Source organism: Canis lupus, chromosome 1 (genome assembly GCF_003254725.2).
Source record: "Canis lupus dingo isolate Sandy chromosome 1, ASM325472v2, whole genome shotgun sequence".
NCBI lineage: Eukaryota > Metazoa > Chordata > Mammalia > Carnivora > Canidae > Canis > Canis lupus.
In genome coordinates this window covers 90,710,183-90,780,788 of record NC_064243.1, presented here as the reverse complement: position 1 = coordinate 90,780,788, position 70,606 = coordinate 90,710,183, and the positions used below count along the sequence as shown (strand labels likewise).

The 70,606-nt window shown below is 42.9% G+C and overlaps 1 long non-coding RNA gene across 1 annotated transcript; it reads right to left on the bottom strand.

Moving 5' to 3' along the window:
• Window positions 1-18,000: 18,000 nt before the first annotated feature.
• LOC118353811 (uncharacterized) lies at window positions 18,001-52,080 on the bottom strand. Its single transcript, XR_004813203.1, has 4 exons — window positions 51,951-52,080; window positions 51,077-51,247; window positions 47,317-47,534; window positions 18,001-18,323 (listed from the first exon to the last, which is right to left on the bottom strand). It is a non-coding gene; the product is annotated as an uncharacterized LOC118353811 (long non-coding RNA).
• Between the last annotated feature and the right edge of the window lie 18,526 nt (window positions 52,081-70,606).

The following is a 70,606-nucleotide window of genomic DNA, read 5'->3' as shown; positions in this document are numbered from 1 at the left end:
ATGCTAAGTATGAGATGAGCAAAGGGTGAGGGCACAAAGACGACGGAGGGAGACATGAACTTGAAAATCATTTGTCAGCACACACGAACAAATCACAACTCCCTGCTCAGTTTGAGGCAGGAGTCCTCATTCTCATTTACCTGGAAAATGAGTAAGGCGAAGGGTCTAGGGACACCCTTTCTTATGTTGACCTATGGTGAATATTCACCCCAATGACAGAGAAATTGAAAATGAACATTTAAAATTAATTGATTCGAACTAATTTTTAAAGAGCACTTACTAGCTGCCAGGCAGTAACGTGTTTGGGGAATATAGCTGGGAATAAGATAGACAAATGTCCTGGCTTTTTTAATACTTACATTTTGTTGGAGATAGACAGGCGATAGATAAGTAACCAAAAAAAAAAAAAATCAAACAAGATAATTTCAGCTAATGATAAGTGTCATTAAAACCATAAAACTACATAATGTGCGGGAGGGACTGTGGGTGGAAAGATGGGATAAAAAATTGTATAGTCAGAGAAAGCCTCTCCGAGGAAATGGCATTTAGGCTGAGATCTGAATGACAAGAAGGAGCCCACTTTACACAGCTTGGAGGGAGAATATTCCAGAGAGAGAGGGAACAACAAATGAAAAGACCCTCGGGTGAGAGCCAGCTTGGAATGTTCCAGGGACCGATAAGGCCGGTGAGGAGTGAGGCCTGAGCATAACAGGCAAGGCGCGAGGCGCTTCTGCGTCAGCAGCCTGAATATTTTCACATTTTACAGCTGAGTTCAGAAAGGCGACAAGCTCTTATAGGATACCAAAGATCATTTCTGACTGTGGATGTAATCTCAGCTTTCACCTGTGTCCCTGGATGCCAGAACACCCATGTGTCCTCAGAAGGACGTGCGTGGAGTCCAGCTTGCTGTTCCCCTAAATAGATCTTGGTCTTGGGAGTCATGCAAATGTAAGTGGCTGAGCCCCTGGGAGTGGATGTAATTGTCTCTCAATTTGCTGCTCCCCCGCGTGTCTGTGTCCTGTCCAGCAGCATCCATCTCCCTGGGGACTCACCTGCCAGGGTCCCTGTCGCCGGGGAGCCCATCAGTGTGTGAGGCCGCCCCCACTGAGGCGTCTGGGGCACTTCCAGCAGCCAGGCCACCTGTGGATTTCTTAGCCTCTCCTGTGAGCACATGACCTCCAGCAGTTCCAGGATCTGTTCCAGGCCTGCGATGAGGTTTTTTTCAGGTACGGATTGGGCACTTTCTGGTTTTGCAAATGTTATTTTCCTGGCCTTTTGTGTCCTTTACGACAAGCAGTGCCCCGCATGTACTGTCCGGCCAGATGGAAATGCTAATTCCTCAGGCTACTGCTCTAGCCACACACCCTTCATGTTTCAGGCCCAGCAAAGCTTCTGGCTCTATCTCTGGGAGCACATCCTTCTGGGTTTACTCCTGGTTCTTCGCTTGGGGGGGCCTTCAATGAACTCCCCTCCCATAGCCTGTTAAGGATGGGTGGGCCGCTCCAGACAGTAGGGCATTTTGTGCCGTGCAGAAATGCACCAAGGTGCTGGGGGCCTGTTCCCTGTTGGCCAAGCTGTGCCCCGATAAGGGGCTGTCAGCCTGAAAAAGGTGCACCTCCTTGCAACTTGGCCACTCAGAGGATGCATTTTTCTGGAATTTGCACAAAGACACTGTTTGTGCTGCCCTGACAGGTGTTGGTAGGAGTGGTTCATTTCTCCATCCTAATGACATCCTCTGGGAGCCAGCCTAGATTTTTCATTGTCTCTGCCCTTCCAACGGTCTTTCCACTTGGCAGAGAGAACACGGGCCAGCCCTAGGTCTCTTCACAGAGCTTCTCATGCAAAGAACCCAGGTGGCTCCTGCCCTAAGCACTCAGATGCTACCCGAATGCTGCAAGAGAGGAAGCTCGTGCACGTACCTCAGTGCAGGAAGTGGGCATTCTTACAGCACTGCAGGTAGGAGGGTGAGTATTTTCACTTGCCTCCAGAAACTTCCCTGAAGTTTTAGCAAAATGGCTTTCCTCCTGTTTGGCGGAGCCACTCAGTGAGTAGCACAACCCGTGACTCCACCGGTACATGCCTCCATGGCTGATTAGCATGAGCAGTTGGGGTGAGAACATGCCCTTGGCTCTATGTGAGTCAGATCTGCAGCGGGAATCTTCCAACAGGAAAAGATGGAACTCCTTTTGAAAAGTTCTTGTCACCACCCACTAATGCAAGACTGTAGGCCTCTGCAGGTTCTTCCCCTTCCCCCAGGTTTCTCAGAAATCCTTCCATAGTACATCCAGGGAATCCAAAGAAGAAGTCAAGTTAGTTGCCATGTACTGTCTCTGCTTTTGTTTTTCTGACACTGCTCCCCATGTCCTGTGCTTGGTGTGGGTCCAAGTGTGATGTCTACTTCTGCCTTGACTACTAGATATTGATACATTTGCCCGTCCCGATCACCTTACCAGGGGGACTGTAGCCTCCGATGGGCCCAGCTGCTCCTTTGGCAGGCCGCTGCCCCCAGGGCTCCTCTGCCACCAATGGCCAAGTACCCATGAGATACCACAGCTGTTCAGAATCCTGTTGTGAAACGGGGGTGGAGGTGCACTTTTCCTCTCTTTAGCCTTCTGTTAGCACTAGAGGGTTCTCAAAGCAATAACCTATGTGCTCTAAGATCTCAGCTCTGGATCTCCTGAGCAGCTCTATCATTTTTACTTCTATTATCTCAGCTTGCCTCAGGACTCAGACATAGGGTGGAGGACTAGGCCAGGAGCTCATCCAAGTGACAGATGCTCTGATGTATTCATAATCACCTCTCCCTGGCTCTGTTCCTAACCGAGCTGCACTTGCTTCCTTTTTTCCATCCTGATGAGACCTGCCTGGGAGGCTCCTTAGCTCATCATACAAATCGACTTATGGCAGGCCCACCTTGCCTGTTTGCCAGACTCACAAAGCTCACCCCCCACATATATTGTCCAAGTGCAATTATGCTATATATTTTTCTATTTGCTGTCCCTCTCTCCATTTGTTCTATAAGGACATTTGAAACACTCAGCCACTTTGACAGCCTCTTAAGTGACAAAATACATTAACCAGAGATTCAATCAGTCATCTTCTTCCACATTCTATTAGTGGAGTAATGTTTCAAAAGGTTATAATTAGGATGAATTTGTTTGGCAGCTAATGAGGTCATCATGCATCAAAAATGTGGAGTAAAAAGTTGGTCTCTGTTTTCATTGGTATTCAAGAGTATGTGTAGCAGTAGAGACAGTAAAACACCTGATTTGAAGTGAAAGTTGTAATTGTTTCAAGCAGCTTAAATCCCATCATTAGGTAAAAGAGAAAAAAAAATCCATCATTAGGTGAATGTACCACTATTCTCCGCTGGGCATTTTTTTATTTTCGGCTGGGCATTTTGTACAGGTGCATGTATATGGGTTTCTGTGTATAAGTTTCAGAGACATTTAATCACCTCCTCCTTCCCAAAATAATGTGTTTCGTTTTTTTGTTTTGTTTTGTTTTGTTTGTTTGTTTTTTATGGGTTGGACATTCTAGTGCAGAACATAACATATAAAGTTGTGGGTGTTGTTGGTGAATAAATTTCATGGATTGACAGGTAGCTCAGGGTTAGAGCAATGATTCCTTTTTTTAAAGGATTTTTCATCCAACTCTCAAACTGTTGCAAATTTGGAAGTTTTACATTTAATTAGCTAAACAGATGACCAGTGTGGTGCTGGTAAGTGTGTACTGGCTCTCCAGGAAGGGGGTATCAGAGGAAAGAGCAGATTTGTGGCATGATCATCTACTTCCCTGATGTAAATACTTCCATCCTGTGGGGTTTCAAGATGTCAACGTGATGAACATGAACTTGGGAAGAGGTGCACAGGAGTGCACAGTTCTAGAGTATTTAAACCACATAGACACAATGCATGACAGTAACCTCAGAAACAGAGATGAGAGTAAAATGTAAAAAACTAAAAAGCAAGTGATGGGTTTTGGGACTCCTGGGTGGCTCAGTGGTTGAGTGCCTGCCTTGGGCTTAGGTTGTGATCCCGGTGTCCCGGGATTGAGTCTCACATCGGGCTTCCTGCATGGAGCCTGCTTTGCCCTTTGTCTGTGTCTCTGCCTCTCTGTGTGTCTCTCATGAATAAATAAATAAAATCTTAAAAAAAGAGAAAGTGATGGGTTTTGACTATTTATTACCTTTGTTTTTAATGTAAGTTATTTGGTTATGAGTTGACTTATCTTAATTTTAATAATGGCTGTGTTTAAGGAGCCACATTCACAAAATGCATGAAAGGTTAACGATCAACTCTTGGGAACTGGTAGGAACGGACTCCAGTGCATTAGCACCTACATCCTGTTACTCAGGACTGTGGTACTTGGACTGGGATCCAAAGATCCCACTTTGGAAACTGAAAGCTACACAGTCTCATGAACACTCTGTACCATGAACACTGACAAATAGATGAGAACTGGTGGGTTCTCCATCATTTGTGGATGACGTCAGAGTGGACTTTCATCATCATAAAACCCCAATTCCTTAGAATCCTTAGGAAAACCTCTCAGTTGACTTGTTTTTAATGTTTTTATAAAATAAACAATTTATAAGTCTGATTTAGTGTTTGCTCAGAAAGGTTTCTAAGGCAATATATTCATTCATTTCTTAAAAGAAAAAAATCTCTGCTCTGGAAAAGGCTTGCAGGTTGGTATCATAAACATCCTATGTACCATAAAAAGACCAACAGACAACCAAATGAACAACAATACAAGGAAAGGTAAAAGAACACAAGTCAGGAAGGGAAGGTGCGCGGATGGTGTGATCTGCATCTGCAGCCCCACCCCCACCCCCCAGCTGGCCACCATCCCCCGTTCCAGTCTGCCAGCAGACATGACAGGCCTGGCAGGAGGGGCTCTGCCCAAGCAGATGTGCAAGTGCTCAGCCGAGGCAATCACATCCCTTCCCTCTGGAATTTGGACTGCAGGAAAAGAAAGGATTTGTCCAGTCAGTGATAGGAGTTGAAGCTAAAACAAGGTCATGAGGTAGCACCTGGGCCAGGTAGTGAGTTATAAGTAGAAATTATGAGCCAGCAGAGGGGGAGCGATGTGCCGAGGGAAGAAGGAGACAATTCTGCAAGAGGGAGAAACGAGTAGCTCGTCTCCAATCGATTTAAATCCCCGTCAGCTGGCCCGTTCTGGGCCATGCGTAATCTTTTTAATAAGCCAAGGTGAAAAGTAAGGGGGAGGGAGGGAATATGCTACACAGCACTCACTGCATCATAGGTAGGATCCTTAATTGTACAGAAAGAGGAACTGAATTTAGTACTTGTGCTGTTTTTTGTTTTGTTTTGTTGTTTTTTTTCTGTTTTGCCAGTGTTTGCTGTGTGGATCCTTAAAATGCTGAACAGAAGAATGGACAAATGTTTTCGTGGGAACTCTATACATGAGACAGAACATGCTTCACATGGGTCATTTCTTAGATTCATCCTTAACTGCAAAAGCCTCGAATTATTAAATAATTCAGAGAAGACATTTTACTGGGAGCTAAGTATTCATGGTTCAGCTACGTAGCTTTTCGAGAATTCAACCTGAAATAAAAGTCAGATAATCTTGGAGTACCCTTTGAATATCATGTATCAAAGGCAGCTGTGTGACAAAATTAAAGTCAAGCTTCTCATTTGTCACGTCTTCCACAGCCCCAGCCAGCATCCCATGTGACTGCTGTAGGTTTTCTGGTGATAGCGCTTAGGCAGGGTACTATCTTCAAAAAAAAAAAAAAAAAAAAACTTGGAAAAAGTAATATTTCCATGAATTTCTGTAATATGCAAGGTTCTTTGTTTACGATCTCCCATTGGAACTCCTTAGTGGTAGGAGATAGGTAGGCATTATCATCCCCATTTTTCACACGGGAACACTGAGGCTCAGAGAGTTGGTGCCCTACCTCATGTCGCACAGCTACAGAGTATGGGAGCTGGGACTTCAGCTCCAGTAATGATGACAACAATAGCTAAGATTTACTGAGCTGTAGCCACGTGCCAGCATTGTCATAAGTATGTATCATCCCCATTGGATGGATGAGAAAACTGAGAATACTCCTCACCCAAGTCACTAACACTTAAGAAGAGATAAAGGTTTTAAATGCTGATTTTTAAGTTTGTAGGCTTTCTTTGAAGCTGTGAGCCAGTTAGTAGCTGACAGTGGGGGCAGGTTTGGAGAACAGAGGAAGCTCATCGTATGGGGTCTGAGGGCTAAAGACCAAGGGAAGTTAGCTGAAGCAGGAATGGGAAGTTTTATTTTTTTATTTTTTATTTTTTTTAGGAATGGGAAGTTTTAGAGATACATTACTGATTGGAGGCAGGCCACTTAGGACTGGAAACTGGGAAAACAAGTGAGAAAAAGTATAATATCTGAAGAGGTAGGGAGTGGACATGATGGAGGACAGAGATTCAGTAAGCTGGATTTTAGGAAGCTATTGGTTGGTGTCTTTCCTCAACGATGGAAGAGTATATCTTGGTTTTCTAAAAAGCAGAGGCTCTTCCCTAGGGCCTCTGGGAGATTGAGAGAACAAGTCTTTTGGCCAAGTAGAGGACAATGAGGGAGAGCTAATTACTGTATTATTAGATATACTGGAGGTCAATGAATATTTGCCTTTGCTATAAAATTATTTACCCATTTGGAGCCCATACCTTCAAGACTTGCTTACACTACATGATTTTAGCCTCAGGCCCTAAGTGACTGGATGTTGCAGCAAATATCCTTGTATCATGGTGGCCCTGAATTCTGCTACCGACTGGTGAGTTTTCTGTTCTAGGGATACCCGTACTGGCTTCATCATACCCTAAGTATAAAACACAACAATAAGATTACTTTCTAAAGTACCTGGGTCAAGCGTTTATTGTATTTACAGATATCCTGAGGCCATCCAGATGGAGAATCTGGAATCATCTCTAACATTTCCACAAACCCACCCATATTCTTTTGCCCCCCCCCCGCCCCTTGCTATGATCTTGTGGATTGCCAGACTGGCATCATCTTTTGCCTGAATTTGTACCAGGGCAGTTACACACCCCCTTCTCATCCATCATCTCTGGTGGATCTCTTCCTTCCTGGAGCTTCAGTCACCTGACAGATGCCAAAGTTCCCATGTGCATCCCCTCCCCTGATCTGACTTCACATCTGTTCACTGACCATGCTCACTTGCATGTCCCATTGGCACTTCAAACTCAACATGCCTAAACCAGGACCAATAGCTTCCTCCTGCCCCCGCCCAAACCAACTGCTCAAATGTCCGACATCGGTGTCAAGACCTTCCTATCTGCACGAGCCAGAAGTCTTGGTTGTTAGCTTCCATTCTTCCCTCTCCATCACCAGTATAATAAGTTGGTGTAACTGGACGTGATATAGCCATGCCAGCCCTCTTCAGACTAATGCACTCTCTAAATGGCAACGAGATGCGCTTTCTAAAATGCAGATGGGATCACGTCATTCCTCCAGTGTAAAAACCCCTTAATTGCTTTCTGTGCTCTCAGGATAAAATGGCAGCTCGTTGGAGTGACTCAAGAGGTCCTTGCCCATTGAGAGCTCCCCACTCCCTTCAGGTCTAACTTCCTGTCACCTCCACACTTGTACTTCCTTTGGTATACGCTGCTCCTTCCCTGCTTCTGAGCCTTCATTCCGGCTGCTTCCTTGCCAACATTTATCGCTTATGACCTTCCACTTCTTTAATTCAGATTACTTTTCAAATCCCAGTTTAGATGTTGCCTTCTCCAAGAAGCCTTCCGTGATTCTAGAGATCAGGTTAGGCGTTCCTCCTATGAGCATATACTACATTAGCACTTGGTACAGTCTGCTGAAATTGAAGTTTTTTCCTCTGTCACTGGGCTTATCACCTTAAGGGCACGGACCTGTTCATTTTCAATTGCAAAACAGCGCTTAGTACTGCATCTGACACAGGCTTGATATTCAGATTGCTTATGCTATGTACACTGTATCCAAAATACCTACCTGTCGATTAAATAATAATGGCATCAGTGGAAATTCAGTGGGCAATGAAGCCTTATTTGAGGTCCCCAATGCATTATACTAATATGAAGGCAGCTGAGAATTGTTGCATATCTTCTTGTAATCTTTTGTCCCAGAGGCATTTTAATGGAAATTTGAGTCATTCTTTTCAAATTCACTTCCATTTACTTTACAAAATGACTTCAGCACCTGTCTCTCTCTCTCTCTCTCTCTCTCTCTGTACCAGTGTTTTGGAGGCTTTAACATTCCTCTTAATGACTTCATTTCCACTTGGCCTCAACCACACCAGCTGGCCAGACCAGAGTCACACGGAACTGTCCCATGTCTGCATCTAAGACTCTGAACTTCACTTTGGAAACTCTGCTTCCTGTCCTCCCATTCTCTCACCATCAGAGTCAGCATGTCCAATGCCTTCTTCTGGCTTCTTGAAGCTTCCTGGTTCGGGGTCTAGCCCACCTGTTGTGTCACCTTGCCTCTCTGGTACAGACCTCGACACCGGCTGTTCTGACGATGTGTCTGCCATCATATCCAGATCCCTCAATCTCTTTAGATTTAACCACTTGTCAGTGGTTTGGAACCTGCCATGGAGGGTTTGCTAGGGCAGCAACAACAACTCTAAGACGTCTCTAGGATCAATGTCTTAAGATTCAAGCAGAGTTTCTGGACATCAGAAAGGCCCTCAATTAGTGGGGTGCTGGGTGGGTGGGACAAAAGAAATTGGGAATGTGTGTGAAGGCATTTTGTGGTTGATACAATGACAAGGGAGCTTCCTCAGCATTTAGCAGATGGGAATTGACAGCGTGCACAGGTAAGAAAGCAGTGTCCTCCCCTCGCAAATGGGGACGGCCCCTCCTTCATACGGTATCGCCACAGCCACGCTGCGCAGGTCCCCAAGACAAGTACCATTTATTCCACTTTTTGAGCTCCTTTGACAGTGACTCTTCAGGACCACCTGGGTTTGTAGTAGGTGTTCAAGAAAGGCTTGTGAAAAAAGAGTTCTGTGTCCCTACAAAATTGTATGGGATGAGAGTTTTTGTGGCTCGACCAGTGACTTCCCATTGACATACATTTTAATTTCAGAGGCGCTTTATCTCCACTTCTGATTGACTCTTAATTGGCAGTGGCTCCTAGCACTGAGAAAGCTCAGTTATTAAAATGGAACCCTGCAGGGAATCCATTTGTAAAGCGATAAATCCTTTTATAGTGTGAATAATCACCCATTAATTGATCTGGTTTGTAAATTTGAATTTTCATATGCTGCATTTTTTTCCCCTTAAATGTGGGCACAACCACAGTCTCCTTACTATCATCTCAGAGTTCAAGAACGGTCTAACATGGACAACAGTTATTCTGTCTCACAACTGAGTCCTTTCTAGGAACTTCCAGGCTTTCCCTTCTATTAACTTCTTTTATAGGACATCTGGAACAAGTCTATTTAAATAATGATTCGTTGCTTGTGAAACTATTGGTCCGTTCACTTCGTTTTAAAAAACAGCAGAGAAACTTATTTGTCGCTGGGGTTCTCTGGGCTGCTCCTCACAGACTTTAAAATGGTATTGTTTCTAGAGAGTTTTCTCTAATAGAGAAAGGCTGTCCGCCTCCCAAACTTTCTCACTAACGAAACAGAGTCTCAGAATGGCCCGCAGAACATTGCCACGTAAGTATCGGTGGCTGAGATGACAACAGAATTCAGATCACCTCATCTCTCATTACAGAGCTGCCTCTTGGGCACCTTGGGTGGCTCAGTGGTTGAGCATCTGCCTTTGGCTCAGGTCATGATCCCGGGGTCCTGGAATCAGGTCCCACACTGGACACCCCGCAGGGAGTCGGCTTCTCCCTCTGCCTATGTCTCTGCCTCTCTCCCTGTGTCTCTCATGAATAAATAATAAAAAAAAATTATTTAAAAGGAGCTGCCTCTTGACTAAAGAACATTTTCTTATTTCTGTGGAAGTATATTCAGGATGGCTTCCCATGAATGACATGATGCTGTTTTGAGCAATGGTCACCCAGCAAGTCACCTTAGAGAGTGTCACAGGTGTCTGTCTATATGGCCCATTCATATGAATTCCATTCCTAGCTTATTTTCTAGAAATGAACTCTGTTACACTAGGCTTTCCATGGGTAAACCCATGCTTGATAATATTTTGCCCTGCTGCTTTGGGTATTATAACAGTTCATGCAGAAAGTACTGGATTAGCCTCATCATAGATGATGATGGGGGATACAAATGTGCACGGAATATTATTACCAATAATTATAGAGGGAACAGTTAGCCTGGTGTTCAATCCAGGATGCCCTGGAGTGTAGGTTATAACAAAAAGAATCTTAAATGGTCTGAAGATACCTGTTTCTCAAGTAATAGTCCCATAGGGGTCTTGGGTAACATTAATTAATATTTAGCATAACTACAGGAGGTTTTTTTTTTTTTTTATTACTTAAGGTTGCTATGGCATGCTTTTTTTTTTTTTCATTTCCATTTCAGCTTTTTTTCCCCGCCCCTTTCAGATTGACACGGGCATCATTCTCTATAATATATTTTCCTTCTATTATTCTGTCCTTGGGTTTATTAATCCATCATTTTATTTGGCCCTGCTTTTCAAATGTTAGATATGAGCAGTGATATTTGTCTTGGCTAGCAAAATACACGGGATGTGAGGATTCAATCTGAATGCGTCTTTCTTAGGTTCTTTTATGTCTCCACGAGAAACCCGGGAGACATGCCTCCTCTGACTTCATTCTCCTCTGCCTAACCCCCTCCCTATCCATACTGGAGCCAGATCCTGAAAGCTGGTTAATTATTTCCCCATCCAGGAGGGTGGGAGAAGCAGGGAAGGGAACGTACAGGTTTATCAGAAAAACCTAAGTGGCGCTGCCTCAGCACAGTGGCCTCTCCACCCAAAGAGTGGGTTACAAGCTAGAGACAATAACATTAAAAGCAATATTTCTGTCATGAGGCCTTCTCAGAGCTGTGAAACTAACCTGCTTGTATTTTTTTTTTCTACAGCCCCATAAAAGGGCTCGCAGCCAGAAAGTACAAATCCCATAGGCTGCTATTATGCTGATGACAGTGAAGAAAGGGGGAAAATTGTTTCGTTGCTGAATTGCAGATATAATTATGACATTTTATATATTTTGCAGCCTGTACCAAAGAGTTGTATTAATATCTACTATGCCCTATAGCAGGAGAGAAGTTAGCACCTTAATGCAGGGCACTCAAGGTTCTGATTTTGCTCAGATTGAATCCCCTGGGCTATTTACTAATATGAATTTTGTGGTTAAAGGGAAATTCACAAGCAGGTGATAATGGCTGCATCTTTTGCAGGACCAGCTGATTCATACAAATCATTCGTCCCGGCGCAGGGAGTGAAGCTAATTGCGCTTGGACAATGTGTCTTTCACTGCCAAGATCCGCAGCCGAAGAAGTCTGCTTACTTCAGCCAAAGATGGATACAATGGAGAAAAAAATTTAAATACGTAGCCAGAGCTCACGAGAGAAAGGTTTGGGGGTCAATTTGTTGGGCTTGCAAATCAATGCAATTATGACGGAAGAAGCCGAAACTTCTGTGAGTAAGGTCACCTCGTAGCCAAGTGCTTGTCTGTCGAAGACGGGTGTAAGAAGGAAAACCAGAACCCGAACCAGAACATCCATCGTCACGTTCCAGCGTGGCTCAGACCGCCAAGGCTGGGGTTGGTGATCCAGTCCATACCTTATATTGAAAATTAAGTATTCCTGGTGAACAGTGAGCCAATAAATATACAAACAACATTTTGGGAGATGCAGAATAGACAGGGAAATAAAATGTATAGTAATGAAATATTCATAACCTTGCATTTTATGGACCTCAAACACTGGTTCCATGATTTACACTATTTCTGTATGTAGTAGTATGGGATCTGCCGAACAATAATAAAGATAACATTAGGATGCTACCGCCTTGGTGTCACGGAGAAGGGAGAATTAATCGGCGTCGCACGATCGCTGTAAACTGGAGGAAATGGAAGCACATATAGGTGGTTGCTTCCCTGCACACTTCACGCTTGGCCCATGGAAATGGAGGAGATGAGAAATACAGTAATTATGAAAATGACGTGTGTCAGCACCCAGCTCCATACAAATACCCACATTACTCTCCCAGCTGGGGGTTGCTCAGGGGCGCTGGTACAGACCAGCTGCTCCCAAGAAAAATGTGGCGGTGATGACTTCGCCCGGAGAATTACCTTTCGAGGACATCTCGGCCCACCGGGCCCCCACGCTCACCACGCTGCATGGAGCTTGGTGGTCTCCTTGCATAGGAAGGGGTGACCTGGGGTCGTGGCTCTGGCTCTTGCCCTGGCGCCCTGGCCCAGCCCGGGTTGGGAGGGCCGCGGAGGCGCAGAGGAAAACCCGGGAGGGGCAGGTGGACAGCCCCCCGTCCTGCTTCAGAGGCCCCGTCAAACCTGCCTGCCCTCTCTCTGCGCCTCCATCTGAGAGCCAGCCTCCACTCTGGTTTCTCCTGTCCCAGGTGTCACGGCCACAGCTGCAGGCGCCGGGTCCTCCAGGCCGGGCCCATTCCCGCGCATCTTCACGGAGGCCCCGATCCCAGCGCCCTGGGCCCAGATGCAGCTACAGTAACGGGCGGTGCTCCGAGAGCACCAGCGAGTCATCTCCGCTCTTCTCCCACGTCTCCCACACTCGCTAGGGCCCCATTCGTCACCGGGACCCTGGTCCCACCCCTCCCACTTTTTAAATGAACAAAATCCATTAGCCGTCAACTTGCCTCTAAAGTATGAACCCAATACTCAGACTACACCCGCTACTAAAATTCCTATAGGGCAAGCGTGAATCATTCTCATTAACATTTCAGCATTTATCTTTTGTCACTTACCTTGTCACGGTAAGTCACCATCCCTGCCATGTTTCTTAATGAGACCACACAGTAAGCCACATTTCCTTCGGTTATATATTAGACTTTTGATGAAAATGACTCCACCTGCTTCTAGTTCTTTTGAGACTTATGGCGCATACTCGTTTCCCACACAATGACAAAACTTTTTGAGTGAATAAATGATCCATTACAGAGAGTCAGACGTTATACCCATACTGGTGACAAATACACACAACCAACAGATTAAGTAGAAATCTTGGGGGATAAATTGCTTTTCCTCTTTGCTCAAGCCTCTATTTCAATTGCTCACACCTGGGAGTATAGTGATGCACGAAGGGTCACAATAGTATATCCTCAGGAAGTGTTGAAGAAGCGAGTCAATGAATTTCAAGGTCCCAGTGAATTTTTCTTGCTTCTATGTGGGATGAGGGCAGCTGTCATGCTGTTCCAAAGGAATTAAATCAAGTCAAGAGTGGCTTAGTAGGAACACTGAGCTTAATTAAAATACAGTGTCTTATTCGATCTCCTAGAAGTATACTTTCTCCTAGGACTCTCTCTTTCTTAAATCAGAGGGAGAGGGACAGGCAGACACTGCACTGAGCATAGGGCCTGATGTGGGGCTTGATCCCGTGACCCTGAGATCGTGACCTGAGTCAAATGAAGAGTCGGATGCTCAACCAAGCTACCCAGGCACCTCCAGAACTTGTTAAGAGGAGAAAATCTTAGAATATTTTGGGCCCGATAATTCCAAAGTGTTTTATAGATACTGACAACATCCAAAGATTAAAAATGATGAAGGGTAAATCAATCATTGAAGGCAACTGTAGAAATCATCACCTACCTTGGGAAACCAGTGAAATGAGTTATTTCATTACTTAATGAAAAGCAACCATTCGTGGATCATGAGTCTCACCTAAAATACAGAGACTCTCCGTTGGGGCTGCAGAATTGGTTCTACACCCATCAAGTTAGATGGATGCCTCCAGCCACCCTGTCCTGCTACCCTGTCCATTGAGGGCCTCTACATTCCCTGAACATATTCCCTAAGACAGTCCTCAAGCGGGATGTACTTTATTCCAGAAAGGTAATAACAGTAGATCCTGGAATAAAGTTTTAAGGATAATAAGTTGCAAACTGTACCCTGTCCTTTGGTTTCCCCTCCTGCTGGCATCCTTATAAATGTCTCACTCTATAACATTTTGGTCTAAGTTGGATAAAACATACCTTCCTAGGGTTCTCTATTTGCTAATAGAAAAAGAGCTGAATTGTTGCCACTGAACTCGCTGTGAAGTGCTTTGACTTCAGGTGAGCTCACAATCAGCTTATCACTGCAGTGCTGTGATTTGGGTCATAATTAAAAGATTTTACTACAGAAAATGACTGTGCTGTTTGTACATTCCTTTCATGTCCTTGAGGAAGAACACCATCAATCACTTATTTGCCTTTTATATGAGTTTTTAAAGGCAGCACAGTGAAAGAGAGAAAGCTAGAGCCATAAAAGAGAGGCCTTCATTTCAAATCCTGGTTCTGGCAATTAGGAACTTTGTGAACTTGGGCAAATTACTTAACACTGTTGAGTCTTGGTTTGTTCAACAGTGCAATGGACCATAGCATCAGCCTTTCAGGGTTTCCTGTGGATTAAATGAAATAATACATGGAAAGCATTGGATTTATAGGACTGTGTTTAATGCTGTCTATTATTATTTTATCTTCTATTCTTTCCTTCTGCAGTTCCGTGTCTTTTAATATTATATCCCTCTGTGAAGTGATGGGATCCTGCCAGGCCCTAAGTTATGCAATAAGAAGTTATGAGAATTCACGACATCAGTGAGCTCACTTTCTTTTCACTCATGCAATGGTGCAAGGATGCCCCATCCACGAAGCATCTTCCATTTCTCCATGAAAATCCCTCTTCCCCATAACCCATTCTATCGCTTTGCTTCTTTCCCTATTTGAGCTGTAATTTAACCAAATACTGTGTTACAGTCTGTGCATTAGATGGCATTCTCCAGGGGATCTGAAGCTCCCTGAGGGAGGCCCAGTTTGGTCCCTCCGTTACCGTACTATCATATTTGGGGTCCCCAAAATATTTATTGACTTGGACAGGGAATGCAATAAGATGTTCTCATGGACTTGGAAGAGTAAAGAAAATTCATCCTCTTTCACCCTTCAGTTCATTACTCAGTTGGAGAATCAATCTAAAGATATAATCTTTGGGCAGCCCAGGTGACTCAGCGGTTTAGTGCTGCCTTCAGTCCAGGGCCTGATCCTGGAGACCCAGGATCGAGTCTCACGTCGGGCTGTCAGGCTCCCTGCATGGAGCCTGCTTCTCCCTCTGCCTGTGTCTCTGCCTCTCCCTCCCTCCCTCTCTCTCTCTCTCTCTGTGTGTGTGTCTTTCATGAATAAATAAAATCTTAAACAAACAAACAAACAAAGATATAATCTTCACCATGCAACTTCAAGAAAAAATGGTCTGCATCCTTCTGTTCCCATTGGGAGGCAACATAGGGAAATTCCCTGGGTTTCCTTACTTATTCATCTCCTTGAGGATGCCAGAGGGGATGTGCTTCATGATTCCTTCCTTCCCACCCTAAATACTACCTTTAGTACAACCAGAAAAAAAGATAAAGCCATGGTTCTCCATCTCATTATAGGTTTTATAAGATTCATATGTGGCCTTTGAAGGGCTGGTGAAGAAAAGCATGTGCCATCACAAACTATGATGAAGATATGACACAATCAGGCTGTGTTCTTTCAAAGACCTTTGTAAAATGACCTTGAAGATATAATTGTGCAGTGATGCTCTCTTCATAGACGATGAGAATGATTGCAGTCTTCATTTTTGGTGAAACTGGGAAATCAGGCTCCCTGACTACATAGGCTGCCCAGCCACCCTCCTTTCAGGGATAGGATCAAACTAAATACATTTTGAACACTGTGAGAGCTTTGGGTGGCTTATTCACTCCTTTAACACACCTTTTACCAACAAATATGGGTCACTGTTGCAGAGGTGCCAAGACAATGGGCTTTGGAAGCCCTGCCTGGTCTGAACTTTGCCTTAGCCACTTGCTAACTGGGTGACCTGGGGAAAGCTGTTTTACCTTTTAAAGTTGTTTTATGGTTTCCTCATTTATAGAGTAGGGAAAATGACAGAGCCCACCTCACAGGGTTGTTGTGAGGATTAAATGTGTTATCACAGGCAAAACATTTCTATAAATGTCCTGGCACATAGTAGACACTATACATTTAGCTAAAAAGCAATAACAAACCCCCCAAAACCTCAGTTTACAAGATACATGCATTTGGGTGGCAGGTATTAAAATGAATGGGAGTTTGCTGGGCTCAGAACCCTCATTCCAGTAGGAAGAAAGATACGTAAGCAAAAAATTATGGTTGAATTTGATCTGCATTTTCAAAGGAATACAGGGGCAACTTTATAGAGAGGGTAAGCCGGGCTTTCAGAGAGTAGTGAGTATTCTCTCAGCAGAGAAGGGGACACTGGGCAAGAGTGGTTCCATGAAGAAGGAATGGCATGAGGGAAGCCTGAATGGATGAAGGGATGTTGTATTCTGTAGTGGCAGCTGCTTGGACATGGCCTGAGAAGAGGCAGGGTGTTTAGGGCAGCGATAAATGATGGGACCAGACAGGTTAGGCCAGGGATAGGTGGCAAAGCTCGCATAGGTCATGCTCGAGATCATCACTGACTGGCTTCCAGAAGAGGTGCTCAAGCCAAGGGAGGTCACGATCACGTAATGAAGCATTCATTTCTTACTGCATTCATGTTTAACACTCAGGGAGAAGTCATAATAACTAAGAATTATAACTAACACAGACATGGTTAATTTGCAGTCAAATTCCCCTTGTACTACTGATAATCATCCTGTTGCCCTGAGCCAATCGCTTAAAGTCTCCGATGTTCATTTTCATCAGGGTTGTTGGGAGGTTTGAGTGAGATAATATATGCTAGTACTTTGTGAAATGTAAAGGAACAGGGAACCACGCCATATTAAACAATAAGTGCATTTTAAATTCTTTTGGAATGAAGAAGGCATAAATTCAATTGAGTGTCATGGCCCCTCTTAGCAGCCCGCCAACAAAGTAGTACATCCTCCAGAGGACTAGGAGGGCCAATGCTTAATACCCTCAGGCAGAAAGGAAATGGGACCAGGACAGGGACAAAGCTGAAGGACTCTAAAATGTAATGGGCTTGCCTTCTGGGGAAGTGAGATTTTTCTCTTACTTCTATTCATTCATCTTTATTTAGAGAGGACACCTACCAACCACTTGGGTGCTATTATGAGGACCGGAGATGATTTATATACCAGTCAGTGTTGGACAACTACCAAGAGGGCAGTCTTTAGGGTGAGACGTGTCGTTTTGACCTTTTGCTTATTTTTAAATATCCCTTGCAATTTAGCTAATCTAAGCCTTAACTTGCTTATCTGTAAAGCGGAGTTTAATAATAATAGTAATAATAATAATAATTTCATCAGATTGTTTTCAAGATTGCACATGGTAACACAGTAAAGAGCTCAGCATAGTGCCCTGTTCATAATGAGCAGCTAGTCAATCTGTTGTCTTTACAAATTAAAAAAAATAAAATTCAAATTGCTAGTGAATTACGTACCCCTGATGCCCAACTAGTAAAAGGCACACTTGGATTTTAAATTTAAAATATATGTGGCTCCAAAGCTCCTATTTTTTCACCTATATCATGCTGCCTCTCCAGATATGTCAGAGACCCCAACACAAAAGCACAGCACTGGTATAAAGATGAGGAATTGAAAGTGAGTAGAGATGATATTTCTAGATTGTCTGTCAAGTTTAGCAAAACATGTAAAAGTAAACAAGCAAGACCTGAAGGTGAGTTGCATATTTAAAATTCTTCCTTTTTAATAATCTAAGCTGTTATTATCATTGGATAAGAAAACACTAATTTTAAAAAACCGTATATGATTTTTTTTTACCCTGATGCATTTTTACCTCTAATGCAATGTACATAGTATAAATAAGTAATGTAATCAAGTTTACCTTTGGAAGAAAAAAGTTAATAATCTTACTGGAGAGTTGGAAATAAATGGTGCTCTTATTGCATTTATTACAAATCACGCAAATCAAACCAGCCCAACCTGAAACTCTATCATTTACATATTTTGAATCCCTTTGGGACTGTTCTCACTCTCCTCTGGACCTGCAGGCAGTGCATGATGCAGAGAAGCTGCATGGCATGGCGTTGAGAGCAAGTAGGAACTTCCACATCTGCCCGGTGACTTCCAAGGGCACTGGTATCCCTGCACTTGCAGCATGGCAGCTGGAGACCCCCAGGTGGCTGGACTGGCCTTCAGGGCTCCAGAATGAATTGTATCAATCAGGTCAGTGGGGGCAAACGGCTGACTCACACAAATGGATGATGGAAGGAAATCCACTGGGTTTGTGAGACCAAATAGTGACCTATGGGTAAGAGAGCAGAGAGGAAACAGGCATGGGTCAGAGTGTATGGGACAAATATCATAAAGAAGGGTAGAGAGGAAAAAAGAGGCAATTTGGGGCCCCAAGGGACCTCTGCTGAGTCCTGCTACTGGGCGAGTTTCCGCAGGTCATGACCAGGTGCCTGTACAATGTGGCTCGAGGACTCCAGTGAGACACCCACAGCCCTTATTCTCTGGTTTCTGTGCCTTCTTTTCACGCTGGGAATCTAGAGTTGCTAAATTAAAGGGATCTGGAGGGGCCCTTTTAGTCCTGTGCCCCAGCGCCTTGTCAACACTGCTATTGCTTATTCTGAACGTGGACTAAGCTCTTTCCACCGCTCCAAGTTGCTCCTCCTCCTGCCTTCTCTTTTCACCCATCATCCTTCTTCTTTCCAGCACTTTTTTTTTTTTTAGATTTTATTTATTTATTCATGAGAGACACAGTGAGAGAGAGGCACAGAAGAGGGAGAAGCAGGCTCCCTGTGAGGAGCCTGATGTGGAACTCGATCCCAGGATCCTGGGATCATGCCTTGAGCCACCCAGGTGTGCCTCCAGCACTTTCAATGTCTCTATCAGCAGTGCTCCCACCAAACCCAAACCAAACTGAAAACACTCTCCTTCAAGTCTGCCCTAACGCCCTCACATGGCCACCAGTGGTCCTTGGGGAATGTTCTGAGACACCCCTTTCCTATCCCCCAGAGGCTCCCAACTCCTTCCCTCCTTGTGTCCCCTCTATAGGCTGTATGTCTGCCTATCACAGCATTTCCATGGAGTGGCATCCCAGGCTGCCTTCCCTTCCCTCCTCTCTCCTGGTGGCAGTGTTCCATGAGTTACTTCAGGGATGGGTATGCATTTCTCCTCTTTACAGTCCTGTGTCTGTTGCTGGGCCTGGGGTTGGATATGCTCAGGATGCTGCAAGTTTTGTTGCATATTTGTTATATTAGGATTCTGCACAGAATCAATCATGGAGACCGAGTGGTCCTGAGGTCTACAGTCAGTAAGCCAGAGAGTTGGGAGAGGCTGATGATATGGTTCCGGTCCAAGTGCAGGGGCCAGAGAACCAGGAGAGCTGGTGGTGTAAGGTACCAGACCAAGTCTGAGTCCAAAGGCAGGAGAAGATCGATGTTCCAGCTTGAAAACAGTCAGGCAGAGAGTTTTCTCCTATTCAGCCTTTTCATTCAGCTCAGGCCTTCAGAGGATGGATGGGGCCCACTCACACTGGGGAGGGCACTCTGCTCTACTGAGTCTATGGCTCAAATGCTGAGTCAATAGAAGCACTCTCAGAGACAGACCCAAAATAATGTTTAACCAAATCCCGGGCATCTTGTGGTCCAGTCGAGCTGACACGTAAAAGGAACTATCACACGCATCCACCATATTCAATCCCCACTGGAGGTTCCATCTCCTTTGGAAAAGCGTTAGCATCACAGCTCTTAGAAATTGCTCCCTTTTGCTTCCTCCAACACGTATTATCTGTACTATGTGACAGAAAACCTGATTGTGGCTCACATCTATTGCGCTGTATCTCATGAATTCTTTACTAGAATTCTTTACTAACATTGCAAGCTCCTTGAGGGTAATTAATTACTACATGACACACTTTTATCACACCCTTCATAGTTCTTGACTTGAAGCTTACACTTTAGTAAAGAACTCTGCTTGCTCATGGGACCAGAACAACAGGGGGAAGCTGTAGCTGGGTCTTGGATCACGTAGTGCAGACAAGAAGCACCAGTGGAAACTGGAGAAGGGAGGGACCCTCCATGTGTTCTGGGGCTAAAGTTTTTCCAGCTTCCTTTGCAGCTAGGGGTGATCGTGTGGATGCGCTCTGGCCACTGAGACATAGGTGGACTGTTGTGTGGGATTTCCAGGGATGCCTTTTAAAGGGAGGTGACTCCACTGGATGCTGTGCAGGTTTTCCTTTCCCCTTTCCTCTTCTGATTGCCAGGATCCCAGACTGGATGCTGGAACCCTAGTAGCCAGCTTGAGGATGGACGCTACGTGCTAAGAATGGCAAAGCAGGGAGATAGAAGGGGCCTTGAGTCTTTGTAGTGCTGCCCTACCAGCCCTGGATGGCTCATTTCTGGACGTCTTTCACATGAAAGAATAGAACATTGTGGTTTTTAAACCTCTTTTATTTTGGTTTTCTATTTTATGCCGTTGAACATAATCCTCGCTGAAACAGATACAAATTAACACTTGCAAAAGGATCGGAGGGAAGCACTGCCTGAAATAAAGGCAAATATTCTTTCAGTTTTTTTTAAACTGGCATTTTTAGTCATATCTGAGAAACAAGTGAACTGCTATCATCAGATATCTTTGGTATTACTAATATAAAAGATGTCCCTTTTACTCATTTCGCCCCCATCACGATGGATCCCTCAGTGATGTGGGGCTTTAGCTTGTCTTTCCACACAAGGACGATTTTCCTGTAAATTAGAGCAAAAGGAAAAAAGCCTTGTAAATCATCTTTCTCACTTAACTTGCCCATTGTCCTCTCTCTGCAGGAAACCCAGAGGTTGCAGAGGAAAGTGGCTGGTGGAGATGCAGTCGGAAGAATAACTCAGTTTAGAAATGAGGTGAGAATAAGTGAAATTAATGTAACAGCAGATCTTACTTTTCTTCTCTCCCTTCACAAGCTTAAAATTGGGGAGATCATCGAGAGGACTCTTTGTTTTAAATGAGTGCAAAACAAGGACATGTCTTTCCGAGGATCACACTAAAGGAGGCGGTAAAAGAAGCAGACTCAGAGGATGAATAAGAAAAAAATCCCACCGGCTTCTGTCTCCCCTGAACAACACGTCAGGCCAACACAAGGCATCCTTTTGCAGTCCCAGGTCTGTGGGAATTTTAAAGAAATACTCAACTCTTTAAGTCTTTGATAATTTCAGAAAGGTGTTCAGAATGTGGGCATCAAAGTATTGTCTTGCGTTTCTCAAGTTCTGCTATTTTCCCCTCAAGAATAGCCACAATGAAAGAACAAAATTGAATCTTTTGCAATGAGACAAATTCTAAAGCTTAAACTAGTGTGATTTAGGAAACAAAAAGTCCTGCTGTATAATAAAACAAAATGGCGCAGACCAAAGACAGACCTTATCATGAGTAGTCAGGATGCAGATGAAACAGTATGTTAGCATCATGAGGAAATGATCACAATAAACTCTGGAGGACTCACTTTCTGGATGCTCCCTTCACATAGCTGGCTAATCAGTGCTGGCCATTGTCTGGAAACCCAACTAGACTGGGGGCTGGAGGCTTTGGTTTTTCTGTGGGCCATTGCCGGGAAGCTGAACTGGACTGGAGGCTGGAAGCTTTGGTTTCTCTGATGGCCACTGTCTGGAAGCTCAAGTAGGTTGGAAGCTTTGGTTTCTCTCCATAAGGGACTCTCTGTGGCTGCTTCAGAGCATAGAGGCTGGCTTCCAGAGGGTGGTGTTCCAAGAGGGTGAAGCAGAAGCGCATGGCCTTTTGATGCTCTAGCCTCAGAAGTCATGTAGCTCTCCATTTACCATACTTTGTATTTAAAACATTCACAAAGATCCACCCAGCCCAGACTCAAGAGAAGGTGGCCCAGACCCCACCAATTCTGTGAGAGTAATGTCAAGGTCACACTGTAAGAAAAACAAGTGGGATGGGAGAGGTTGCGGTCCCCATCTTGGGAAAATACGGACAGCCACAATAGGAAAAACAAGTTCACAGTAGGGAAAGTGGGAGTCCTTCCATCACCCAATCAGCCTGAAAACTGACCTACCCTGTTACCAGCTCTTACACCATCTGGGAAGAGCCCAGAAGGAGACAAGATTCCAACCCCGCAGCCCATTAGCACCATGAGCAGTCCAGAAGTCACTGGGTGCACCAAAGTATGAAATTCAGAGTCATAAATGAATTTCCAGGCACTACCACTTTCAATAAACACCCCACAGTTATTGTGCTTTTACTAAAAATGAGGTGGTTTGGAAAGAAATGGTTCTCTTCTGTATACTGCCCACTGAGAGGAAGGACAGATCCAAAGCCAGGTTGCCAAGTGGGCCTCCATCTCAGGGCCTCCAGTCACGGCCACCCTAGGACCCAGGGAGGCAGGCAGTGCTCGCTGGGGTAGCCACGGTCTGGCCTCCTGCCGGGGACATGTGTGTTATTACTGTAACAGTGACCCAAGCTCTCCAGCCTGTGGATGCAAATGAGGCCACAGGCACAGTAATGAATCACATCTCATTGGCTAGTATCCTCTCCTGGTATCTCATCTCAGAGAGCATTTGGGGGGTACGCAGGGGTTATCTCCTGTATGGCTTGCCCTTTAAGCTTTTGCTCCTGGCCCTTCTGGCAGATGTTTCCTGCCTATGAAGTCATTCAAAGGTGGGCATCTCCTCACTGTTGCTGTAGCCAGTCAGGGACCTGATGCCTGCATTAAAGGGCCAAGGCGGACCTAGGGACTTGGCAATCCTCTGGGAGCTAAGACAGGCTGTGTTTAGAGCAGAAGGGTTGGTGGGGGGAGGTGTTCCTGCCCCAGAACCAGCCCGTCCCAGCCCCTGGCTCAGAGCCTCACTTATCTGGGTACCCGAGTAGCATTGCTGGAGCCCTTGCATCTCACAGATCCCCTTGTGACAACAGTCTCCTCAACATCCACAGACATCCTCTCTCCGTGGGGCTCAGATGAGAATCCAGGGAAACCAACATCTCAAAAATAGATGCCAGTAGGCTGCCTGCCCCACCAAGTCATTGGACATTTCCAGACATGCCTGATTCCCAGCTGAGAACACAAATTAGGCTCAAACTTGAATCCCCTGCTACTCACTCAATGAGGACAGCACATCACAGTGCATTCTCCTGCACTTACTGTGAGGCAGGTAGAGCAGATATTATTATGGCTTTCATTCTTCTTTTTTTTTTTTCTTAAAGATTTTATTTATTTATTTGAGAGAGAGAGAGAGAGAGAGCAAGCAAGCAGGGGGGAGGGCCAGAAGGAGAGAATCTTCAAGCACATTCCCTGCTGATCATGGAGCCTGAGCTGGGGCTCGATCCCACAACCCCAAGAGATCATGTTCTGAGCTGAAATCGAGAGTTTGGTGCTTAAAAGACTGAGCCACTCTGGCGCCCCTGTCTTCCATTTTTCATATGCAGAAATTACTTCTTAGTGGGAAAAAGCAAGGAGCCTAAGGTGAAATAATAATTAAGATTCAGGTTGAACATTTGTGGAGCACCTGTGTGGCTCAGTCAGGAAAAGTGTCGGTCTCTTAATCTCAGCTCAGGTCTTGATCACAGAGTCTTGAGGTCAGGCCTCTTACTGGGCTCCATGCTGGGTGCGGAAACTACTTAAAAAAAAAAAAAAGATTCAGATTCAACATTTGAATAGAGGTCTTTGAACAGCAAATCTGGAACTCTCCTTGGAGTCACTTCTTAATGACAGGTCACCAAGCTTGGCCTGGATGCTCTAGGCAGTTAGACACATTTTCCTGTCTGTGCTCACAGCACCGTTGGTCTGTTGTCACATTTATTGCATTTTATGGCACCACTTTAAATGTCATTCTTCCCCACTAAATGCCTCTTGTGCCAGCAGAGTGCCTGGCATGGAGAAGGCACTTGATAAACATTTCTTGGTGGAATGAATATGAGTCTCTTAATGTTTCTCAAGTGGAGGTGCATCCTCCCAGCCCAGAGAGTGTTTGGGAGTGTGGGAGCATTTGTGGTTGTCACAACACTGCGTAGTGATGTTCCTAGCCTGTAGTGACCAGGGCCAGGAATATGGAATGTCTTGCAATCTGTCAGACAGTCCTACACAAAGAAGGGCTCTATCCCAAATGCTAGTCGCTCCTCTGTTGAGAATAATTGCAAGGTAGCTGAAATGCAAGGTCTCTCAAGACTTCAGGCTTAGCCTAGGAGCACCTTATTGCCTGTGACCCTGCTATTTGAGCTCTGGAGTTCAAAGCTCTGGGTCATTTCTTTCTTTATTTAACAGGTGTAAAATGATACTAATGAAAGTTAACTGCTATCTCCCCGACCCCAGTTACGGTTTACTGAAATAACATATGCAAAGTGCCCAGTAGAGTGGTGGGCCAGTAATAGTTTGGCTCCTTTCTAGCTGCCTTTGGGTAATGGGAACACTTGCTTGTCAGTGGATCAATCTGGTCTATGGTATGACTCAACAGAAAGGGATTTTGCAATGCAGGCCTTGTGTCCCAGAATCTGCCCTTGTGAAATGTAGAAAGTATTACAGTCGGCACATTGCCAGATTGTTATGAGGATTCAGTGACATGAATATGTAAAATTTCAAAGGATTGGCGCCTGGCACTTCGTGGTCTCTTGATAAACTGTTGCCACGATGAGCGATGAGCGGACGGTAGAGATTCAAGAAAAGCAGCGCACTCCCTGAGACATGAAGGCAGCTGATCAAATCATATTCTCTCTTCTTAACAAAATCAAGTAAGATTTCTTCAGCAAATTTCCCCTTATCCTCTGTTTCCTGCAAATTAAACAGATTTCCCACAGAGGACACGCTTCTTGACTTCACTTTCCATTCCCACCACTGCAGGCTAAGGGATGCTCGGGGCAAAAACATATATGATTCACCTGCTTTACTCAGTCCCTTTGTATCCTTCCAATTCCCACTGGTGAGTGCATTTACTTTCCACCTGTTTCTTATTAGAGAACATATGTCATAGCAACATTAAAAAAAATGTTGATAAAAATAGAAAAACCATAATCCCAACCTATCACAACTCTGTAAAAATTGCCTTCCAATGCTTTTCTGTAAGAATGCTTTTATAGCGTTGCTATCACAATGCACACAGTATTTTGATTTCTACCATATCCAATTTGTATTGTATATTTGCTACGTTTATATGTAGGTTGCGTAATTATTTTGTCTGATGGCAGCACAATTTTTCATTGCTTTAATACGCCATCCCATCTTGCTGGATATGGAGGTTGTCCTCAGAAGGTACTGCTGCCATAAACACTTACAAACAGTTTTTTAGTACTGCTAAAATATTGCACAGAACTAATTCCTCGTACTTTAGATACAGAGTCAAAACAGTGTGAACATTATGATTCTTGTTCTGTATTTTCTTACTACTTTCTGAAAAGGCCATACCAATCTGCAATGCCTTTAGAAGTATACAAGGATCTAATTTCACTGAAGCCTCGGACTGGATCATTTATAAAAAAATTTAACAGGTGTAAAATGATACAAATTAAAGTTAATTTGCATTTATTTGATTATTATCAAGCATGATTATTTTCCATATGTTTTATTTTCTCTTTTTCTTTTCTTTTTTGTGAATATTCACATAATCAACCTTATCTCCAAACACAGCCACATGTAGTAGAAGAAACGAGCACAGGATTAGTTGCAGGACCTCTAACAGCATCGTCTTCTAACTCAACTTCTTTCTGTCCAGCACACCTCTTTCTCTGAAGGAGGCTAACTTCTCCTAACTCTCAATCTAAATGGTTCTAAGTACTCTGCGTGAAACAGATGAAACTCAGCTATATGTAGTATCATACAGCATTATACTGTAGTTAGCATAGGTAAATATCTGGAATTTAACATGGGAATATCTAGAAATCCCAATGAATTCTAGGGTTTTCCATGATTTCTGAGAATCAGGTAAAGGTAAATAGGGAAAATTCTTCATTCATTCATTTACTCATTTATTCAACAGATATTTAGAGAGAGGGCCTAGAATACACTGGACTCCATAATAGATAGTTGGCCTATAAGAACGAAGACAATGTACTCCTAGGGGAGCTATGGTCAAGTGGAGGAGAGAGTTGAGCAGAGTAATTATAATGGACTGTAGTAATGGCTACAGTGGAAAGAATGGGGAGTGTTCTTTTCTTTTCTTTCTTTTCTTTTCTTCTCTTTTCTTTTCTTTTTTTTTAAGTGAGCTCTAGGCACAACATGGGCCTTAGACTCATGATCTTGAGATTAAGAGTCATGTGCTCTACCGACTGAGCCAGCCAGGTGCCCCAGGGAGTGCTCATTTTGGAAGGCTTCACAGAAGAGGAGACATTTGAGCCCATACTTGAAAGATGAGTAAGGTTTTGCTAAAAGGAGGATGGAGGAGTAGATGTAGAGAGGAAATTCTGGATGTAACAGAAGAACATGTAACAGGCACGAAACTCAGGAAGGACAACATGATAATAGTGAGAAGTTAAGCTTTTGGAATACATGGTATGTTGAGCAGAAACAGCTGGACAGATAAATTGGAATTAGACTTTTGCCAAGCCAAGGAGTCTGTTTTTTATCTTCTTGGAAGTTTGGGTACCAAAGGGAGTCAGTGGAGGGTAATAAGCAAGAGGGTGACATGACCGGGGTTATTCTACTATTACTCATCTCAAAGCTAGAGATGATTGTGTGAACTTGGGGATTCTGGATTTTGAGGCCTTAATTGTTTTGCATTTCCCCCACTGTTGAGCTCTGCCTCTATTTGCCTCTGCCTGGTGTCTGAAAATTTAGGAAACCTAGAATATACTCATTTTTAAACAGTATGATAATTTTGTTTTCAAATGATGTTTTCCTTCAAAATCCAACATCTTTTCAGGTGAAGTTCCTCTATGTGTAAAACAATGAGGTTCAACTGTGAATTTGAAACAAAGTCCAATAAACACAGTGTCCTGGCTTGGGTAATAAGTGAGATTGTCTCATGGTCTAAGTTGAGCTATCACAGATCTTGTGGCGAAGGAAAAGAAAACATGGTGGGACCATGCATGGCTCCTATGGCTTCGGCTCAGACACAGCACATGTTGCTTCTGCTTGTTTTGCATTGGTTAGAGCAAGTCATGCACTTGCATTCTGAGTTCAGTATGCTTCCTCCAGAGGGAAGGTGCTGGAAGTCACATGGACAAGCAGCCTGCATGGAGAGAGACCATGCTTATGCAGTATATAACACCAGTATCTATATCTAGATACATACCACAATTATTAAGATGGTTCTTAACTCGTTTTTGAGCACTGAAATCAGGGGAGAGCCCTTTCCACTTCCTCTTGGCTACATTCCCTCAACTTGCCAACCCTGCTCTGCATTTCAGGGTTCTGATCCTTGCAAACGATGCTTCTTGGGCTTCCATGATTTTGTTCAGGTTTGCTCAAGGGGAGACTCTGGCAGAAGAGTGGAGGATGAGTGGAGGGGAGAAGCCAAAGTATTTCTCCCCTTCTCTCTCTTGCATCTTGCTTCTGGTAGCATCCTCAGGCATGGCTGTACCCCTTCTGGAGCTCCAGCAGGTTAACCTCTAGGCCTCCTTCCCTGTGGGTCCCCCCCACTGCCTGTGAGTGGATTCTACCTGCAGGCTCCTCTATTTGTCCATCCAGCCCCAGGGATGAGACTGGTTTCCAACAGTTCCCAATTTCCAGTCGCTTCACTGCTTGCTCCTTTGGCTCTTTAAATGCCTTTGTAGACAGTTCCTCATTTTAAATCCCCTCCACTGAATGACCTGGTGTGGGTTCTGTTTGCCTGATTGAACCCTGCATAATTCAGACTCCATTCTGTTCTACAAATTAGTTACCCTTCTCAAACCTGTCTAGTGGCTAGAAGCTTCAGTCATCTTTACTCCAAAGGTAAATTTAATAGAGTTGGCTGTGGATACTTTAGAAAATGTGGTTAAACTCCTTTAAACCTTATATCCCAAGATATCCCAAGACGAGGCCCCTAGCTTTTTGTTCTAGGCCCAACAGAGAGAACAGTGTGGGCACAAATGAATATTTTAAATATTTACAAAATAAATATTTAAAAATACTTACAAGTTCTCATCTTTAAAAACATGCAGAGAGAATAAGATAGGTGGAATTAATGTGATAGCAAATGAGCAAGTGATCGGCCCAGGTTCCATTCCTCAAAAGCAGGATACACTTTTTGTGTGTGACTAGGGTATAGATCTCTATGTGGATATTGGCATTTACTGTGCAGGTGTGTATATATATATATATATATATATACACACACACACACACATTTAGCATTTATAAATCTATACATATATATGTACACATATATATAATACGACTGTTTTTAAAGGACTATGGTTATACAGAGTCTTCAAGCAGTTTATTTAAAGATATTTAGAAGGTAATGATCAAAGCCAAAGGATGATTCATTTAAAAGCTCTTATGTTTTGTGTCGAATTTTTATTGATGTCTTTGATACAATAATGGAAGCAAATTTCAAATTTGGAAGGGAGGAGACAGAGACACTGAGGAAAAAAGATTTGATGGCATCCAGACAGAAGGATTTTTTTTTTTTTTTTTTGCCAATATGTAGTGAGTGAATGGGCAAATGACAGCCCTGGAGACGGTGGCATCACATGATGCTTCCCCTGAATTAACGAGGGGATTTGGCTTCAAGATCTACAAGGGAGAGAAGCAGCAAGAGTTGGTTTCTAGGGAACAGTTTGCTCATCCTGCTGGTCTGAAACACCAGCAGGCATGGCTGTTGCTGGGGAGGCATGACGGCCAGAGCATTGCTGAGTGTTTTGTCATGGTCCAGAGGGAACCCCTGAGGAACTCCTCCCTGGGGACTGTCATCACCCGGCAGACCAGGACCGCACACAGCAGCTGGGTGGTCATTAGGGTTTTCTGAGTCCAAATGATAGCAGGTTCCTGTGAGGGATATTTGCAGAGAAGAACCATAGTGGCTCTGAGTCCCTCATGTGCCTTTGTGCGAACTTCAGAGACAGATTGACCTGAATTCAAATCCCGACTCAGCCACTAACTGGCTACATGAGCTTGTTCATGTTATGCAATGTTTTGAATCACTATCTCTGCCTTCATAAAAATGGGCAGGAATATATATATATATATATATATATATATATATATATATATATATAAAATGAGGTTTAGAGGAGCTTAACCACATTTTCTAAAGTATCCACAGCCAACTCTGCTATATATATATACATACACATACATATATATGCATTCAGTGATGAATCATTTTTATTACCAATAATAATAGCTGTTATTCACATGGTCATATTTGCAAAATGCTCACAGCCACTTTACAAGACAATCACATGCCTCTGATTCTCTCTGATGCTACAGGGCCACTTCAATCAGGTTTTCTTACTATACAGACTGAGATCCTGAAGCCCAAAGAGGACAGGCACCCTAGGCAGCTAGTGAGGAGGACACCCAGAACCATAAGCCTGTGTCTTGATCCCCAACCCGCGGCCCTTTCTACTTCACCAGGAAGGCCAACAGACAACACGCTCTCCCTGCCCACGCCCTTCACGCAGACGTGCCCAACAGCAGTGGCAAAGCGCATCAAGACAAATCTTTCTCTTTCTTTCATTTACCCCTGCCTCTTGCCATCTCTTGTTTTCATACCAGAGGCTTGATTCTCTCCTCTCTTGAATCTCATTCTCTGCTCATCTTCCTTCAAGTGCTCTGACATTCTGTGCCTCCTGGTTACTTTATTTTTTTAATTCACTCGACAAATGTTTATGGAGCCCTCTCAAGGAGTCAGACTCTGGGGAACAAATGTTTTATGGGAAATTCAAGGGGCTCACAACCCTGGCAGCAATGAATCTGCAAACAGGAATTACAGTGCCAGTGCTCAAGAGGGGAACAGAAGACCAGGGGACCCCTCGAATCTCCCACCCCATGGCGAGCAGTCCAGCTCACCGGCTCTGGAGTCCTGGGCCCGGGCTGTGAATCTCCACTCTCTCCATTCATGCCCTTGGGGGAACTGTAAAGACTCAAAAGGCGAATTGTATATCCCTCCTTTGTAAAGGAGGAGTCCTAACAGCACCTGCCTCGGAGGGCGTGTGGGACTTCACTGAGAAAACTTTTAAAGATTAAATACTTAAACGTGGTTACAGGTTGTCATCTCCCTTTAAATACAGAGCTGATCGGAATAAGGGCAGGAATCCATCTGGGAGCCCAGAGCATTCAATCAAAGCGATTTCTTATTTCCTTGAGAGGGAGAGTAAACAGATTACTCATTACTGAATAGCTGGGGTGGAGATCATTGATGAGACGGGATCAGGATCTTTCCTGTTTCTGCAGCCCAAAGCAAAAATCTCGCCGTGCTGCTCCAAACCCGAACGGTTCCCCCATCAGGAGAGGCTGAAGAACGGGCCCCTGGGGGTGGTTGCTGATCGGCTGATCTGGAGGGTGGCCTGCCCGAGCCGATGGGGATGAGCGAAGCCTGCGCAAATCCTGCATCTTACAACCTGTGTGGTCCAGCTGTGGGCTGAACAAAGAGCGGCGAGTGTGGGGGGAGAGCTTTGAACGGAGCCGGGACTGCAAGCTTCTGGGTGCGGGGAGACGGTTCGCTCGGTGAATACTCGATTTCTTTCCAGCATCCATTCCTCCCAAGGAGCCTAGGTCTGAAACCATGGGCAGATCCCCCTGTGTGCTGGCTCTGTTTCCTGGGCAAGAGGAGCTTATCACTTTCCATTCAGCTCCCCGCTAATAGAGAAGTTCCCGAAGCAAAGCAAACACACACTGAGAAGGAAAAAAAGAAAAGAGGAAAGAAAAACGTGGTAGCCAGAACAAAACACAAATGTTCTCAGCCCTGCTCTAGGGTTTGGAAAAAAAACGAACTCTCTGGAAAAGGGATGCTGAATTAATTCTTCAACAGGCAGCACACTTGTGGGTTTTAGCCTAGGGGAATCTAAACTCTGTTAATCCGTGTGAATCTTGCAGTCCTTTGTGAGTTATACATGCATGTGTGTGCATGCTTATGTGTGTTCACATGCACTCGTGTGTGTGTGTGTGTGTGTGTGTGTGTGTTTGGGGATTGGTTTAAAGGAGACGGCTGTAGCTCCAACAGGGTGGGAACTCATTTTCATTTGGAATCAAATGCATTCAGAGCTGGATAAAATGAAAAACTTTATTCAGCATTTTCTGAAAGAAGCCATCCGAGGTCTCCTTTCTCAGAATCTAGGACCACAAATGCCACTGAAGTCACACAGCCTGTGTATGCGCACACACATATGTAATTTTTAATGTCCCCCACATGACCAGAATGGATTTGTTCCATTCAGTGGGAAGCCACAACATTTATTACATCTCTTTCTCAAATAAACCTCAAAGCGAGCATTTCATCTTTCCTCATGTAATCATCATAAGGTAGGAAATGAAATTTTCCCAAACCTAAAAGCATGTTGCTAAGAGCTCCAGGGCACTGCATGTCACTTCTTACTTTGATGTGTTTATGGGTGGGTGGGTGGGGGAATGACAAAAAAGAGAGAGAGAGGAAGGAAAGAAAGAGAAAGAAGGATGCATTGCATCTTCCTTGAGAATTTCAGAAAGCTTTTTTTTTTTTTTTTTAACTCTTTGTGTAGTGACAAGATGGAGCTGATTAAAACAAGACAAGGAAAGTCTTGGTGCCAGACCACTTCAGAAATGAAGCATTCCAGAAAGACGTGTAGGAACTCCTGTCAGAAACAGGGATGATTTCACGGCCCCTCTTGCATATTAATGAACTACACGTAACCTCAGTTTAGTGGTGCAGATGCAACATTTCAGGAGCTGAGCCAGGATCCAGCGATAAATGCCAACTCCAGGGGAAATACATTTCATGATAGAATTAGGAGATCAGCCATCTGAGACGTCCATAGAAATCGCCCACCCCCCACCTTAAAATGCAAGGGGGCTTCTGGGGAGCAGGGCGCTGGTGGCTGGGGGAATGTGGGGTGTACGGGATCATTCATCCCAACCTGGTTCCCGTACATTCGCTGAACCTCCAACTCCTCTTGATGCTGTGTGTTTCCTCAAGCAACACATCCACCCGCCCAAAGGTTGGGCTCAGGTGAATTGATTATTTTTGCTGCCTATTTTTCTGGTGTGATTTAAAAAAAAAAAAAAAACTGTTTAAATGGATACTCCTTGCTTTGGAAGCAAAACATCTCTTTCTGCCTCTTCCCTTCGCCTCTGCGACTGGCTGCCAGGTGTTTCTGCTTCTCAACTTCTTGCAGCCTGTGGTCACATTTTCAGACAAGCTCCCTGCAATGCCCCCCTCTTCCGGGGCTCCTCCAGACCCTGCCTGCTCCTCGCCCTTGCTCACTCGTTCCCCTTTGCCCCAAACGCGTCGTACAGCCGTCACTGTCGTCTGTGCTCACCATCTGTTTCTAAAATTCCTATGATACAGAAATCACATGACAGTGTGAGGTGCAGCCATTTCAATATTGCGAGGTTTCACTTGGCAGGATCGGGAAGTGACGGCTGCTTGGTTCGGCCTGCGAGGCTGACCGGCTAACGTGGTGTCATAGGTAGCTAGCCTTCTAGAAAGATCTTCCGAAGGGGGCTGCTGACTCTCTGATGCTTTGGGGAACTTGAAAACGGGGAAGAAAGCTGCAGCCTTCACTTTCGGCGGAGGCCCAGGCCGGATTGCAGCCGGGAGGGCAAGAAAAGACGGGCAGAGCGATGCTCTGTGCTGCCACGTGAGAGAACGGTGCACGCCAGGCCTGACTCAGTTGCCCTCAGTCAGGTAGGGCCACGGTCATGCTACCTATGACAGCACTCTGAGACTCGACAGCTTAACGCCATCAGGACTCATTCTTGCTCACGGCCTGGTCCACTCCACGTGTCTGTCATCCTCCTGGATCAGTGGACTACCTGGTTTATGTTCATACGGTGATGGCAGGTGTGCAAGAGGAGAGATCCAGCCGTGCTTGTGTCACGTATGCTGACACTCCATGGCCAGCACAACTCATGGGACCATGCTCCATGTCCAGGGCAGGAAAGGATGAGTCACATGCTAAGTTAAGCCCGGGTTCAGTGGGGATCAGAAAATATACTCCCCCCATGGAGACAGGAAAGGGGTGGAAATAATGAAGTGGTATCATAGCATCTATCATACGTGCTTGGTAGGCATCCGGGTGCCCTCCCAAGTTCCCATCCATTCCTTCTTTTGGTAATCTGATTTTTGTCTGGCCTATTTAGTCAGCAGTTAGACCTTTTGGAGAAGCTGATGCCCCACCAGGTTCTAGAGAGAGTAGGTATACACATCAGGCTTATGTTACCAGCCTAATCCTATCCACTGGCCCACAAGTACTGGTTTGTAAATAAACACGTGATCCAATTTGGACCACTGAGAATGAAAGAGACATTTGCTAGGAATTCCTGGAAAGGGAGGTTGCTTTTCATGCTGCGAGAACTCCTAGGAGATACACTCGAAGTAGCGCGGTACGGAGCTGTGCATTTTGCAGCTGCTGAGGTGTGATGAGGAAGCTGGCACCCAGAGAACATAGGTGAGAGCGCTGCAGGAAAAGCAGTCTGTCCCCGGATCAACCCTAACCTGATGCTCACACTGGCTATTAAACTACTTTGTGATTTATTGAGCTTTTAAATTACAATCAACACTATTTTAGTGAATTCACTCTCTGTGTGACTTTGGGATATTGATGTGTGTGTGTGCGTGTGTGTCTAAGTCTGTGTAGTGTGAGATTTAATTCCTTTGGGCTTCAGATTCTCAGTATGGGAATAAGTGTTGTATTGCAATATTGTGATAATGTACATCAAGGAACTACCACACAGCAGGCAGAACCACCCTGCACAGGTCTGCAGGTTGCTCCCCAGAGGAGGGAAGGAGGGAAGGAGGGAGGGAGGAAAGAAGGGAAGGAGGGAGGGAGGACTGAAGGTAGAGCCCATTCACCAAGCCTTGTGCTTATGAGTTGCCTCCAGCGAGACAAGACATCTGCTTCTCACTTTCTCCACACTCATGGGCTAGCAGAGGTCCCGACAGAAGGCACGGAACAAACACCAGTCCCATCTCCCCGGCAGTCGTCAGCACACCTGTCGATAGTTAACAAAAAACAGGACTCCTTTTTGCTCAGCCATAGGACTCTTAATATCTTTGAGTTTCACTCTTGAATGAAAGCAATTTCCCCTCTATTTTGTGGTCACTTCTTTTCCCCATTCCTTTCCTGAAGCTTGTTTTCTTTGTTTTCTCCTTCTCACATTTCTCCTCTAGCTTCCCCTTTCTGCCCCCTTTCTTTTCTTCTCTCTCCTTGGCCTCTCGCTCCAGGAAGGGACTCCTGAGGACTCGGCCTGTTCAGCCTCTGGGTCTCTCCAAGTGAGGGCTGATTCACAGTCTCTAAGAGCGGTTTCTGGACTGAGGTGGAAGTGAACACTGATCCTGGTTCTCTGACCTTGGATAGTCTGAGTTCTCTGGGCCTCGCTCCTCCCTTCAGCGGGACTGACTCACCCACCTGGAGGCCCCTAGTGGAGGGTTAAATAAAATAACGTGTGTCAGGTATCTGAGACTCATAATGGATCAATGACCTCTAGCCTCTTCTCCCCTCTAGCTTCTCTGAATACAGTCAGAGAGTCAATGCCCAGCAGAGCTTAACCACCAGACATTTAGAGTGGGTGTCATTTGCCATGGATCTAAATAGAATGCTTACTGATGCCAGCATCTTCCTGTCTTCATCTTCTTTCCTGTAAACAAGTCTTTACCTAATTGTGTGAGGAGCCGAAACATCTCTCGTCTAACCATGGACAGAGAACATAGAGGCGAACTCTTTAGTTCGTGGCCACTGAGCGAATTCTGGGAACGCTTCCTGCATGCCCTCAGGCAGATGGCTGGCCCACATATATTTCATATTTCAACAACACAAATTAATGTAAAACATATTCATGTATGTATTAATTAATGCTAATGTATTCACAAGAGATTCAGATAATGGACAGTCCATTCTGACACCTCCCTTCTAATTCATTCACCCTAAAGAGACTGAATCTTGCTTAATTTTAGGCTCAAACAAATAGATCTATTGTGATTTGAGGGCTCCCTTTCTTCCATGCTCCCAATGGCCGCCTGCTGCTCCCTAAGATTTCTTCCAACTGATGGAAAAGACTTCCGTAATGTAATCAGACCAGGGGAGAGATGGTGTCTGTGCAGATACTGGGCTGCGGTAGTGCTTGAGTATGAATGAATTTCTGTCTCAGAGAACTCAGATGGAAGTAGGTAGAAGAGTAAAATGGTAGTACTTGAAGAGGAGGCTGAAGATGAAGGAGAAGTCACTTGCGGTAGGAGGAGGGCCCAGAAATGGAAGCCAGGGTGAAATAGTCCATCACAAAGAGGCTGTAAATGGCCCAGAGTTGGATGTTTGTGTCTTGAAACAGAAGCTATCTTCTGAGGAAGTATTTTTTTTTCTTTTTTTGTGGAGTAGCATGACATAATGTTGGCAAGGTTGAATTTTAAGGTTGTTTTGTCACTGCTGCTTTTTTTTTTTTTACCCAGTTCCTTTCATAGATGAGCATTTTCCCCAGGGAACTATTTAATGGTGGAGCTTGAATCCAGAGTTATGAGACAATGAAGGTCTCTACCTTGGAGGATCTTATAATCACATTTGGATAAGTGTGCAATGATGTAAGACAAGTCTCGAATACTGACCCCTTCCTGCACAACGTACCCATTCTGTTGCCCTTGCCCTCATCTCTGCTAGATGTGCAGGTCTTTGGGGACCGGGTTATCAGAACTTCGGTTACTGGGATGTAAACAATTACAAAGAAAGCTCTTCCTGAATCTGGAGGAGCTGGCACTCTGTTTTCTTCCTGGTGTTATTTCTCTGTGCAAACAGGAAGGCTTTCACTTTAAACAAACAAACAAACAAACAAACAAACAAACAAACCAAGAAAAATTACCCATGCATGAGAGACAAATCATTAATTCAAGGGAATGGGAAGAATGCAGACCAGATCTGGAATGAACACCAAAGGACTGTGTCCATGAGAAAAGCAAAATAAGCTCCCACATTTTTCTTGTGCTGGGTAGTTTCCAAAGCCCTTTCAGACATACCGTCACAACCATCCTCTGAGGGGCCCAAGGTGAGTAGTAGAGTCTAGGTTTATAATTCAGGGGGGTTTCTGCTTCTGAAAATAGGGAGTTTGGGAGAAATGGCTATTGTGGTAGCACCTCCAAGATGGCCCCCCAATGTTCATGCCCTTGCAGTATTCATCCTCTCCTCCTTGATGGTATGCTAGTGAGAGATATTCTGGTGTGCTAGAGAGATCTAGTGACTCCTAATAATTGGAATATGGCAGAAATGATGGGACATCACTTCTGAGATTAGGTTATAAAAAGGCTTTGGCTTCTAAAAAGGCTTTGGCTTCTGTCTTAAGGACTCTCTCTTGTTTTCTCTCCTTCTTGGGATATTCTCACTCTAAAGAAAGAAAGTTGCCCTTTTGTTGAAGAACTGATGTCTCCAGTCATCAAGCTGGTAAGGATCTGAGGCTGGCCAACAGCCATTTGACGGAGTCTGGATGCAGATCTTCTAGTCAAGCCAGAGACTGACTGCGGCACTACAGTCACATTGACCCCATCTTTTGGGAGACTCCTAGCCAGAGGCACTCAACTAAGCTGCCCCATGACTCCTAACCCACAGAAACTGTGAGACAATAAACATTTGTGGTTTTCAGCTCCTAAATGTTACGGTAATTTTTCATGCAGCAATAAATAACTAATACAAATGTCTTTTTATGCCTTGTTTTTGCTTGTAAAACTGAAATATGCTTATTATTAAAACAGAAACACAAAGAAAACAAAAACTACTCCAAAAGTTGTAACCAAGAGGTTACCAATATTCTCCAGATGCACAGAATGAACCATTCAAAATGTGAATCATATCAAACAATCCCTTCTTCAAAACCATTCAGTGGCATCCCCTTATGTTTGGAATATAATCCAAAATTCCTATTGTGGCCTCCAATCCCCGCTGTCCCTCTGATTACACGTGTCTACACTTCCCCCTCACTCACTGAGCTCCAGCCATCATGGCCTCTTGCTAATCATCAAGTCTATCCCACATGCTCTCTCTTTGTTTTGACAAATAGAAATTGTATACATTTATAAACATTTAAAGTGTACCATGTGATATTTTGATTTATATATACACTTTGAAATGCATAATAAACACATTCATCACCTCCCATGGTTATCATTTTCTCATTTGGGTGTAGGGAGAACACCTGAACTCTACTCTTATGTGTTACAGTATCATTAACTTTAGTTATGATATTGTGGGTTAGGTCTCCAAAACTTATCTTTCAAGGAAAGTCTGTGCCCTTTGATCAGTATCTCCCCTTTTTCCTTATGTCTAGCTGCCAGTAACCACAATTCTATTCTCTGTTACTATGAGTTTGATTTTTTCAAAGAGTTTGTTTGTTTTAAGATTCCACACTTCTGTGAGATCATCGATATTTGTCTTTCTGTGTCCGGCTCATTTCACTTAGCACCATGTCCTTCAAGTCCATCCAGGTTGTCTCAAATATCTGATAAGGGGTTTGATATCCCAGATATATAAGGAATTTGTGCAACTTACTTGCAAAAACATGAGTAACCAGATTTTAAAAATGGGCAAAAGACTTGAACAGATATTTTTCCAAAGAAGATCAATAAGTGACCAACAGATAGATGAAAAGATGCTCAACATCATTCATTGTCAGGGAAGTAGAAATCGAAACCACAGTGAGGTATCACTTCATACATGTTAGGATTAATATTATCAAAAAGTCAAGAGATACTATGTGTGGCAAGGATGGGAGATAAAAGGGAACCCTTGTGCCCTACTGGTGGGGAATGTAAATTGGCATAGCCATCATGGGAAGCAGTATGCAGACCCCTCAAAAAATGAAAAATAGAAATCCCATATGATCCAGCAGGCTGACTTCTGAGTATTTACTCAAAGGAAATAAAATTGCTATCTTGAAGATATATTTGCACTCCACATTCACTGCAGCATTATTCACAGTAGCCAAGATATGGAAACAATCTAAGTGTCCATCAACCAATGTATGTGTATATATATATATATATATATATATATATATATTTGCATATGTATGTGTGTCCATCAACTGATGAATGATTATATATGTGTATATATATATAAATATATATTTGTGGGGTGCCTGTGTGGCTCAGTGGTTGAGTGTCTGCCTTCGGCTCAGGTTGTGATCCTGGGGTCCTGGGATCTAGTCCTGTATCAGGCTCCCTACAGGGAGCCTGCTTTTTCTTCTGCCTATGTCTCTGCCTCTCTCTGTGTGTCTCTCATGAATAAATAAATAAAATCTAAATATATATGTAAATATACATGCATATATATATTTGTATATGTGTGTTCAACAGATAAACGAATATATATGTTCTATATATTTGTATATATACAGTAGAACATTATTTAGCCTTCAGAAAAGAAGGAAATGCTGTCATTTGTGACAAAGTGACCTGCACGCTCACCTCACTGTCATGCCCTTGCTCTTTCATAGTCCACTCCTTCTCAACATTCATCTCTCACATGTGACCTCTTCTGGTCTCTGTCCAAATTTTACTCTACAGAGGCACCTTCAATGAATAACCTCATGTAAAATAGCCCCTTTCTTATATATCCTTGAAGTAAATACCCAGTAGTGCAATTGCTGGCTCATAGGATAGCTCTATTTTCAACTTTTTGAGGAATCTCCAAACTGTTTTCCAGAGGTACACACACACACACACACACACACACACACACACACACTGGAATACTACTCACACATAAAAAAAAGAGACATCTTGGGGGAGCCTGGGTGGCTCAGGGGTTGAGCATCTGCCTTTGGCTCAGGGCATAATCCTGGAGTCCTGGGATTGAGTTCTGCATCGGGTTCCTTGCATGAAGCCTGCTTTTCCTCCCTCTGCCTATGTCTCTGCCTTTCTCTGTGTCTCTCACGAATAAATAAATAAAATCTTTTAAAAAAAATGAAATCTTGCCATATGGAATGATGTGGATGGAACTAGAGGATATTGTGCTAAGCGAAATAAGCCAATCAGAGAAATACAATAATCATATGATCTCACTCATATGTGGAATTTAAGAAACAAAACAGAAGATCGTAGGGGAAGAGAGGAAAAAATAAAATAAGACAAAATCGGAGAGGGAGACAAACCATATGAGACTTTTAATCACAGGAAACAAACTTAGGGTCACTGGAGGGGTGGGGGTTTTGGGAATGAGGTAACTGGGTGATGGGCATTAAGGAGGGCACATGATGTCACGAACACTGGGTGTTATATAAGACGATGATTCACTGAACTCTACTTCTAGAAACAATAATACATTATATGTTAATTAACTTAATTAAAATAAAAATTTAAAAAATAATCCACTTTACCTACTATCCTTACACTGCATTCCAGAGCTGAGCCCACAGCAGAGGCCTCACACTTCACTCCAGAGCTGAGCCCACAGCAGAGAACACATTTTATATGATGTTCTCCTTCCCTCCCTTACTCTGCTTATTCCTCCATTCTTGCCTCCTATGATCACTTTGCATGTGAACCCCCATCCCGCAGGTCCTTGATGGCTTCTGCTTTTGGGGAAACACAAACTTTATAGATAGCCATTGATATTCAGGATTTATCAATTACAACTACCAGAGTTCTTTTTTTTTTTTTTTTTTTTTTTTTTTACCAGAGTTCTTTAAATAAAATACGTAATACTGTTTAGTGGGATGCTGAGTTATAAATAACAGTGACACATGGGGCACTGATGTAGAGGTCAGAACAGGGTGGTGAAGAAACAGATATTGGAGGCTGAAGAAAAGATATTTTATAGAGTGACAAAACACTGGGTAAAACTGTTTTCTATGGTGGCCTAGAAGACAGACTAGGAGTTATTGAGACTGACTTGAGGGGAAGTGGTTGCCCAAACCAGAGTGGTGGAATTTGTTGGCTTTTATTTTCTACTTTTAGCAAATTATTGCAAAAAAAGAAAATCCTGGATGAATGGATAAGCAAAGGATGGTCTATGCATATAATGGAACACCAGTCATCCTCAAAAAGGAAAGGACTTTTGACACATGACATAACATGAAGCTTGAAGACATTATGCTATATGACATGAGCCAGACATAAAAGGACAAATACTGTATGATTCTGCATGTATGAGGGACCTGGAGCCATCAGACTGGTTTACAGAAAGTAAATGGTCGTTGCCAAGGGCTGGGAGGAAAGTGGAGAGTGAGTGTTGAATGGGATGGAGTTTTAGCTGGGGAAGATGACAAGGATCATGTGGGTGGTGGTGGTGGTTGCCCAAGAATCAAAGAATGGTCCATTGACAAATAAGATGGTAAACTTTATGCTACAGATATTTGGCTATTACAAGAAAAAAGGAGATAACCTCAGGATAGAATTGACAAGTTTGCTAGTGGGATGAAATGGATTACAGAGCCCAGAAATTTAGAGCACCAAAGATTGGAAAAACTGTTTGCTCTTAAGCCCCGCATAGAAAGAGACAAGCATGGAACAGGATTTGTGCACAAAGGCCCAGTCATGTTCAGCTCTGTGGTGCACGCCAGCAGAGGGCATGGCCTTACCAGATGCATCAGAATTCTAGAAAGCTTCAAGAAAGTCATCCCTGAGGTGAGAAAGGCATGGCGGGGGGGTGTTGGGGTGTGGTAGAGTAGGGGTGGAAACAATGCAAAGCAATAAGTTAGGCCTGACAGAAATGCTTAGGAAAGAACTTTGGGTATAGCTAGTGATACATGGAACTAAATGAAGGCAAATATGCCAGAAGCGACTATGTCTTTTAGGGCATGGGGATTGCCAACCAAACCACAAGCCTGGAATGAAAATCCCTCTAACTATTTGAGGCTTAAAACAACTTTCAGGCCCCCAAATTTATAATGGCTTGAAGTGTGCTGTGAAAACTGTACAGCTCCCAGGGAGGCTTTCTTTTTTCTTCACTTAGTAACTTTGAAAATGGACAATAAGGAATTTCTCAAGAGGCAGAACCAGAGGCCAGGAACCATGAGCGAGAGCTGCTCCCCGAGAGGAAAAACAGGGTTTAAACAAAGCCAGCTCTCTTGGCTAGGGCAGACAACCTCAGAATGCCAGCCTGGCAGGATCACGGTGTTGCCAGATACCAGAGTTTGCGGCATGTGGCCCTATCTCTCCACTGCCTGCTTGGGAATTCATATTACTTTTATCCTCTCCCTCTCCCAGAACTGAGTGGATGGGTATATTGGGATAAGATGCATGGAAAGTTACTTGCTTTTTAATTTAAAGTCTATTGGACCACAAGGAGCCACATCTGGACAGATGGTATGGACTGTGCTTCCTCTGGAAATGTAGGGCTTTGAGACGGGTGCTGGGCGAGCTGGAACTTCTGAATTGTCTTCCAAGTTGTCTCTGGGGAAGGGCAAATGTGTTCTGTGTGTGAGAATCAGAGTAAATGGCTATTTAGTAACCAGAGGAGCAGATTGTGGCCAAGACTTTGATGTGTTAGCCAGCACTCATTTTTCTACACGATGGGAGCACAACTAGACTGCATGTCCCAGCTTCTCTTGCAACTAAGTGTGTCCAAATGACAGATTTGGCCTATAGGGAGGTGGGGAAAAGTGATGTAGGTGACTCCCAGGCACCACCCATACAATCCTCCCAGCGGGACATCTTTTCTCTTTCCGGAATGCAGGAATGGGCACAACTCCCAGAAAGACCTTAGGGGTCACCTGTTGAAATGGAAGAACCACAAATTAAAGAGGGTCCGGGTCCCCAGAGATGAATATGGATAATAAAAATATTTCATCTTCCTGGGAAAAAAGCAGAAACAGAAATAAAGAACAATTGAATACAAGGCCACACCCTTGCTGCAGGCTGCAGGCTCCACCTCACAACACATGAATACAATCCAAATGGATTCTTGAGTTTATAGGCTAAATGGGAAGGGATGACCTTCAAGCCTTTTTATAACCTAAATTCTCCATTCTAGAATTCCTAATATGACTTCATTTCTCCATTAAGTGAAGTGCATACCCAAGCAATTTTTTTTAAAGGAAAGTCCTTGTAAATCTGAGGACTTTTCTTCTTTAAAGACAGAAATCATTTGGGAAAAAATGTGTAGGTCACAACCTTTTCATGCTCCCATGAATTCCTACATATGTTTCAGAAAAATGTGAGGTCAACGTGATATCTTTCCCCTTTGATGATTCCTATATTTTATTTCCCTTATAGTTAAAGAATTTTTTTCTTTATATTTGAGATTCAGATATTTTGCCAGGGTTTGTATAAATTTGGTTTGTCAGTTCTTAGAAAATGTGACACCGTAGGCTCTCTCAATTGGCACATTTGTCTTGTTCTCTTTAGGTAGGTTCCTTCAATTATCTTAATCTCAATTAACTGTGTGTGGCTGCTTCATTCCAGTGGCCTCTTTAAAATAGAGACTATGTCTTTGGGAGGTTTGTATCTTCAGCCCTTGGTACATAGTAGACACACAGTGACAGATTATTCAAGTGAAGTTTAGACTTTTCTGGAAAGATCTCTACTAAAGAACCCATCTGTTGATAGATGATGCTTTATGCATTGGATTTCATGTGATCTCTTAGATCTATATGGACAAAAATAGGTTTTTCTTTAACCTATTAGTCTTTGGCTAGGTGATCTGCTTTAGGTAGAAGACCTTAGTAAATATGATGCCAGCAGAAACTGGAAGAGTACTTGCACACTGGGTCATGTTCTCTTTCAATGCTGAGGGAGCCCTGAGACTGCCATGTGAAGGAGGGAAGCTAGTGTATTAGAGGATTCGATGCCATGCAGATAAATGATAAGCTGCTCAACTTAGGTGCCACCCCTGCAACCTTGAGACCAATTAGTCTACCAACTGCCAGACATCTGAGCGAGACTATCTTTGTATATTCAGCTTTACATAAACTCAGCCAGGCCAGAAGTACTTCCCATTGACTCACAAAAGTGCAAAGGAAATCCAGATATTTGTTTTTTGTGGCCACTGAGTTTTTGGGTTGATTTGTTATGCAGAAGTTAACAGGAAGATAAAAGAAGCTGCTGAATTATTCTAATTAGAAGGATAACATTAGCTGACTTACATTTTAAAAAGATAACTCTGGCTTTCTGTGGGTAATAGTTTGGGGAGGTGGAGCCAAGAGTGGAAACAGAGCAGTTGGGGAGGCCATATTGCAATAACCCAGTTGAAAGTCTTAGTGGGTCTATTCTAAGGTGACGGCAGAACTGTCTAGGGTGGGAGAAGGGAATATACTTAGGATAGAGTTTGAGGAAGAATTGATTTCAAGGCTATGTTTTTTTGTTTGTTTGTTTGCTTTGTTTTTTTTTCCAGAGAGAAGAGCAGTTAAAAACTCTGGAATAAAAACCAGCCTTGTAATGGACCTCTCAAGAGGTATAAAGAATTCTAGAAGACAACAGAGCCAGGCCTTTCAATTTTAAGTGAAAACTATTTCAAACCAAGAATTCTGTACTTAACCTATCAATCAAATGTGAAGACAAAATCCAGATATTTCCAATATGCAAAGATTCAGAAATGTTTACCATGTGGTCATATCTTCTGAAGAATTAGTTGAGGGATTAGAGGTTTTATTTTAAAAAAAAAATAAATAAGAATGTGGAAAATATAAGCCATAAAAATGATAGAACTAATCCAAAAGTCTGTTTCAGATACTGTCTGTTGGCACTCAGCTCCACAATAGTCTTCTGTACTCTCCTCTCTACTTCTAGCTCTGACAGTCTGAAACTATCTTTTTGAAACTCCATTGCCAGCTGGTTCTGTTTTACTTTTTTTTTTGGCCAATGGTCAAATTTCGAATGAAATTAGGAAGTAGGAGGGAGGTAGAAGTACTTTTGACTATGTTTCAGTATCTGCAACACAATAGCACCAGTCCATTGGTAGAACTTCCAACAACACTCATGGAGCATGTGTTCCTGGAGCATCAAGGGGCTGGAAGCTTGTAAGCTTCTCCTTGGTGGCAGAAAAGACTATGGTCTCAGGAGTTCCAGCAAGGGTGGTGGTTAGAGGCTTACTGGAGTCACTGTTCCCGTGTAACAGCATCTTTTCTCTTTTGCTCTTCCAGTCTTTACAACACTTTAGTAATGAACTATCTCAAGGTCTAATTCATCTCCCCCTGTGTTAATTATCTAGAGTAGTTTCTGTTTTTTTGCCCTGGGCATTGAATGATACAGAGTCCAATGAAATGAAATCATAGGCTGAGACATTTAGATAGGATTTGAAAGCAACTGATTTATTTTATATTAGGAAGTCAACAAACTCTAAGAATGTCTCCAAGAAGAAGAATGGAATGATTTCAAGGCATTAGAAAGGAAAGTCTGGGGCTCCTGGGTGGCTCAGTCCATTGAGAGTCAGTCTCTTGGTTTTGGCTCATGTCATGGTCTCTTGGGTCACAGGGTAAAACCTCACGTCAGGCTTCTGCTCATGCAGAGCTGGCTTGGGATTCCTTCCCTGTCCCTCTGCCTCTGTTCCTCCCTGGCTCATGTATATGCACACATACATTCTCTCTCTCTCTCAAATAAAATCTTGAAAAAAAAAAAAAAAAAAGGAAAGTCTGAAAAACATGATAAAGAAATCATGCACCAAAAAAAAAAAAAAAAAAAAAAAAAAAAGAAATCTTGCACCACTTCTCTGAAGAAAATATGATAACTAACACCAGGAGAAATAAAATCCTAATAGGAAAGTCATGGTCAAAATATGAAGCAAACTAAAAGGTAGCATGATTTTGAGACTGATGAAGTAGATGAGTCTACTTTTTCCATTTGACCTAGATTCTAGGATCATCCTCTTGGTGGGTACAGTGGTCATCTCAGCCTCACAGAGAAAGGCATTGTAACCTTAGAACATACTTGGCTTTATGTGGGCAAGTAATAATCAACACTGTTCATTTCAGCTCTAAAAATCAATCTATCAAAAAAAAATAAAGACTTATTATAATTATGGCTATAGACTGTAATGCAAATTTAAGGATCTGAGGACAGGAATTGGGCTTTGGAAGGGCAGAGATTCAGGCAGAGATATCCTTATCTTACGCATAGAGAATCAAGAAACACTGGATAAAATTAATGAAATATGACCTACAATGTCCTAGCACATCATTTAATGCTACAAAGTACTACTGGAAGCAGTGGTAACAATATTATAAAATTTATCTGTGCAAAAAGGGTATTTGAAGTGAGCTAAATCCTTATCTTTCTTAATGAAGAAGTCAATGAAAAATCGCTAAAATCAATAAATCAAGGAATCCAGTTACTTACTACTATTTAGAATTACGCATTTAGAGAAATGGTCTTCTCAGTAACAGAACCGGGGCCAGGCAAGGATGGAATGGGTATTCTATTATATTTTGTTAATACTTATTAATTTTTATTCTATACTATTTTTAATGTTACAAGTATTATTTTGAAAAAAGACTTTTTTGTTTTGTTTTGTTTTTTAAAGAACACTGCATTATGGAAGGAGGGTAGTCTGATGAAACATCCCTACTTACGTATCTTATAACTGAGCTTGTCTTCATCTATAGGATGAAGGAGTCTGGTTAGATAATCTGCAATGCCTCCATCTATAAAATACTCAGTATTTCTGGAGAATGGAATGCACTTTTCCTCCTGGAATGAGATTGGAAACCTCCTTTACATTCCTACATCTTTTATCCTATCTGAGGACCACACTTGAGACAGTGATTCAAAATACTGAGTTTTAATATGGGCGGGCAAAAAGAGTATAGTTAATGCAACAGATATTTATGATAGGCTTCTGAGAGTACTGGGCTCCGGAACTGTCATTTGCTAGATTAGAAAAAATCCAAATAAGCATCATAATGATTCATAACATATAATTAGAGATAGGCGAAGCCCAAGTATGCACTTTAAAAAGAGCAAGTCTATACTGACATGGCCATATTAAAACAAAACAAAGTATCGTGAGTGGAGTTGTGCTTCCTGAAGTTTGAAGTGACAGAAGGAAACATTTTTTTTCTCCTCAAATGCCTTTGTAGGAAACGTTGATAAGGTTTGTATATTTTGTCAAAAAATGATGCATGTATAAAATACTAAAAAGGGCTGATGTCCATTACTCAATCACTTTTTTTCAAGTTCATTAGACATAAAATTATCCCCCAAATTAAAATTTGCACTCTATTATTTTTTCCATGCCCTCTTAGAGATTACTCTGGTAGAGGCCTGCCAAGTTATCTGAAGCCATTCGGCTCATTGGCAAGGCAGCTTTGTCCATTCATTGAACCCTGCAGGCCAAGAACCTATTCCCGTTCCTTCCATCTGCCACATCCACTTTCAATCCGGTGGGTAGTAACCATCCCTTCCAGAATGAAAGCCACCCCCCTTCAATCTGTAAGTCATCATTATGTCCTTTTCCATAATATTATGTTCTCACCAACACGGGTGCTTAACTGATACAACATAGAACAGCAGCAAAATCTATAAAAGGATTTCCTATCAACTTAGGTGCAGTCAGCTTGGGCCAGAAGGCATCCACTGACCAGATGGCCCACTGAATGCTTGCTTGCAGTATCCCGGAGAACTCCAAACTCCAATCATCTTAATCATTTTTGACTTAAAATATGGTGGGTGGTTGTACTTACTATCTGATCCTTATAAGAATCTATGTTTCTGCAAGGGACTCTTACCCTAGTGTTGTATACTCTCCATGCTGAGAAATTATTTCTTTCCATGCTGGGAAGATTGCTTTTTCTTTAAGTATGTGTTATCCTTCTTATATATATGCACATATGTTGGTGCATCTATACATGTGATGTTCTGCAAATTCAGGGCAGCATTTGTTTGGGTCAAGTGCATTGTACCTCAGGGTGGTGTGTGTCTCATGCAAGGCCTCCTTTTCAATGCCTTCTTTTAGTTTCTAAGTGCTGAGAAGAAAATGAATTATTCTAATGTATGGCTCTGCTGGAAGATGAGCTGATCCCTGGACTTGGCTTAATTTTTCATTTGCCCACATAGAGCAAGATAAGTTAGTAAATGGTTGGTAATTCTCTGCCTACAAAGCTTCTTAGATGTCACATTTCTTGTTTGGGGTTGGTGTGTTTCTTATAACAAGATTGCTACAGAAAATGTTGCTATTAACTTTGCAGGTGAACCCTGCAGGGGCGACTGAGGGAGTAGGCACTTAACTCCATAGTTTCTGTCAATGAGGCATCTCTGCTCGAGATCCCTGTTGAGGCTTCACAGTCCATCCTAACCTCCCACATTCAACATATGTCTCAATTTTCTTACCCTTTCCCAGCACCTCTGCTGCCACTTCAGGTCCTCACCCAGGAGCCATCAGCATCACCAGATCCATGCTGTTCAGTGATCATGCAGGCACCCGAAGTTTCCACATCCTCAGTGGGTGACCAGCATAAATAGCAACATCCAGGAATGACAAGCCTGCAGACACCTTCAGCTGGAAGTGAGACTCCTGCAGCTTCAGGGAAGCATCAAGGTGACACGATCTGCAGTTCCCAAATAATACAAATTAGTCATTACTTCCCTTACCAGCAGATCTCATAATAACGCGAATGCAAACCCAACTCTGGCATGGAGGGACAGCTGGGGTATGAATTAGGGAGGCTTGGTCCAATGAGATGCTCAGCCACCTAATGACTCACATGCAAATTTTCTGGGGGGCTTTGAGGAATTACGTAGCAGAAAAGACAAAAGCCGAGTGCCCTTTCTAGGCAGAAGTTTCCTCCCTTTCCCCCTGGCCTCACAGAATGTTAGCCCTGGAAGGGATTTTAGATCTCACATAGGTCAGGGCTATGCTTTGACAGAGGGTAGTAAAGTGAAGAGAGGAGACAGAAGTCATGCCTTTCTGAAGCCACTGAACCAAAACTCAAACTCGGGCATCGGGGCTCCTATGCTGCAGCTGTCTCTACACCACTTTGCCTCTCTCACTGTTCTTTCCTATCCCTCAGTATGTGGAGCAATAAGTGACCCATTTCCAAAAGCTGACAAGTCCTTTTTTTTTTTTTTTTTTTTCACAATTAACAGTAGAATAGTGGCTTCCATAAAAGAATCTCTATTTTTAAAATTGGCTAGTTTTTGTACTTTCATCGAAAGATTCTCATTTGGCCACTTTAAATTGAAATGCAAAAATGGCATCTGTCTTCAGGGGGTTCTTGACAGATATCCTTCTTCTCTGTGGGTATTTGACAAAAGCAAGTTGATGGTTTAACTGAGTTCAAGAAGATGAGCTAGATGTTCATGTAAGCTCTAGCCAAATTGTAGTGTTTGCCAATGGGTCATTCTGACTTGAGAGTAAGGCTTTGATGAAGACAGGAATGTTAGCCTTCTGAAGACTTGAGTAGGAAATATAAGAGCTCCAGGATCCAGCTCTATCACCTTGGTTCCCCCTGGACCCTATCTATTGAATTTAAACTGAAGACACCTGGCAAGGTCCCAGCCACATGAGGACATGTGACATGGAGATGCCACTATATTATGTTTGTCACAGTCTTCAGTCTCATCATAGGGCTACAAAACTGGATTTTCATCCACTGAAAGTGGGTACATTGTTCAGGGGCAGACTTACCCTAGCCAAGCTAGCAGATATTGATATTTAAAACCAGAAAATTACAATCTTTATTTATTAACTTATATTTGGAAGTCTTTTTGTGCTGTGAACTCTAATATTTATATTAGCACATCTCTCCCTTGTATGAAGATACCCATGGGCAGCCAGATAATCAAGAAATTAGCTGTTGGGGATTTTTAAAAAATAATTTATTTATTTATTTATTCATGAGTGACACACAGAGAGAGGCAGAGGCATAGGCAGAAGGAGAAGCAGGCTCCCCTGTGGGGAGCCCATTGTGGGACTCAATACCAGGACACCAGGATCACGACTTGAGCCAAAGGCCGATACTCAACCACTGAGCCACCCAGGCATCCTGGCTGTTGGGGATCTTATCAGGATAATGGGGGATAGGTGATTTTTAACATAAATGGCATAGGGTAAATTAGCTTGATGTCTTTATTTCTATACAGAAATATACCAGCAAAATCCTGATATTGAAGCCCCACTGGACAAGACTCCTCCCCTGGTCATGTTTGGTTTGGCAACTTAACAGTTGATACTGTAACTCTTTTGGTCTATACTTTCATTTCAGACCATTTCTTCTCTTGATTGACAGCATTTCTCAGGATCTGTTAGTATCTTTATTCTCCTACTAGCTTAGTTTTATTGGCATGGAACCATTCCCTTATTAACGTGCCTTATTAACTGGCCTATATTGGCTCTAATCCACCGTGTAGACATTGTACTCTGTCTGTAATACAATGCCATTACTTTCAAATTCTTGAGGTATAACACTGCCAACTCCACTCCCAAAGTAGGTACCAACAATAGTGTCCACATGTAGAAATTTGTTCTTTGTGATATGGTGAATGGTTGCAGTATAGCAAACCATTGTTTCATTAGAAACAATATCCCAGAGCAGTAATCCAAACCTTAATGTCTGCATTATCAGAGCTATTAATGATTTCCATCACTTTTGTTGTGGCAATTTAGTAGCATAAAGTTTTCTCCAGCACTTTGGGGACCAAGTTAAGAGACAACAGAATGCAGCTTTGTTGAGGCCACTCAATGGGAACTTAATTAGAAAAACATACAGCTACGCTCTATACCAAGAGAGAGGAATAATGCTATCTTCCCCCTCCTACTAACAAAGCCAAGGACTCCAGATGTATCCTTTTAGTGATTAGATCATTTTTTTTCAACCAAGTGCCATTTCTTGGTAATCTTTTTCAGCAGATTATTTTCCAAGAATACACTCCAGAATAGTGTGAGTTTACTCATGGGGTGAAGAGTATTTGTAATAGAAAAGAAAAAGAAAAGCACAGGACAGGGAGTCAGAGCACAGACACAGCATCTAACGATGACCAAAAGTTAGAATTTTCTCCAAACACCCTAGAAGCACTTAATTGAAACAGCTGTTTCACAGGGTTCTCATCCAGGAATGTCAGTGTTGCTTCATGACTGGAGAGAGTAATGAAAGTGATATACAGCTTAGGTTGTGTGAGATCCTTTTGGCTAAGTGGGAGACAAATTGAGATAAAACTAAGTCCAGTGAATAGAAAGCTAAGCTGGGAATAAGACAATCAAAGTTATAGAGCTGGGAATTGGGAGAAGTCTATATTTACCACTCTCAGCCTCAGTTTCAATCTTAAAAATGTGGGCACATATTAGTACTTTATCCAAAGCTAGTTCCTGCCAGATATTTCTCCATGAGCAAATCATTTTCCTTCCTTGAGCCTCTGTTTACCCATTTTTAAGCAGCTGAGGTGTCTGACTTTATATTTAGTGATCTGAATGTTCAGAACTCTTCTCTACGAGCTGAGTTCCAAAACATAATTCTCAGACTCTAATGCCCACCCGCCCCAGCAGGAAATCCAGTCCACCTCTATACTCATCAGTAATGACTTTGGTTGCAAGTAACAGAAGCTCTAAGAGTGACTTGAAGACTTAAGTGTTTATTTTCTTGCATAATTTGAATTCTAGGGATAGGCAGCTGCTGGCTTTTGTTCAGCGGCTCAGTTATATCAGGACTGCTGCGTTGGCAGCTTTCCTATCTTTTTGCCTTTGGTGGTGAGTTGACCACCACAGCTATGGCAGCAAATCCTCTTTCAAGGCTGCATTAAAAGCAGGGGATGGGGAGAAAAAGGGAGAGGGCGTAGGTGGCAGCAGCCACATCTGCCCCTTTTTTAGAAGAACAAAAGCTTTCTCTCAACCTCCCTGGCAGATTCAGGCAGATTCAGGCTTAGGTCTGATTGGTCAGAACTGTGTCAGATACCAATCCCAGGCTCAAGAGATGCTGGGGAAGTGAATGCAGTAGAACTCAGCCATCACATGGATTAGTGAGGTCCAAAATATAACTGCATAAAATTCAGGACTGCATTGCTTTGAGGTTTTAACAAAATTATAATTTTTTGGTCTAGTTGTACTGTTTTACAGCAACATTGAAACATTCCCGTACTTAGCTCACCATCCACTGACCTGAGAAAATCCTGGTCACTTCCTAGCCCCATTCCTTCTCCTGAAGAAGAAAGGAACTTTGATCCACAGACAGAAGCTGGGCAGAACATGGGAGCCAGTACCCAGCTGTGATTGTGTTACTGTGGCTGCGTCTTGGTACCACACGATTTTACTCTACAGAGTTTAGCTTCACTGTGGAGGCAAGCACAGGTAGAATGGAAGGGATATCGAGATTATTATTCAGATAGTAAGATTACGGTTACCTTATTCACAGTATCTATCATAATGTCCCATTAAATTTCCCTACGTGTGTGTGCAGATATTAATTTATGGATATGTATACATTACATACATTATGTATGCTTTACATGTAAAGTATATATGTTATATATATTCTTTATATAATATACCTGTACAAACATAAAGTATATATAAAGCATAAATTATAAAGTATATATAATAAAAATAAAAATAATAAAAAAGAAAACTGCCGCTAATACTCCTAAAGAAAGACAGTGGTAGGTTATGATAAATACAAAGTTTAGGTCATGTTAATTCAAAGGGAAGGCAGGAGGGTGGAATGGGGAACAGCATGTTGGTAAAAACAAGTTACTGATTGTGTTAGCTTGCCAGGGCTATTGTAACATAGGACCACAAACCAGGAGCCTTAGACAGTAGCCTCACAGATCTGGAGGCTAGAAGTCCAAGATGAAGGCTGGTTCCTGTGCAGGCTGTGAGGGAAGCTCTGTCCCTGGCTTGCAGATGGCCGTTTTCTCCCCGTCCCTTCACATCCTCTTGCCACTATGTGTGTCTGCCTCTGGGTGAACGTCTCCCCTTTTTTATAAGGACACCACACAGGATTAGAGCCCACCCGAATAACCTCATCTTCACTTACGAATTATATCTGGAATGGTCCTATTTCCAAATAAGGTCATGTTCTGAGGTAGTGGTGGTAAGGACTTCAAGATGTGAAGGTAGGAGGATGCAATTCAATCTGTGATACTGATATTAGGTTATAGTTCCTGTTGGAGGTGAAAGATAATGAGTAGTCATTATATTTTAAAAATAATTAGAAGAGAATGCTTGGGATAACAGTTGTCATGAACCAAGGATCACAATTCATCCAAATCTGTGGACCTGAGTTCCATAAGAAAAAACAAGAAAGAAAACCAGCTCAAACAGATCAGAGAGTCATTCTTAATGACACGTCCTGGGCCCACGGTATGACTAGATCCAGAGCTTCAAACTCTGTTAACAAAGTTAGCTTCCTGCCATCTCTGATCTGTGCTCTGCCGAAATTCTCAGGCACCATGTGGTTGGCCCCCATCAGGGTTCTCCGCAGGAGGCAATCTTCCTCCCCAGGGTTACATTGACTCAGAGGACTGGTCAGGGTTCTCGACACTCCGCTGATTGATTCTAATTCATTTTCCCAACGAAAAGCTTGTCGCCTGGAGGGCAGAGAACAGGTAACATGCAGTACTGCCACCAGCTCACAGGCACAGAGACTCAGTCCCCACACTGCTTCACACCAACCTTATAGAAAAGCCCACCCTCAGAGGCACTGCAACTCTATAGCATCATTGCCCTTCCTACTTTGGGGGCTTTGTCAGAATTACTTGGTCTATCTGGACAGGTTTCCTTCGCTTTTGGGGATAAGGGTTTTGGTTTTGATGTCTCTTCTCCAGATTTCTTTTGGGATCTCTAGGAAATATGGGTACCACCCTCCCCAAGCTCTACACAGCAAGAGATACTGGGACAGGAGGTCTCTGAGGAAACACACACACAAAATACACATTTTTTTTTTTCTGGGGCTGTGGTTACCTACCTGCCTTACATTTATGAATCAAGGTGGGCCTCTCAGGAACCTTTTTCTATAATCAAGTAAACCTTTCTTAAAGTGGTAATCTGTCTAGTGGATGGTATAATTTCTTTTTTGTAAAGTTTGCTTCATCAGGTACACTGAAATACAGGTCAAATGATAAGAGTAGGAAAATAATCTCAAAGTTCTCTACTTTATAGGTTATTCTATTTTCTCTCATGAAACAATAGGTAATTTGTACCTATTGTGCAACCTTCATATCTGCTACCAAAATAAAATATTCTTATCATTTTTCTGAGTTTTTAGGCTGCCTGGGATTTTTAAATTGCTAAAGCCTCAACTGATAAGTTCCTATGATTCTTGCCTCCTTGTACTCACAACATTGTGTTGTACCCCTCCTATACTGTATTAGAGTTGGTGTGTGTGTGACCAATACCTAAAGCAGAAGTGATGTTAGTCCCAAGCCTAGACCGTGGAAGACCTCATGAATTTCACCTTGCTCTTTCTTGATAACTCACTCTGGGGGAAGCCAGCTGCCATGATGCAGCTCTGTGGAAAATCCACATGGCAAGAAATGGAGATTTCCTGCCAAGAACCCCAAAGGAAATGAGATTTCCTGCCAGTGGCCATGTGAGAGAGCCCTCTTGGAAGCGGGTTTCCCAATCCCAGTCAATCCCTCAGATGATGCAGCCCCAGCTTCAGAGAGCCTTGAACTATCAGCTAAGCAGCTCCCACATACCTGACCCACAGAAACTGTGAGATAATAAATGTTCAGTGTTTTAAACTGTTAAGTTTTAGGGTAATTCATTATGCAGCAACGGATAACTAATACAAATCCTGACATTGAACAAAAGAACTCTGCAGAAGTGAGGTGCATACACTGGAATTATATTCTGGACCAGGAAGTGTTAAAGTCAGCTTAGTCTTTGCTCTGCTTCAGTGGGAGAATAACTGTCTAACTTCAGCAAATGGCTGTCCTCTGACTGTGATACTCCCTAGTAAAACAGCATGCCTTACTCATCCTTCCACTGCTAGCTCTATCACAGCACTTGACCTGAAAGAGGGATGTGACAAATTCTGGTTGAATGACTCACTAAAGAAAGAATGAGTGCTTATGATTCTTCTCTCAGAAAAAGGTGAGGACTCACTGCTGTTCCATGTTCTTCTTCAAGATTTGGTCCAATTACATTAGAGGATACAAGATAGATGTTTTGATCTATTAGACAAGAATCTTCAGAGACACCATCACCTCCACAAAGACACCCAGTGGTAGACTATCAGGATTGCTACACTTTAATAATAGGGAACCTGTTAAATACACTTTGGTAAAATTACATAAGGGAAGATCATGCAGCCATTTGAAACAATGCTGTAGAACTTTATTCTGTAATTTGGAAAAGATATTTTATGATATTTTGATTAGAATAGATCTTGACACACATTTGTTGAATAAATGGATGAATGATGATTCAGAAAAGTATATTATATTTTAAAAATAAAAATTTAATATATGCAGATATGTAGTGAGATGGAGAAAACCACATCTGAGATAATATTTCTCATAAATACTGTGTTTCAGGAATCTTTTAGGATGGCAATAGTATACAGATAGAAGGTGAGACCCCCAAATGCTATGCTAGACAAAACATTTATGACTGGTAAATTATTGTCTAAGGAGCCTGGTTAATTGAATGCTTTTTTTGTTTGGCTGAGCAATAAAATAATGAATATATGCAAAATCTGAGGCAGAGCTGAATTGCTCTATAAAACATACCTGGCCTTATACGACAAAGAAGGAAAGAGGTCATAAGATGTTTAAGTTATTTTTAATATCCCCTGCCATGAGGGATTTTATATAAGAAAAATCTCTGATCCAGGAGTTCTACCCTCATCTTATGGACTATCCATGCTCATTAATTAATAGAGCTTTAGCTAAGATTCATCTCCTCTCTGGGCCTTAGTTACCTCATTTATAGAATAGGGGCATGTAATTTTAGAGATCCTCAAGCATAGTTTGAAGTGCATACTAATTTTTGTGGAAAAGACCAAAGGAATGATTGATGAGCATAAAGTACACTGGGTATAATTTTGTAAAGTGGGTATTATACTCCATTTCACATTTTAGAGTGTTCTAGGTGAGGGGTCATAGTGATTATTTGTGTTAATTTTTTTTACTTGCCAAGATAATAAACTGTCATCTGGAGTCTCCAATTCAAGAGCTTCTCCATTTTAGAAGAAGACTATATAGTTGCTCGTATATTTTTTGAACAAGAAGGAGAAATGTCTTTTATTTCAATCCTCATTCTTAAGTGAGGAGAATGTCAGCCTTTTTAGGATTGTCATAGTTTCCTGATATGTCTTAGAGGAGGGAAGATTACAAAGAAAGCTACTTAGCACTTATCTTGCTGTCTCTTCCAAAGTAATGCTTCTCACATTAAAAGGAGGCGAGTCTCAGAAAATATAGGTACATTCTACTTTTTAAAATGCACATACTCCATTTTAAAATTTTGGCATTTTCTAGAAGAGCCTACTCCCAAATCCTACAAGGAACTTAGTCTCATGTTTTTATACTGACATCTCTGTTTTGGCCAATAACTTTATTACTCAGGCTGACTTCCCAGTGTTTCTTGATCTGAATGTTTTCACTCCTGGTAATTCCAGAAAAGTCAACTGGATCCATAAAAGGAAAGATTAGGATGATTAGATATTAAAAGAATTCAGTGTCAACCTTTAAGGCACTTTTAAAAGTCTGACAAACATTTCTTCAAATGTTATCATTCTTGAACAGGGAGGTCACCTACTCTGTTTGCTGCTAGACTGGGAACCCAACCAATGCCTGGGAATGAATGACTGGATGAAGGAAGGAATGGGAACTTTGATAGAGACAATGTTCATTTAGATTCAGGGTGTGATACATATACAATACATAACAAATGTACTGTTTATGTATTATATATTTGTTATATATTTACATCTGTTTTCAGATATTTATTTATATATTCTATTAATCATGTATTATTTATATATTTTATGTTGTGTCATTTCTATAAAATATTTGTATGCATTTAAGGATGCTATCTTAGCATGTTTGTAAAGAATTCACTCATAATTCCTTTTAGTGTACCCTTGCAGATTACCATATACCCCACCTGTTCAATACCCCTTTAGATGCTCTTTCTTGGCCTCATCTGTTAGAGGTTCAGATGTCTGTGAGGTGACCAGCTCCGTATGCTCCAACCAGCTGCACACAGGTGCTGTCTGAGAGCCTCCTGGCTCCAGCAACAAGGCTTCCTGGTCGACGTCCAGATGTGGACCCCTGCAGTACTGTGCTTGGCACCCAGGCATCTATAGCTGGAATTATGGGGGAAGAGTTATGCCCCCACAGGGCCAGTTCTGATCTGAGAGAGATAGGAAGTGGTGAATACATTTATCTTGGTCCCCCCACAAGATGGAAGGTGCCGAGATGGACTGTATTCAGCTTCAGATGGGATGGTCCAGTGAAAGTGGGCAATTAGTCACATTTAGAGGTGGTTGGCTCCACAGTGGCTTGTACTAGCCCTCTTGCTTCTCTATTCCACTCCCCTGCCCCTCACTCTAGCTTCCTGGGAGCACCCTTTTTCCTGTTAGCTGCACAAGCCTCTGCCTCAGGCTCTGCTTTCCGGAACACCCTGGCTAAGGTTAAATTCCTACGGTTTGATTCAAGAAGCAGATTCTGTATCCAGTTTTTCTTTTCTACTCCCATATGTCTGGAACTCAACCATCTACTCTATTCTTTTAAAGATTTTTTTTTATTATTATTTACACATGAGAGACACAGAGAGAAAGGCAGAGACACAGGCAGAGGGAGAAGCAGGCTCCCTGCAGGGAGCCCATTGTGGGATTGACCCCGGGGCCGGGATTATGCCCTGGGCCGAAGGCCAGTGCTGAACCGCTGAGTCACCAAGGGATCCCCCACTTTATTCTTTCTTTAAAAGGATCAGGTGTTCTAGAAATAATAAAATAATCAATCTGTAGCAGGGCACTATTCTGAGATGTTAACTTGTATTCTTCCTCCACTCTCAACCCAAACCTGCATAGAGAATTTTCTGACAAGAGAAGAAGATACTTGGAAGACTTTGCCTTTTCTATCATTTATTTTCAAAAGTCAAAATGTTTTGGAGAGGTGCTAAGTATTCTTAGGATAGCTGGAGGAGAGAGCCATTGTTTGAGGATAATTGGGAGAAGAGAGACCTCTAAAAAAAGATGTTAGAGGTCAGACTGAGTTAGAAGCACTAGCTGAAGTAATATGAGAGGAGCCCAGGACTCACATTCTTTGTTGCTGACCCCAGAGCAGGCTACAAGGCAGTGATGTGCATTGGGAGGCTGGTTCTCTGGGGTGCCAGCCGTTGGCAAAGACTCTGATACTTCATGTATGTATGGCCGTTGGGACCAAAAGCTTCAAGGGTATGAAACTGGGACAATGGGCATCCTGGTGGTATCCGGCATGGATCCATACCAGGAAGAACCTTCTTGATATCTTGGCCCTAAGTAAGACCTTAATACTCTAGGACAATCCTCAGGTGCATTCCAATAATGAATGCACTAAATTTCTTGCCAGGCCATGGGGATTTAAGAAAGTAAGGAAATGGATGTTAATCACATGTCTTGTTTCTGTGGACTGGCATTCATACCTGCAACAACCTTTTTTTTTTTTTTTTTCTCTATAGTTGGTTCATTTTTTAACATGGACTAGCTGCCCTGGATCTGTATAAAGGCCTTGGTCAAACTTTCCTTCTAGCTTTATCTGAAAAGGTGGGGGGATTTCATGAAGTGTTACCCAGCTCATCACCACAGCCTCAGAAAAAGCTACTTGAGCTATTGAACTGTTTGCATTCTGATTGCAAGGATTAAAGGTCAGCTTCGGAAAGTAAAGGTAAAAAAGGATTAGCCAAAGCTAGTGACAGCCCAGCGAGGCAATGAACATGGCTGAGTTAATGTTGTGTTGCTGCCACTGGCGGCTGCAGGTGAGTTTTCAGAGGCTATCCCGTTGAAGGTCATTCTGGGCAGAAGAACTGGCATTTGGTTGATTTTGTTTGCAATGAATTATTTCTCAGAGAATGGCTTTATGCCACCACTTGCTATTATTTTGATGAACAAAAGCCTGGGCTGATGAAGGGCAGTGTGTATGGTGTAGTGTGTGCACGTGTGCATGCATTCTGGCTCGTTATAAACAAAAGCCAGTAATTTCTCAAGGGACATAGGGTATCCTAAGTGCACTGCTGAAATAGGCTTATATTTCTAAAGATAGTGGGTCCCATGAAGAAACAATGGAACTAGATTTGCCGGCTTTTCTGGCTCTAGTTGTTTATCAGCGAACCTAAGGCATTACATTGCTGTAGCATGTGTTAAAATTCTAAATGATGAAGCCAATTGCCAAATCAACTTGGATACCTGCCCCTTCTCTTTGGCAAGGGTGACCCTGTTTTTGACAAAAATCTTATGACTCTTGGAAACCATGCTAGTGCAGAAAGTCACTGTTGACCATCACTCTGAAGGGAAGAAATCCGAGGATACTAACTTTTCACATGCATTCCATATTGTGCCTGTAATGATGCCAGGATTTTTGCATATATTATTTTACCTAATCTTCATTAAAACTCAGAGAGAAGGAGCATATTCAATCCTCTTTGGGTAGATGAACAAACTACAGTTACAAAGCTGCACAGCGAATCAGTCAATATTGCATCAGTCAAGTACAAAAGCAAGTACAAACCCACAGCGGCATACAATAATAGGCGTCTCTCTTATTTGTCAGTGAGGAAGCTAGGGTGGCCTTGTTCCAAGCATCTCATTCTGAATCTCAGACTGGAGGTGATGCTACCCGAAGCATTTCTTCTCATGCTAATGACGTAAGTATAAGCGAGCAAACCCAGTTGTACGAGCATATTTCAGGTCTCTGCTTATATCACAATCACTAAAACTCATTGGAAAAGGCAAGACACATGGCCAAGCCCAAGGGAGTGAAGAAATACACCCCTCTTATCACAGGACCAATAAATACAGGTCAGTGAAGAATTAGAACCCAAAATCTAATCACCATAGTGAATATCAGACACCATAGTCCAATATAGTGTATCTCATTCTTAGGCCCAAGCTCTTTTGGTCATGCTGGGATGATGAGGGATGTACTTCTGTCCAACGCAAGTTCTCCTGGTACAGGATGAGAATGATGTAGTAGGCCGTGCGCAGCATTGAAAGGCCATGTGTGCAATGCCTCAGGGCTATCTTTAGAACTGCCCTGGCTTCTCCATACTCATTCTTTTGGTGATCTCATTTAGTCCCAAGGCTTTAAATACCATCTGTGTGCTGATGGCTATTATCATTTTTATCTCGAGCATGGACTTCTCTTTGCACTTCACATATGTTGGTCACCTCCACTTGGATGTCCAATAGGCCTTTGTCCTTAACATGGCCAAACCTGAACTCCTGATCATTTCCCTAGAGTGGGCTACCCTTATTGAGGTTCTTTTCCTTATCTCTGTAAATGGAAGACCTATGCTTTCCGTTGGTTCCTCATTTCCTCTCATAATCTATATCCCATCTACAAGCAAATCCTGTTAGCTCTACCTGAAAAATATTTCTGGAATCTACTACTTCTCCACATTTCTATTACTATTGACTTGTCCCAAGTCCCCATCGTTTGGTGCCTGGCATACATTAATAGTCTTTTAACTGTGCTTCCTGCTCCTGTCCTTTCCCTGTATACCTATTTCTAATAGCCATCAGATGATCCTTTAAAAAGTGAGTCCATCTTGTTACTCTTCTACTCATATTCTCCACTGCCTCACAGCTTACTGAGCGTGTAGGACAAAGTCATTATAATGTTCTATAATCTGCCCCTCCCTTCTGCTTCTCTCACCTCATTTCCTACTGGATTCACCATCTCTCACTCCTTTCTAAGCACATGGGCTTCCCAGTTATTAGATGAATTTCAAGGCAGAGGGACACTTAGAGTTTAGTGAATTGAGGCACACATGCCTTATGTTGCCAGTCAAAGGGAAATGTAGCAGACACCATAGGGTATTGTACAAATTCTCTTTCAATACTGAGGCCATCATTCCTCCAGCTGTTATGAGGGTTTGATGCTGAGGACTCATAGCTGAATTCTTCTCCAGGCATAGCTTCTATCCAAAGGGAGATGAATCACCCAAGTTGATAACTCCTCTTTGGAGGCAGCTGGCATTTGCTGACTAGTCGATCCAGGGATAGAAAGACCTGGCCCTTGTACCTCTATAAGGGGCAACTCTGAAGGCTGTCTCAGCTTTAGAGCTTATAGGAACCACATCACAGTTGAACTTCTTCCTCTGTGTAGTCCTACTTCAATCACTCCCTGGTAAAACTCCTGCCTGAAAATCTCCATCTCAGAGTACGTTTCCAGGGAACCCAACTAAAGACAGTGATTCCTTATGTTCTTAGCTATTCACTCAAGCAATGTTCTTTAAATATGTATCAGATAGGTTCTGAGGGGTACAATGTTGACTCTGATAGGCCTAGGGGGGCTTATCGCCTGGGAGGTAAAATACTTGGGAAGAGGCAATCACAGTGTGGGGTGGTAAGGACAGGAATGGAGTGGGCTGACAGGTTGCCCATTATGGCAAATAATTAAGTAGGATTGAAGCAGAGAATATGCAGGCCATGATGAGTAGTCTGGTACGTGCCTAGGGAGATAGGAGGGAATCTACTCAAAGATGAACTTGTGCAGCATATTAAGGATTTGGACATAATCAGAGGATAAGAGGGAGACTCAAAAGTGATGAGACATTTTCAATGAGACATGATCAGATTATTTCTCAGAAATTGTCTTGATGATAGTCACTGTAGAGATTAGGTCAGTAAGATCTATTGATAACATAAAATTCTTGAGGGCTTCTGGTTATTCTCACAAGGCTATTGGTCAGATTGTTATTTCTTTTACGAAGACTCATTTTTCTCTTTTAGTGCATTCTCTTCCATCAAGTCTGGACCGATGTCCATTTTGATCTAATTTCATTCTCCTTTAAGGTAACATAACTGGAGAAATATCTTTGTAATTTATGAAAAGAAACAAGAAGATTGTATGAGTGTCTTGCAGATGGAAGCAGGAGTAGGTAGTGAGTATATTGTGGGATTTGTTTCAGTTGATTCTCCAGAGTATCCTGGATCTTAATCCACATCTTATGGACCAATCACTGAATACATTTTATTGCAGTAATTTCGATGTATATCCTATCATCTTTATTTAATTCTAGGTTCCTAGAGAGCAGGGTTTGTGTCTTACACGTCTCTCACTTCACTCTGCACTGTGCAGGATCAACACTTCACTAGGTGTTCGGCTGATAGAATGACTGTGTGTGTCTATTTGGTGGCAATGGCAGGGAGACACTTGCAAAGCAGATGGCACGGGGAGTAAAGCCAGGTGATCAACAATAGCTGATGGCTCTCCCAGTGCTGGTTTGCTCTATGTTCACAATCCACCCAGAGAAGCTGTGATGGGGAGAAAATAGAAAATGGTGCCTATTATTTATAGCTTTCCTCCTTCTGCCTTCTGCCATGATAGGGATTTTTTTAGATTTAGGGGAGGAAGAGAGAAAAAATATTTAGGAGGAGTAAGCAGCAACAGTAATGAATGGGACTTTGGGGAGAAAGACAGGTAAAGAGAATCACTGGGATCTTTCTGTGTCATAAAATGTAATATCTTCTCTGGTGCTTCTGAGAGATTTCAGTAAATATTTAAATTACTTTTCAGTGCTTATTTGAATGTCAGTTTTTATCTTTTGCAGGACACTATGCTGAGATGGGCATTGAAAAGACTCAGTTTAAGTCATGCGTTATACCAGGAAGCAGACGGTTCTGTGAGATTCTCTAGAAAGGGCTCTCTCATATAAAGAATGAGACAGACCCTAGTTCTTGGGCTTGTTCGCCACATAAACAAACTTTCTGGGCTTTAAGATAAAACAGATGACAGTGGATGGCACCAAAGCTCATGCTCTCAAATCCTTTGGGAGGTATGTCTGGTCTGATTACCATAACTTTCAATGAACCAGAACTGGATTCTTTCAGAACATTTCTCTCTTCCCAGTAGGGACTCCTTTTCTCCCCTTCTGCTTCTCCCATCCTTTTGATAATTCTAGGAACTATCATTGTCAGAACATAGGAGGCTTCTGCTCTATATGTTAGAGCATGGAGCCATACAGGCTGCTTATTTGCCTCAGACCTTTTATCTCTATTCTTAAAATAAGGTTTCTGGCTTGTCCAGAGACCATTTGTCTTATGCGCTGCACTGAACTCAGGAACTCTACTTTACCCTTAAGTTCTGAGATCCCATCTCAGTAATCCATCAGGAGACCCTTCTTGTGTTTGGATGGTCCTCATACAACTCTGGAGGTTTGTCTTGACCCTATGCTCATAGCCTGATCACCGGGTACCACCTGACCAAAATCCCTAATGCAAGTGTCTAGTTCTAAAGCGCTGTTCCTAGATTATCTGTCCCTGAAGCATAGCCTACAAGGGCTCTGGAGAAAAGGGGTCTTGAGTTCAAATGCTGGACACGGTTCTTCATCTCTTGGAGCAACAACTCCGTTATCAGGAAAGTGAGACTATCACTGCCACCTTGAAGAATTGTGACAAGAAATAAAATCACGTGTGAAGTCCTCATGGACTCAATACTATGTTGCTGCTGATTGTACTCTCATGACTGCCCCTTTGAACACAGCTGGACTCCCACTATTATTAATAATCACCTGGAATGCCTTTTTTAGGTCTTGGCCCTTCTCAGGCCATCCGGAACCATTGCAGTTCACCAGGTTATGCCGAGCATATACTGAAATATGACAGCTGGAAATTTAAGTTCTTGGCAAATCTGAGCATGTTTGTTTAGGCACAGAGCACTGTGTTTTAGGGAATAAGAGGATAGACAACTTCATCACCCCCTTATTTGATGGTCTTAGTCCCTTTGGTCTATATTTGCTTTAGGTTCTCACCAGAGTGGTGCCTCCATGCTACGGTCAAATATTTATCACACAACCCAGCCGGGCACCAAGGGGGTTACCAGGGTTAATAAGAAAAGAACTAACACTTATTCAGCATCTGCTATGCAACCGCCATTGTCTCATTTACATCCTTATCTAATTTAATCATCAGAAAACCTAGCAAGACAGATATTATCCCCACTCTATAGATGAGCAATCATGGGTTTTGTTGGAAACAGAACAGGAGACTTTAGTATGCACAAGTTAGCTGACTTAACAAACAGAAAGAGTATAACAGTAACTAAGTTTTCCTTCACTAATTATTTGGATCAGTTCTTATTTTGTCAACATTAGCAGAAAGAAAATGTCCAATCTCCAAGATAATGTTTTCTACAATTTCTTCAAACCAAGGTTGTAGACACCATACCCAGAGAGGTTGAGATGACTAGCTCATTGACAGTAACAGAGCAGGAAGACTGAAACCTAGGCCTCTTGTTTTCAGATCACGGATTTAAAAGAGAGAGAGAGAGAAGAGAGAGAAGAGAGAGAGAGAGAGAGAGAGAGAGAGAAAGAAAGAAAAGCCTATACTATTAAGAGACCAATTAAAGTAAAATCCTTTTCTAGCATTACATATTCCTATTTTTCCAATTCTGTCCCTGGATCTACTTTTCTTTGCTTACATTTCTATTTTTTCTCCATGACAGAGTGCTTTCATGCCTATCATACTGTGCAAAGGGCAAGAGAGAATAAGGGAAATCCATGTGGCCTGTTAAGGGTAGAGTTGCTGCTCTTGACCCTTTGAAAATGGTCCTGGGGGGTTTGGGGGCTTTCTTCCATTGCTGCTTTGTTTTAAATGCTTATGAGCAAGCGTCTCTCACCCTTGAGTTTCTGTTTTCAAATCTCACAATCAGTTTGCCACTGGGGAGTCACGGGGGCCCTGATGCAATGTAGAGAGTGCAGAAGGGAGCACGAGTCTGTGTGCCCGCAGGGGCCTGCTGCAAGCTGACTCACTCAGTGGACCATGAGCCCATCTGTCTGACCATGAGTGGACTGGCACAGAATATCCACCAGGCCTGCAGAGCTGGCCAGGTTCACCCTCAGCTTCCTGCCTTCTCCTTATCAAAAGAGGGATGGACTATGATAAGATGTCAGGAAGTCTTCCTCACCCCCAAGGCTTGCTTATCAGGTATCAAGTATTGACATCCTTTAAGACTTCCATTCCTGCGGTGGAAAGGTGTGTGAAGCTCTGATCATTAGCGAATGGCATGGACTGCTTTCTTGAGGGATCTCAGAAGAGCAGTTCTGGGAATTGCAGACCAAGAGGAAAGACTGCCTTCCCAGTTTTTGTATATTTGTAAGAGAGTGTACTCTTCCTCACAGCTTACCTCCTGTAATGGTTAAATTGTGTTCCCTTCAACATTCATATGCTTATCTTCTAACCCCAAAGTACCTCAGCATGTAAGTGTTTGGTGATAAGGTCTCTAAAGTGATGATTAAATTAAAGTGAGGTTTCTAAGTAGGCTGTGAATCAATCTGAAATTTGGACACAGAAAGAGACACTAGAAACATGCATGCACAGAGGAAAGACCATGTGAGGATCCAGAAAGATGGCAGCCATATGCAAGCCAACAGAAGAGGCCTCTGACGAACCAAACTTGCTGACTCCTTGATCTTGGATTTCTAGCCTCCAGAACTGTGAGAAAATAAATTTCTGTTGTTTAAGTCCTCTAGTCTGTGGTGTTTTGTTGTGATAGCCCAACCAAAATAATACACGTTTCTTTCTGCTACCAGAGTCTCAGAGCCAAAGACATTGGGTTAATATTCATATATTGTCTGAAAATTGGAATTTTCTGGAAAACCAACAGGGGAGACAATACATGAATGGTCTAAACTTTTCATGGCTTCTTTTGGTCCTTCTAGCACTCAAGACATTATATGAAAGAGCCAAGAGCAGGTATTATCTGAAAGGCCCCTCAGTGGTGGCTGGAACACCAAATTATCTCAGGGGATAATACACTGTACCCAGATATTTTAAAGTGTCAATATTGCTATGTGGGTGCATGAGAGAGAAGGGTACATGGTACAGAAGGACAGAGGACCTGGATGCTAATTACAAAATAATAAAGTGGGAAGAGAAAAAAAAGCAAAATTTGGGTTGGCTGTGTATAAGAAATATTAATTACAGTCATTTATGTGAGCTGCTGACCATTGATAGCTAATTATCATGCAACATGAAAACAATTACGTATATCATTAAATATGTATCAGATTAGTTTTATTTTATTAGAATAATAAACCCCAGAAACAGAACATTGGGATTGGGTGGGACCTTAGAGATGAACATTCAGATCTAACCCCTCATTTTACAGATGAGGACACTGTGGCTAGTCTGTGTCAGCTGTTGATGGCAATGCTGGGACTGGGGCATACGCTTCTGGCTTTCCAACTTTGCTCGCCATGAGAAACCTGCTGAAGGTCAGTACCAGAAATCCACAAAGACCACATCCTTCTTGACTGTTGTGTTTAAGAAGTACCCAGTAGAGGCACTACCCTACCACGTTGCTCTGCTGTTTCCCTCACATTACCTACCAGTGGCTGAGCTTATCTTGTGTATTTATTTGTTTGCTTTTTCACAGCTGTAGCCCTAGTGCAGAGTAGGTGCTCAATAAATATTTCCCAAGTAGAATTAATGAACAAATGATGCGCCAGGAGAAAGACTCTAGCAGAAGCATCACATGGGCAACATGGCGGCCAGGATAGGACCACACCTGAGGCTAGTGCTGAGGTTTTCTGCCTTCCTGCTTTCCATGATAGATCTGAAGGATCTTTGGAGACACCTGTTAAATATACAGATTCCCAGGCCCTTCCCCTGGAAATTCAGATCTGACAGGTCTAGATAGGGTTCCAGGAACTTGTATTTTTCTTTTAACAAGTATTCTAGGAATTCATTATGCTCAGGATACTTGGAAAGCACTGATTATTATTGTTGTCTCATTTCAAGACCATAGCTATCAAAACACAATCTAAAAGAAAGAGATAAAACCTTAATTTTTTGTAGTTCTGTGGAGAAAATTCCATGTTACGAGACCACTGGATAGTTTAAACAATCTATTGGTGGTAGCACAACAGGTAGCAGCTGAGAAACAGGAGCATGGTGCAATCTTTCAGCAAATTATTCCATGCCGTGCCATGTCAGTGCTAGGGGTCAATGACATGGGACACGGAATCCCTGCATGCAGAGAACGCACTGTCTAATGGGGGGACTGATGAGACACTAGGCAACTCTTTCCAGTCTTTTCTGAGGTATGATTTGCAGAGAGTAAAATTTACCTTTTAAGTGTATAGCTCTGGGATATTTGCAAAGCACAGTCCCATCCTCCTAAAAATCCCTCTGTCCAGGTCCAGGGGGACTGGCTGTCTCAGTTTGCCTGGGACTGAGGTATTTCCAGAAAGGGAGACATTATAAGCTAACACTGGGACAGTCTCAAGCAAACCAGGACTTTTGGTCACACTTTTCAGTGAACCTCTCTCTCTGCCCCAACTCCAAGAAACCATTGCTTTTTATGTCTGACCGCCCTCACTTTGAATAATGAGTCAGAGATTCGCTCCTGGAGTTGTGTGCCTCAGCCCCTTATTCATCTTGATTGCTGAGTAGCATTCCGCTGTGTGGATGTGCCACAGATGTCTATCCATTTTCCAGGCAATTTTAATCTATTGTGAAGTCATTGTTAGGGGTTGAGTGACTGCCACAGGGATGTCCTGCCCCTGATATTCCCCTCTATCTTCTAAGATGACTCTCTGGTCCTGTGGGAATAATGAAGCTTGTCCGTAGGAATGCTCACTGCTGCCTCTCAATCTGCCATCTTGATGTGCGAGTATACCATAAAGGAGCAGGAGGGTGGGCAGGGAGAGATGGGAGGCGACACAGCTGTTGGCAGTGGTTTCTCCGAAGGATCCCAAAGCACTGCATACACTGAGCACAGATTCATTTTAGCCTAGATGCACGGCCCCAAAATAGCACATGGGCATCAGAGAGAGGAAGTCAGCTGGCACCTTGCAGGAGCCCAGCAAGCGAATGAAGGGAAGAGGAAAATTTAGATCCAAGGCATCAGAGAAATGCCTACTCTTATTAAAAAGTGCCTAGGTTAAGAAGATCAGATCTAGATTTTATAAAAGATCTAGGGAAAGCACCCCTCGCCATCAACCACATAAAACTCATTTCATCTCCTTGAGAAGGTAGGAGCCGGAGTCACTCGCAGTTAATGAAAAACTTACGGTGGGCAAAGTAAAATGCTCTCGCCTCGACTCAGGAGGCTATCTTTAAACAGTGACAGCAAATCCAGAGTCTTTCCCCCTTTCTTTGCCTTTTCCAAGAATAGACTGAAAATCCCAACCAGATTTCAAAAGAATATGCATCTACAGCTCTCCCGGTCGTCTCCCAAGCTCCTGACATTTTCTCCAGGTCAGAGACACTGCATGCAAATACCTGTCTATCTATTCATGTTCTGCTACTCAGGCAGTGAGGCAAAAAATCTGGACTCAATCCTTGCCTTGGGATAATTGCTTAGCAAACAGGATGCACATAATCCATTTTCATTATTAATACTCCAGTTAGGAGCCAGGATCTGTGTTTGGTTTCTCATAATGAGAGGTGCCTTACAATGGAGGTGATGAAATCTGCCATTCAGCTCACAGCATCGAGAGAAGGCAAAGAAACCCCTCCTGTGGCAGATTTAGATTCCAGACATTTCTGCTCCCCGTAAAGCAGGGAGCGAGATGGGCCCTCTATTGAAGAGCAGGACGTGTTGATTTTCCTGCCTGGGTGATTTTGGGAAAATGTCGTGCCTTCTCATTTGCTTATTGTATACGATGCGTTCTTAATCTGGGTCCGATAGCTCCTTCGAAGGCGTCTGCCCCATACGATCACACACCCAGGGAGCAGAACTGCTGGCGTGAAGTAGGAACCGAGTTTGAGAGCGATTGTCAAGCAGGGCTAATTCAGATGTAACCAGCACAACCCTCATGGCTGGCTCAACCACGCAGCAGAAACCTGGTTAGTTTTTAAAGGTTATTTTTTGTAAAATGCTTGAACTAGAGGTGTTTCCTGAAGAGAGTTAAAGGACTTCTCGGTGCAATCTGTTCTCATTCTCCTGCAACTTCCATTCCATCTCAGTGGAAGGCGGTTTGCTATTAAAAGAAAAGATAATCCATTATCACTGTGAGTCTTGAACTGCCAGGGGGGAGCCTGTAGCTGACTGCAAGGGAAGGCTGATAACTTGCATTTAAAGAAAAAAAAATATCAATTGCCAGTCGGTGTCTTGCCATCAGTCAGAAATACACCATAAATTTGTCCACGGGCAGAGGAATGGGGTCCCTTGGAGAATTTGCAATGGGATTTGAAGGCTTCCTATTTCCCTCGAGGTGATTAGTCTGGGCCCAGGTCGGATCTGCAGTGACTGGGTTGGTTGTTTTTGTCAAGCTCTTTGGTGACAGGTGTCCGTGTTACAAGAAACAAATTGGCACTAATTGGGCACTCCTGTTGGCATCTTGGCAGGAGGGAGCAACGATGACTTGATCGGGAAACTGCATGTTAATGGGCAGGGGCATCTGTGCTGGACACACCCAATCTGCCTTGTTGTTTAATGGTTGTTTGTTTGTTTGTTTCAGGAATTTGAGATGTGCCAATGTTGCGTGTGGTGGTTTCACCAGCATGCTCTCTGCCACCTATCCCCAGCACTTTACACACGCATGTGTGCATGCCCATTCATGAGTAGGCACGTGTGTGCACGCGCACACACACACACACACACACACACACACACGACCATGAGAGGATTTTTCAAAAGCCAGTATGCTGATGACAGTCCCATCACTCTGTTCACCCAAGATCCTCAATGAGAGATGCAGGCCAGTGACCCCACTACGATCAAAACACTAATTACCAGTGGGCAGCAGCATTATGGTTTTTGTTCTCTTGTGTGCTTGGCATCCGGTCTGGCACATAATAGATGCTGAATAAATATTTGTTAAATGAATATATATTTGTTGAGCATAATGACTGCTCACTCTCTCTTTCTCTCAGGACTATTACTGCCTAGTGATCGTCTCAAGTAGAATCTTGGACCTTTAGAGTGAGACCTTCACAACCTTCTGGAGATCCTGGTCTTGTTCAGACAAGAGACATCAGGGCTCGGGAGGTGAGTGACTGAGCTGAGAGCACAATGTCTGCCTTCTGAGCTCTGGTGCGCTGCCATCTCAATGCTCCTTCTGAGAAGACCCTTTTCAGAACTGACGCACTGCTGCTAATGAACAGCACAATGGACTATGAGCAGAGAAGCCTGATTTCTATATTGGGATTCTCTCCTGATTATGTGGTCTCAAAAAAATCACTCAGCATTATTGGGTTTCTGCTCCCTACAGTCTATTTGGGGAGATGGACAAGTAACTAGGCAATTACAATACAAAATGCCATGTTGGACTAGTGGGGAGACGACATGGAACACATAGGCAAAAAATGCTAATACCATTTGGGGGTAAATTATTTTTCAACTCTCAATAATCAGTACACTGAATTAGGACATATAAGACTCTTAAGAGGTGACCCCTGATTTAATAAGTCTTAGGAGCCCATGTGGCAATTCAGTGGCTGGCCCAGCATACAGTAATGATCCACCAGGGTGGGTAGAGGTCGAGTTGTTCTGTACCACAGGAGGTAGAGTGATTTGTGTTTTGTAATTAAGAGATGGTAGGATGGGGTGCGAGGGGTAGACTCAGGTAAATGCAAATGTGAGGTGTCTGAGTCTGGCTTACAGTATCTTCCCTATCGGTGGCATCAACACAGAATGACCCAAGCTTGGGTTCTCGTTAAGGACCTGAAAAAACTTTTGCAACCTTGTGCTTCCGGTCATTTTCTAGAAATAGAAGTCTAGAGAGAAAAGAAGAGGTGGGGTAGCTTGTTAGCTATAGATAGATTAAATATTCAGTCATTTATAGTAAGGGACACAGGAATAAGTGAAGCTCTCCAGGCACCCAGAAACTTTTCCATGTAGCCTTTCGCTACAATAAGTAGCCAGAATGATGAAGTTGATTGTACTTTTTTCTAATTCAGAGACTCACAAACTTCCATAGGATAGACAGAATGAAAACAGTAGAGGCGATGGAGTCTAATCAGGATGTGTACAATAATGATCTCACAGCACGCTCTTAGAGAAGCTTCAAGGAAAGGATCTGGTTCAGGCCACGCGGAACCACAGAGGAGACAGCCATGTTCAGAGACAGAAATTTCTGCCTATGGTGAGTTATTCTAGACCTGAGTTAGCAAGAATCTACCTTCCAATTTAAAGGTATTAGCAAAGACCAGAAAAGATTCTGTTTGACCTGGCTAAACTCACGTATGTTAAAGAAGGAGATGGGACCCTAGCATTTCACTCCAGCCTCGGTAATGATTTCACCATTAGAAAGGCCTTCTTATTACTGTGAATGCACTGATTCTTATTGCAGATGGTGGCTACTGAGTAGCTGTGGCATTACAGAGCGACTTTGAGATGGAAGGTCACTTCATGATGCGAAGCTGGAAAGAAAGATAACGACCTGAGTGTAAACTCTAATCTTACGATAATAACACCGAACATCCATATAGTGTTTTTATGTGCTAGTCATTGTCTCTATATTAATTCATTAAACCTTCATAGTGCTGTGTATGGGACTTCTGTTATTTCTGACAGACGAAGAAACTGAGGCACAAAG